Source organism: Mobula birostris, chromosome 1 (assembly GCF_030028105.1).
Source record: "Mobula birostris isolate sMobBir1 chromosome 1, sMobBir1.hap1, whole genome shotgun sequence".
Taxonomy (NCBI): domain Eukaryota; kingdom Metazoa; phylum Chordata; class Chondrichthyes; order Myliobatiformes; family Myliobatidae; genus Mobula; species Mobula birostris.
Genome location: NC_092370.1, coordinates 6,099,142 through 6,171,230, shown reverse-complemented (window position 1 = coordinate 6,171,230; position 72,089 = coordinate 6,099,142). Strand labels below are relative to the sequence as shown.

The window sequence follows — 72,089 nt, the reverse complement described above, 5'->3', positions numbered from 1 at the left end:
ATTTCACTTTTGAAGGTCTCCCATTACCAAGCCCACCTTTCCAGAAACCAATCTGTCCCAATCCACACATTTCAGAACCATTCTGATGCCATCAAAAATGGCCCTTCTCCATCTTAGAATCTCAGCCTAATCTTATTGCATAATTACTTTGAAACTAATGGCATTATGATCACAAGATGCAGCATGTTCCCCTACACAAACTTCTGTCACCTGCCCTGTCTAATAGGAGATGTAGTACTGCACTCTCTTGAGTTGGGATTTCTAGGAACCTTTCTGAACACAGTTTACAAACTTGCAACAGTCTGTGATCTCTCTACAAAATTGCTCCTCTAAATCCAGTTTACTATTGGGTGGTCTATAATGGTGGTTGTCCATCGTGCCTGGCAATGACAGGAACGAGTCTGCCCGGGAGAGTTTTTAAAGGGGCAGATCCGCTCTCTTGATCTCAGAAGCCCAGGTCCAGAGGTATGAACACAGATCACAAACTGGCGTCTTCCTTGTTTGCAGTGGATGACCATGACACCTCCTGTGCTAGGTCATGCCCTTTGCTCTCCACGGAGAATTGCAGTATCACCTTCCTGGCTTCACACGCTAGGACAGACATGTCCCTGCTCTGTAATATAATCCCATTAACACCTTATTCCTCAATTCCATCCACATAGCCTCACTAGACAAAGCTCTCCAGTCTGTCCTGTCTGAGCTCTGCTGTGTCTCTCTCTAATACTTTCTGTCTGTAATGCTTCCTGTCTCTCTTTCCTCCATAATAACCTTTCCAAATCCCAGCTCATTGACTTAGACTAGAGTTATCTGCCCTAAAGTCATTTTAGAAGGTATTACACATTAAAGTTGCTGGTGAATGCAGTAGGCCAGCATCTCTAGGAAGAGGTACAGTCGACGTTTCGGGCCGAGACCCTTCGTCAGGACCAGCATCTGCAGATTTCCTTGTGCTTGCGTTAGAAGGTATTATTTTGCTTGATAATGCTTCTGCAAATGAGGATTTGCCATATTGAACAATACAAGTCAAAGCTGGTTCCTTAAGGTTGTCGTAGCTGGGGAATTCAATGGGATAAGTCCTCACTACCTATTAAATGCTCCCAATGGCATGTGTCTCAAATAACCTCTGACTCTCGCCTTTACGTGTGGCTTAGCTACTGAACTAGCATAACCGTTTCTCCTGATAGAAGGGGCAAAGTAGGGTTACTGGTGCCTTGAAACCAGTCACTTCAGGCTGATGGGCCTCATCAGCCATAGTTGGCAGCTCATTTCGGAGAAGGAAAACTGTGATCTCAAACCTCCAATGCTTTGCGGCTATACCCACTCATGAAGAAGGCTTTGGGAGGAAGCCCCAGAAGTTGGAGTTCCTATGTTGAGTTTAATGCTGGCCGGCAGCTCCTGTGATGCTGCTGGTGCCAAACGGTATCTGTTTCTGCCGTTCCTTTAGATTTATCAAGGGAGGGGAGGGGAGGGGAGGGGAGCCTGCTACATGAGCAACAGGTTGCTCTCATACCCTACTGCCCTGGTTTGTGTATCACATAGACAGCTGGGATACAACATCCATGGTCGACCCCAACCAATGGCAGGCCTCAATAAAATAGAAATCGTTTAACTCTGCACAAACTAGACAAAAGATTCCCCTGGTTCATAGGATTATTGAAACGAATTTAGCTGCTCAATTGTCAGGGGAAGCCTGCTCGCCAAGATTTCAACTTAGTCTTAAATCCATCTTTAATAACACAAATAAATCAATCCTTCTTATGATTTAAACTCAGACAGTTACACAGTGACTACAAGTGAAATAGGTCAGAATTTATAATGATTGGCTTCAAAAATCCTGAAAAAAGATTTTCAGAAAACCTCTATGACAACAATCCCCACGACACATAATGAATAAGTTTTTACCAAAATCTTCTGAACCCAGAAACGTAATACCTTTTCCTTTCTGAATTTACCTTGGCCAACTTTCAAGTGTGACCTCATTTTCTTGTTAATTTAATAGATCGGCTCATGGAAGAACGCACAAGTGATTTATAAATGTGAAACGTACCACTAGACCCCCGGTTGGGAACCCCTGTACTAGAAAGATCTTGGTGAAAATGGCAGGAGTGGTAGTGTATCATCTAAAGAGCAGGGAGAGAGGCACCTGATCTCACAATGGAACTCAATGCAGTTGAAAATCAGTACGGAATAGAGATCCCTGCTAGGAGTAGCTTTAGGAAAGTGGTAACATTGTTTGTTACTTCCATCACACTTCATAATTGAATTATGAGGGAAACGATGATGTGTTATATTATAATTAGAATGAGATTGCAATTTAAATATGAACAGTGGATTTCAGTTAATTGGAACACATCAGGACCAGTACATTTTGTCCCAATTCATCAGCTGATCCAGTTAGCCGAAGTCTCATGGAAATAATTAATAGTTAAAAAGGTATTAAAAAAAAGACAAACTACCGTTTAACTAAGAACGCAAACACGAGGAATTCTGCAGATGCTGGAAATTCAAGCAACACACATCAAAGTTGCTGGTGAACGCAGCAGGCCAGGCAGCATCTCTAGGAAGAGGTACAGTCGACGTTTCGGGCCGAGACCCTTCGTCAGGACTAACTGAAGGAAGAGTTAGTAAGAGATTTGAAAGTTGGAGGGGGAGGGGGAGATCCAAAATGATAGGAGAAGACAGGAGGGGGAGGGATGGAGCCAAGAGCTGGACAGGTGATTGGCAAAAGGGATATGAGAGGATCATGGGATAGGAGGCCCAGGGAGAAGGAAGGGGGGGGGGGAGAAAACCAGAGGATGGGCAAGGAGTATATTCCGACTGGGTAGCCTCCAACCTGATGGCATGAATATCGACTTCTCAAACTTCTGCTAATGCCCCACCTCCCCCTCGTACCCCATCTGTTATTTATTTTTATACACACATTCTTTCTCTCTCTCTCCTTTTTCTCCCTCTGTCCCTCTGACTATACCCCTTGCCCATCCTCTGGGTCCCCCCCCTCCTTGTCTTTCTTCCTGGACCTCCTGTCCCATGATCCTCTCGTATCCCTTTTGCCTATCACCTGTCCAGCTCTTGGCTCCATCCCTCCCCCTCCTGTCTTCTCCTATCATTTTGGATCTCCCCCTCCCCCTCCAACTTTCAAATCTCTTACTAACTCTTCCTTTAGTTGGTCCTGACGAAGAGTCTCGGCCCGAAACGTCGACTGTGCCTCTTCCTAGAGATGCTGCCTGGCCTGCTACGTTCACCAGCAGCTTTTAAGTGTGTTGCTTGAATTTCCAGCATCTGCAGATTTCCTCCTGTTTGCGTGCTATTTACGAACTGTTTGCTCCATAGTACCTAGCGGTGAGACAAGTACACACAACTGACGGTAGTCAGAAGCTGTTCAGCAACAGGCTTCTGAACCAGTTAAGTGACGTAGTATTCCCAATAAACAAAGGGAATTCCAGCTATTATCTCCATCAGTCTTTGTTCTTCTTTAAGTGGCTGTCCTTATTAACTGATGCCTAATAACTGGAATCCACTGTATTTGAAAATGTCTCCTCCTGGCCTCAGTCTGCAAATAGTTTCTCATCAGCCAGTCTACAACAGTTTGCGTGCTGGGCATCATTTTAAAGAAAGCTCACATTTCTCACCAGTAGCTTCTGTTCACTGCTCAGCTGGAATGTCTCACTGTTGAGAGTTAGGTACCAAATTTAATCATTTGCAGGACAGACGCCTTATACTCCCCGCACACTGGCCTTTTTCCAGAATGTGGGTTACAGAGCTGAACAATAATAAGGTATACAAGCAGAAAGAGGCCATTCAGCCCATTGAGTCTGCTCTGCCATTCCGTCATGGCTGATTTAATATCTCTCTTAACCCCATTCTCCTTCTTTCTCCCTGTAACATTTGACACTCTGACTGTATCAACCTCCACTTTAAATGTACCAAATGACTTGCCCTCCACAGCCATATCTAGACCTCAAGACAGGACTAAATAGGATAGAGTTTGTCAAATGTGTTCAGGAAAGTTTCCTTAATCAGTACATACAAGTCCCGATGGAATACTTGATCTCCTATTAGGGAGTGGGACAGGACAGGTGTCAGAAGTTTGTATAGGGGGACACCTTGCATCCAGTGATCATAATGCCATTCGTTTCTAGGTAATTATGGAAAAAGGTAGGTCTGGTCTCCGGGTTGAGGTTCTAAATTGGAGAAAGGCTAATTTTGTTGGTATCAGAAAGAATCTGGCAAGTGTGATTGGAGCAACACACATAAAAGTTGCTGGTGAACGCAGCAGGCCAGGCAGCATCTCTAGGAAGAGGTACAGGAGGATCATGGGACAGGAGGCCTAGGGAGAAAGAAAAGGGGGAGGGGGGGGAGAAAAGCCCAGCGGATGGACAAGGGGTATAGTTAGAGGGACAGAGGGAGAAAAAGGAGAGAGAGAAAAAGAATGTGTGTATATAAATAAATAACGGATGGGGTACAAGGGGGAGGTGGGAAGTTAGAGAAGTCGATGTTCATGTCATCAGGTTGGAGGTACCCAGACGGAATATAAGCTGTTGTTCCTCCAACCGGAGTGTGGCTTCATCTTTACAGTAGAGGAGGCTGTGGATAGACATGTCAGAATGGGAATGGGATGTGGAATTAAAATGTGTGGCCACTGGGATTGGGACAGGTTATTTTCTGGCAAAGGTGTACTTGGTAAGTGGGAGACCTTCAAAAGTATAACTTTGCGAGTGCAAAGCTTGTATGTGCCTGTGAGAATAAAGGCAAGGATAACATGTTCAGGGAACCTTGGTGTTTTGGTATTCAAAAGATATTGAAGGAAAAGAGGAGATGCATTGCAGATATATGCAGGTAGCAATAAAGGAGGTGCTTCAGCAAGAGAACACTTAAGGAAGAAATCAGGAGGGTGAAAAGAAGGAACGAGGTTACCTGACTAGATAAGGTGAAGGAAAATCCTATATTAAGAGCAAAAAGATCACAAGGAACAAAATTGATCAGAATGGTAACCTGCATGGAGTCAGAAGAGATGGGGATGGTCTGAAATAGATTTTTTTGCATCTGTATTTACTCAGGAGACCGGCACAGAATCTATAGAAGTGAGGCAAAGCAGCATCGACTTCATGGACCCTGCACAGATTATAGAGGAGGAAGTGTTTGCTGTCCTGAGGCAAATCAGGGTGGATAAATCCCCAGATTTCCCTCACACCCTGTGGGATGCAAGTGCAGAAATTGCAGGCACCCTAGCAGAGGTATTTAAATCATCCTTAGGTTTCGGAGCTTTGACGAGTGACCAGTAGGGAGATCAGAAGCTTGAGGGGAGGGCATGTCACTCAGGCTCGCTGACCGAGTATAAAGCCAGCAACAGGCGGCAGTTTTTTGGAGCTTTGACCAGTGACCAACTGGTGTTTGGGATTGATTAGTAAGAACAGATTGAAGGAAGGCAGAGACAAGCGGGTCAGCCATCATCGCAGTGGTAATCATTAGAGTGGACAGAGTTAGAGTGGAGATCTTGAGGCTTTCGTCTGAGAGGACAAATAGAAAAGCTGTAGGTAGGGTTTTTTTGCTCCCCTTCTTCACACCTGCTCAGTTAGGACAGTAGGGATGCCAGGTAGGATAGTGGAATGCCTCTCTTGCAGGATGCGGGAAGGCAGGGAGACCTCCAGTGTCCTTGATGTCTATAACTGTGAGGAGCACATCCAGCTGCAGCTTTTAACAATCTGCTGTGAGGAGTTGGAGCTGGAACTGGGAGAACTTCATATCATTCGGGAGGCTGAAGAGGTGATCGATAGGACATACGTAGAGGTAGTTACACCCAAGGTGCAGGAATATCAGGGGCTCATAGCTTGTTAAGCAGTCTCACGCACAGCAGCTTGTCAAAGGCCTTCTGAAAATTCAAGCACACAACAACAACTGATTCTCCTTTGTTTATCCTGCTTGTTCTTCAAAGGATTCCAACAGATTTCTCAGGCAAGATTTCCTTTGAGGAAACCATGCTGACTACGGCCTATTTTATCATGTGCCTCCAAGTACCCTGAGACCTCATCCTTAATAAATGACTCCAACATCTTCCCAACCACTGAAGTCAGACTAATTGGCCTATAGTTTCTTTTCTTCTCTCTCTCTCCCTTCTTGAAGATTGGAATGACATTTGCAATTTTCCAGACTTCTGGAACTATTCCAGGATCTTGTGGTTCTTAAAAGATCATTACACACTCTTCAGCCACCTCCTTCAGAACGCTGAAGTGTACATCATCTGGTCCAGGTGACTTATCTACCTTCAGACCTTTCAGTTTCCCAAGAACCTTCTCTCTAGTAATGACAGACATTTTCAACATTTCCCTCAGTCAAGCTATTGTCCCCACATGCTTCAAAACCTCCACAATCATCCCTGTAGCAAAGAAATCAGTTGCAGCCTGTCTGAATAATTACCGTCCCGTTGCCCTGACCCCCATAGTGATGAAATGTTTTGAACAGCTTGTCAAGCCTCATATCACAGCCAGCCCCCCCTCATCGCTGGATCCTCTACAGTTTGCTTATCGTCCAAATTGCTCTACGGAGGACCCAATATCCACCACACTGCACACAGTTCTCTCTCACTTGGACAACAAAGACACTTATGCCAGAATCCTGTACATTGATTTCAGTTCAGCGTTCAATACCATCATCCCGCAGAGACTAGTGGAGAAACTGTCGCTTCTTGGCCTTAACATTGCCATGTGTCGCTGGATTCTGAATTTCTTGACAGAGAGACCACAGTCAGTCCGTGTTGGCAGGAACATCTCTGACTTCATCACACTGAACACTGGATCCCCACAAGGCTGTGTGCTTAGCCCATTGCTGTTTACACTGCTAACACATGACTGTGCAGCCAGATTCAAGGAGAACCTGATCATTAAATTTGCAGATGATACCACAGTGGTGGGGCTCATCAGCAAAAATGATGAAACTATGTACAGGGATGAGGTCAAACACCTAGAGAGCTGGTGCAGGGATAACAACTTGATATTTAATGTCACCAAAACCAAGGAGATGATAGTCAATTTCAGACAGTCTCAGCCTGAGCACACACCACTCAGCATCAGCGGCTCCACAGTGGAGAGAGTGGAAAACATCAAGTTCCTTGGAGTGCAGATCTCGGACAATCTCACCTGGTCCAGGGACACCACAGAGATTGAGAAACAGGCCCAGCAGAGATTGCACTTCCTGAGGAAGCTTAAACAAGCATCACTCCCCACTAACATCTTAACTACATTCTATAGAGGCGTGGTTGAGAGTGTGCTGACCTTTTGCATCACAGCCTGGTACTCCAGCTGCAGTGCTGTCGACAAAAAAGCCTTGCAGAGGGTGGTTAGGGGAGCAGAGAAGGTTATTGGGGTCTCCTTACCTTCTGTCCAAGACCCCTTTCAGAGTCGATGCCTCCAGAAGATACGGAACATCATTAAAGACCCCTCACACTCCCTCCATGAACTGTTTGTTCTTCTGCCATCAGGCAAACGTTACAGGAGCATCAAAACTAAAACCACAAGGCTACTAAACAGCTTCCTCCCACAGGTAGTCAGACTGCTAAATAGCTGCTCTACCTGGCTCTGCTTTGGACACTTTTAATTTGCACTGGACACTTATAACTGATTTTAACTGACATGTGGCTATTGTGTTTTACTATTTATTGTTATGTTTATTATTTAGTGTTGCGTTTGTTATGTTATGATTGCACTGCTCCTGGGAAACGCTGTCTCATTCTGCCCTGCAGAGCTGATGTACGGTTAGAATGACAATAAAGTTTTTTGAATCTTTGAATTTTTAATCTTGATAACACACTTCATGACCCCTGACACCTGGAACTTCAACCATACTGCTCATGTCTTCCACAGTGAAGACTGATGCAAAATACTTATTCAGTTCACCCACCATTTCCGTATCCCCTATTCCTACCTCTCCAGTATCATTTTCCAATGGTTGGATATCCACTCTCACTTCTCTTTTACACTTTATGAACTTGAAGAAAGTTTTGGTATCTTCTTTGATATTATCGGCTAGCTTACTTTCGTATTCCATCTTTACCTTCTTAATGACTTTTTTAGTTGCCTTCTATTGGTTTTTAAAAGCATCCCAATCCTCTAGCTCTCCACTAATTTTTGCTCTATTATACAGATGTGAACTGTCCTACAGGATGTGACAGCAGATGTGAATTTCCTATTCCTATTCTTCACAAGTATGAACTGTAGTACATTGTTAAACAGATGTGAACTGTCTTCTATTCAGGACACTTACAGCAGTAGGTGTGTGGAAACGGGCCAGAGGATCACCAGCAACTCCAACCACCCCGACCACAAACTGTTCCATCTGCTTCTGCCGGCCAAACTATCGTAGAATTAAGACCAGGACCAACAGGCTATGGGACAGCTTCTTTCACCAGGCTATCAGATTAATCAATACACATTGATCAGATTGCATATCTGACTGTACATACATGTATACGACAATTCTGTATTCAGTCTTAGTGTCTGGGCAATCTTCCCTTCCCTATTGCTTGTACATAGCTCAGAGATGCAACATAAAATTTTTACTCCCTCGTCGTGAGATGGATGTAAGAAATAAAATTCTAATTCTATTTCCCAACATCCTTCGCTCAAATTTACAAACTCATGAAATTCTGCAGTTCCACGAAGCCCAGAGTGACTCTCACAAAGTGCTAGAGATGCTCAGCAGGTCAGGCAGCATCTATGGAGGGGAATAAACAGCTGACATTTCAGGCAGAGACTCTTATACGGACTGGAAAGGAAGGGGGCGGAAGGTGGTGGGGAGGGGGATGAGTACAAGCTGGCAAGTGAATATCCATTTCTGCTAGCTGTGTGAATGGCTATTGGCTATCCTATTTGGAGACAGATTGATTTATCACAAGTACACTGAAACATACAGTGAAATGTGTTGTTTGCGTCAACAAACAACAAAACCTAGGGATGTGCTGGGGGAAGCCCGGAAGTGTCGCTACACATTCCAACACCAACTTAGCTTGCCCACAATGTTCACAGAACAACACTGGCAACAACAATAAATCAAGCTTCACAACACACTAAAGATATGGACTTCTGAGGAAGAGCTCAGATGTAATAAGGTTGAAAGAATACAGTGAAAATTTTCAAGGATGTCGTTGGGACTGGAGGACATGGGTTATGAGGAAAGATCGAATAGGCTAGGACTTTACTCCTTGGAACACAGAGGAAATTTGATAGAGGTATACAAAATTATGAAGGGTATAGATAGGGTAAATGCAAACAGGCTCTTTCCATTGAGGTGGTTTGGGACTACAAGGGAGAAAGGTGAAAAATTTAAGGGGAACATGAGGGGAAACTTTTTCACTCAGAGGGTTATGAAAGTGTGGAACGAGCTACAGCGCAAGTGGTGAATGTGAGTCAATTTCAATGTTAAAGAGGTTTGGATAGGTACATGGGGGCCGGGGGTATGGAGGGCTATGGTCCCAGTGCAGGTCGATGGGAGTAGGCAGCATAATACTTTGGAATGTACTAGATGGGCCAAAGGGCGTGTTTCTGATTTGTACTTTTCTATAACACTCTGATTCTTTGACTCCACGTTTTCCCTTTATCGCCATCTGATCAGGGTATTAATGTGTTAAGGAAATCACCTATTGTTGATAGGAATGAGAAGGAACACTGCCATTGTGTTTATCTGCCGAGATAACAAGTTGACTTTTGAGTCCCAGTGTTCAACTGTACATTCATTCATGACTATACACACATTCACATTACAGTCCTACCACGTGGAATGTATTTGCTTGTTATCTTTTCTTCCCTTTGTCATGGAAAGAACAAAGTGCAATTTTACTGGTATGTTTTAACTCAAGCGGTTGCTTACTTTTGCGCTGGGGTCAGTGTTATTACATGGGCAAGTATGTCAGCATTATGCCTGGCATGATCAGTTTGGATGGCACACAAAACAAAAGCTTTTGACTACATCTCAGTACATCAGACCAGTGTTCAGTGTTTTGCAGGGACCTGTTCTGGAACCCCTCCTCTTCGTGATTTTTATAAGTGACCTGGATGAAGAAGTAGAAGGGCGAGATAGTCAGTTGGCTGATGACACAAAGGTTGGGGGTGTTGTGGATAGTCTGGAGGATTGCCAGAGGTTACAGCGGGACATCAATAGCATACATATCTAGGCTGAGAAGTGGCAGATGGAGTTCAACTCAGATCAGTCTGAAGTGGTTCATTTTGGGAGGTCAAATTTGAAGACAGAATATAATATTAATGGTAAGACAATGTGGACAATGGCAGTGTGGAGGATCTGAGTGATCTTGGGGTCTGTGCCCATAGGACACTCAAAGCAGCTGTGCAGTTTGACAGTGTTGTTAAGAAGGTGTATGGTGTGATGGCATTCATCCACTGTGGGATTAAGTTCAAGAGCTGTGAGGTAACGTTACAGCTGTATGAGACTTTGGTCAGACCCCACTTGGAGTACTGTGTTCCGTTCTGGTCACCTCACTACGGGAAGGACTGTTGCCTGGATTGGAGGGCGTACCTGATGAGAATAGGTTGAGTGAACTTGGCCTTTTCTCCTTGGAGCGACAGAGGACGAGAGGCGACCTAATAGAGGTGTACAAGATGACATGAGGCATTGGTCGTGTGGATAGTCAAAGGCTTCTTCCCAGGGCTGGAATGGCTAACACGAGGGGGTATAGTTCTAAGGTGCTTGGAAATAGGTACCGAGGATATATCAGGGGTAAGTTTTTCCACACAGAGAGTGCTGCCAGCGGTGGTAGTGGAAGTGGATACAATAGGGTCTTTTAAGAGCCTCTTAGATAGGTGCATGGAGCTTAGAAAAATAGAGGGCTATTTGCTAGGGAAATTCTAGGCAGTAGGTTTCATGGTTGGCACAACTTTGTGGGCCGAAGAGCCTATAATATGCTGTAGATTTAAATGTTCTATGTTCTATAAGACATAGGAGCATATTTAGGCCATTCGGCCCTTCTAGTTTGTTCCACCATTCCATCATGGCTGATTTATAATTCCTCTCAACCCTATTCTCTTGCCTTCACCCTGTAACCTTTGATATCCTTACTAATCATGAATTTTGGTCAATGTTGAAGAACAGGATTCTGATCATACTGATACCAAGACACTTGGCCACAGGAATGGCATGAACATTTTGCTACTTATCAACCTTGTCAGGTTATCTAGCTTGTGCCACATATATTGTTAGTTTGTTATTTTCCTCAGTGGATATTTCAAGTGATCTGCCTGGGTCCAGCACTTAAATGCCATTGCCAAGAAAGCACGGCAGAACGTCCGCTTTCTTAGACATTTGTGAAGGTTTGGTATGTCATTTAAAACTTTGACAAACTTCTACAGATGAGCGGTGGAGAGTATATTGATTGACTGGCTGTATCACAGCCTGGTATGGAAACACCATTGCCCTTGAACAGAAAATCCTACAAAAAGTAGTGGATATGGGTAAAGTCCTCCCTACCATTGAGCACATCTATATAGTGCGCTGTCACAGGAAAGCAGCATCCATCATCAGGGACCCCACCACCCAGGCCATGCTCCCTCCTCGCAGCTGCCATCAGGAAGGTGGTACAGGAGCCTCAGGGAAACGCTTGCAACTGGAGCAGTTTATTTAAAAAGAATCATCTTTCAATTGAAAAATCATAAAAATCAAACAGAATACCATCTGTTTTGAAAGGCAGTAAGTTCTGTACTTAAATTTATTGGATGTTGAAAGGCCTCGATAGAGTGGATGTGAAGAGGATGCTTCCTGTGGTGGAGGAATTTAGGACCAGAGGGTCAGAATAGAGGGGCATTCTTTTAGTATAGAGATGAGGAGGTATTTCTTTAGCTATTGAGTAAAGAATCTGTGGAATTCGTTGCCACAGGTGGCTGTGGAGGCCAAGTCATTGGGTATATTAAGGCAGATGTTGATTAATTCTTGATTGGCCAGGGCATAAACTGATGTGGGGAGAATGCAGGAGACTGGGGCTGAATGGGGAAATGGATGATGAAATGGCAGAGCAGATCTGATGGACCAAATGGCCTAATTCTGCTCCTATATCTTATGGTTTTATTGTAAAGTCAACTCTGTAATAGTGAAAGTCAAACAGTAAAGGCTATGCTAGAAATAAGTGCAAAGTAGTCTGCACTGGGATCAGCGGAACTTTGCTGAAGGTATATCTGCAGAGACTGTTGTGTATGCAGTTATACAGGTGATGAATTTGGCACATGAAAGGAAGGCAACCTTTGACGTCACTGATCTAACAAGGGTGAACAGGGAAAAAGAACAGCAAGCCATGCCTGTCCTCAGCTAATGGAGAGCTGTCTCCCCCTGCTGGTTTAAGCATTGAGTGCAAACATAATACAACTTTGTGATTCGTCTCCCTAGAGGCAGCCACGAAGGAAAGAAACCCAAAAGAATCCGTAAAGAGGTCAAACAGTCAACGTGTAGAGAAAAACAAAACAAATCAAATCATGCAAACAATAACCACAAGCAGATAGCATTCTGAACTGAGGTCCACAGAAAGAGCCCAAGGCCCATGTTTCAGCGCAGAGCTGAGTAAACAACGTGGAGCAGCGAGTGGAACCGGACTCTCCCTCACCTCAGGCCCCATCACTCTGACCTTTTCAATCCGGCCCAGCGCCTAAATTGTTGCCCAAATATGGGGTTCAGTAGCTTGTGCCTGGACCCTGGGCTCTCTTTAAGGACTTCAGTTCAGAATGTCATCTGCATGTGGATATTGATTCAGCCTGTACCCAACCTTTCCGATTCCGCTTGGCACTTAAGTCAATCGAACCTCGGGTCTTCCTCACTCTCGGTGACGGGCTCACTGCCTCGCCTTGGTTCTGCCACATTGAATCGCCTACACGTCTAAAGGGAAGTTACAGACTATTGCTTACGATGCTTGTTTGCCAGAAAAAGAGAGATCAACAAATTATTTAGTTATTTGCTTTGTTTCATTGGCCACCAGCCAGAAGTCACTGAAGTTCACCGGCGCCATTTTAAAAATGTTCAAAGGCTCATAAGCAAACTTATCATCAAAGTATGTTTATTTCACCATATGCGACCCGGAGATTCATTTCCTTGCAGACGTTCATAGTAGAACAAAGAAAGACCGCCGAATTAATGAAAAACTACACACAAAAACCTGACAAGCAACCAATGTACAAAAGAAGAGAATCTGTGCAAATACAAATTAATAATAATATTAGAAACATACAAGCATAGAAAACCTACAGCACAATACAGGCCCTTCGGCCCACAATGCTGTGCCGAACATGTACTTTCTTTCAAAATTACTTAGGCTTACCCATAGCCTTCCATTTTTTTAAGCTCCATGTACCTATCCAGGAGTCTCTTAAAAGACCCTATCGTTTCCGCCTCCACCACCATCGCTGGCAGCCCATTCCACACACTCACCACTCTCTGTGTAAAAAACTTACCCCTGACATCTCCCCTGTACCTACTTCCAAGCACCTTAAAACTGTGCCCTTTTGTGGCAACCATTTTAGCCCTGGGAAAAAGCCTTTGGCTACCCACACGATCAATGCCTCTCATCAGCTTATACATCTCCATCAGGTCACCTCTCATCCTCCGTCAGTCCAAGGAGAAAAGGCCGAGTTCCTCAACCTATTCTCATAAGGCATGCTCCCCAATCCAGGCAACATCCTTGTAAATCTCCTCTGCACCCTTTCTATGGTTTCCACATCCTTCCTGTAGTGAGGTGACCAGAACTGAGCACAGTACTCCAAGTGGGGTCTGACCAGGGTCCTATATAGCTGCAACATTATCTCTCAGCTCTTAAACTCAGTCCCATGACTGATGAAGGCCAATACACCGTATGCCTTTTTAACCACAGAGTCAACCTGCGCAGTTGCTTTGAGCGTCCAATGGACTTGGACCCCAAGATCCCTCTGATGCTCCATACTGCCAAGAGTCTTACCATTAATACTATATTCTGCCATCGTATTTGACCTACCAAAATGAACCACCTCACACTTATCTGGATTGAACTCTATCTGCCACTTCTCAGCCCAGTTTTGCATCCTATCAATATCCCGCTGTAACCGCTGACAGCCCTGCACACTATCCACAATACCCCCAACCTATGTGTTAATTAACAAAAAAAGTAAGTAAATAATACTGAGAACATGAGTTGTAGAGTCCTTGAAAGTGAGTTATAGGTTAGAGTTCGGTGTTGAGGTGAGTGAAGTTATCCACTCTGGTCCAGAAGCCTGATGGTTGTAGGGTAATAACTGTTCCTGAACCTGGTGCCTTGAAACCCAGGGCTCCTTTACCTCCTTCCTGAGCTGAACAAACGTGTACATACCTTGAGGATCTTTGACATGCCAGTGCTGAGAAATGGAGATAGCTTCTCCCCCTGGATCCCCGTCTCCTTCCCCTTACCTTGCCCTGTGGCACATTGTACTCCTTTATCAGCCCTTTGCCTCATCCACCCTATCATCTCCCAGCTTCTCTCATCATTCCATTTCCCCCTCACCCACATTCACTTATCACCGGTCAGATCGTACCCTTCCCACATCCCCCTCCCCCACCTACAGTACTGTGCAAAACTCTAAGGCACACTTACATAGCTAGGGTGACTAAGACTTTTGTATAGTGCTGTATTTGTCTATGTGGAAAAAAGAGTGAATTTGTAAATCTGGCGGGAGCAAGGGATGTTGTGAATGTTGAGGGTGGAGCGCTGTGGGAGGGGTGTGGGACAATTGGCAGAGGAGGGGTGCCAGGGGTCAGGGGTTGGCATGGGTGCAGACTCACCCAGCCCTGAGATACCAAGTCAAGTCATCTGATTCCAAAACAATCATTACAGAATGTCTCTCTGGTGTTTCCCACTCCGTCCCCTCTCCCTTGTCCTTTTCCCAACCACGATTCCCCTCTCCCTGCCCACTTTCCACTCTCAGTCCACAATAGAGATCCATATCAGAATCAGGTTTATCATCACTCACATACGTCATGAAATTTGTTTTTTTTTGTGAAAGCAGTACAGTGTAATACATAAAATTACTACGGTACTATGCAAAAGTTACATACATGCATGTGCATAAGACTTCTGCACAACATTGTACCTGCCTTCCCCCTCTCACCTGAATTAAACTATTATCAGCCAACTTGTTGTCCTTCTCCTCCCGCCACCCTTTTGTTTTGGCTTCTGTCCACTTACGTTCCAGTCCTGATGGAGAGTCTCGGCCCGAAATGTTGACTGTTCATTTCCCTCCATTCCTGCTGCTTGACTTGCGGTGTTCTCCCAGCACTTTCTGTGTGATGCTGTCAAATGGAAGCTTCTAGAACTTTAGTCCTGTGCCAGGGTCTGGCCCTCGCTCTGCCAGTTATTATATCATCTAAAATAACAATATTGGAGTTGTTATTGGTTTACCATTGTCACATGGACCAAGATAGAGTGAAAAACCTGCCTTTCGTAACGTTTGTACCGATCAAATAATTCGTTCATTCATCTGTTATGTGCTGTGTCCGTGTCGTATGACGTGGACGATCAGGACCATGATTGTGCTTGGAAATTTTTGTTACATAAGTGTTTTGCCATGGCCTTCTGGGCAATGTATTTACAAGATGGGTGATCCCAGTCATTATCAATACTCTTCAGAGACTGTCTGCCTGCTGTCAGTGGTTGCATAACCTGGACTTGTGATCTACACCAGCTACTCATACGACCATCTACCACCTGCTCCCATGGCTTCACATAACCCTGATCAGGGGGCTAAGCAGGTGCTACACCTTGCCCAAGGGTGACCTGCAGGCTAGTGGAGGGAAGGAGCACCTTACACTTCCTTTGGCATCTCCAGCCCGCCACCTAACTCAAACCATTTCATAGTACATAGAGGTTGGGATTGGTTTATTGTTGTCACGTGTACTGAGAGAGAGTGAAAAGCCTGTCCTGCACACTGTTCATACAGATCAGATCACCACACAGTGCTTTGAGCTAGAATAAGGTCAAACAATAACAATACAGAATCAAGTGTAAAAGCTACCAAAGGAATGCAGTGCAGGGAAATGATAAAGTGCAAGATCAAAACAAAGTAGATTGTAAGGCCAAGAGTCCACCTTATTGTACAAAAGTTCCATTTAGGAGTCGCATAACAGTGGGGTAGAAGCTGTCCTTGGGCCTGGTGGTACGTACTGTCAGGCTTTTGTAGCCTCTACTTGACAGGAGAGGAGAGGAGCGAGATTGTCCAGGGTTGTGGGTGGGGGGGGGGCGGGGGTCTTTGATTATGATGGCTGTTTTGCTGAGACAGAGAGAAGTATAGGCAGAGTCCACAGTAAACTAATATGCCTAACAAATGTGTTGAAAATCCTTGAGGGAATAACAGGCATGGAGAGTCAGTGGATGTTTTGTACTTGGATTTTCAGGAGGCCACACATGATGCAGCTAAACAAGGTAAGTGTCCATGGTATTACAGTAAAGATAGTAGCACAGATTGAAGATTGGTTGATTGGCAGGAGGCAAAGAGTATGAATAAAGGAGGTCATTTTTAGTTGACTGTCAGTGATTAGTGGTGTTCCATAGGGGTAGATGTTGGGAACACTTCTTTTTACTTTATAAATCAAATCAATGATTTGATGATGGAATTGATGGCTTTGCAGCCAGGTTTGCAGCCTATACAAAGGTAGGTGGAGGGCAGGTAGTGTTGAGGAGGCAGGAAGTCTACAGAAGGACTTAGATTAGGAGAGTGGGCAAAGAAGTGGCAGATGGAATACAGTGTCAGGAAGTGTATGGCCATGCACTTTGGTAGAAGGAATAAAGGTGTAGACTATTCTCTAAATGGGGAAAAAAATTCAGAAATCAGAAGTGCAAAGGGACTTGTGCAGGATTCCCTGAAGGTTAACCTGCAGGTTGAGTTGGTGGCAAGGAAGGCAACTGCAATGTTAGCTTTCATTTCAAGAGGACTAGAAATAAGAGCAGGGATGCGCTGCTGAAGCTTTCTATGGCATTAGTCAGATTGCACTTGGAATATTGTGAGCATTTTTGGATCCCTTATCTGAGAAAGGATGTGCTGACATTGGAGATGGTCCAGAGGAGGTTCACGAAAAATATTCCGGGAAAGCAAGGGTTATCATATAAGGAGCATTGGATGTGTCTGGGCCTGTCCTCAATGGAATTTAGAAGAATGAGGGGTGATCTCACTGAAACCTCTATTATCGAAAGGCCTAGATATAGTGGATATAGAGAGGATGGGTCCTATAGTGGGAGGGGGACGGTGGTTAGTTTAGGACTAGAGGGCACAAACTCATATCCCTTTTGCGGGAAGGCAGAGGGGGGTGATGTTGTTCTGTTGGTAAAAAACGAAATCAAATCATGAGAACGAGGTGACATAGGATCAGATGGTGTTGAATCATTGTGGATGAAGCTATGGAACTACGAAGGTAAAATGACCCTGATGGGAGTTGTATACTGACCCCCAAACAGTAGTAAGGGTGCTGCCAACAAATTAAAGCAGAAGTTGGAAAATGCATGTCAAAAGGGCAATGTTACAATGACCATGGGGGACCCAGTCTGATGTATCTGTATTACTGTGGAATATAAGGAATTACAGAGGCACAAAATAAAGGTTGGCCAGAATTGATTGGAAAAGAACATTGACATGGATGACAGCAGAGCAGCAATGTCTAGAATTTCTGGAAGCATTCTGGAAGGCACAGAATATATACATCCCAAAGAGGAAGTAGTATTCTAAAGGAAAGATGACACAACCGTAGCTAACAAGTGAAGTCAATGACAACATTAAAACCAAAGAGAGGGCGTATATTAGAGCAAAGGTTAGGGGGAATTTAAAGGATTCGGAAGCTTTTAAAACCCAACAGAAGGCAACAAAAAAAGTCTTTAAGAACGTGAAAATGGAATGCAAAGTAAGCTAGCCAATAATATTAAGGAAGCTGTACTTGATCTGCTATTGGGATATGAACCTGGTTAGGTGCCAGATCTCTCGGTGGGAGAGCATTTTGGAGGTATTGACCACAACTCTATCTCCTTCACCATAGCGCTGGAGAGGGATAGGAGCAGACAATTTGGAAAACATTTAATTGGGGTAGGGGGAAATATGATGCTATTAGGTAGGATCTTGGGAGCAGATGTTCTCAGGGAAATGCATGGCAGAAATGTGGTAAATGAAACTCAGTTACAGAGAAAGGTTGAATAGGTTAGGACTTTATGCCCTGGAGCGTAGAAGAATGAGGGGAGGTTTGATAGAGGTATATAAAATTACGATGGGTATAGATAGAGTGAATGCAAGCAGGCTTTTTCCACTGAGGCAAGGGGAGAAAAAAAACCAGAGGACATGGGTTAAGGGTGAGGGGGGGAAAGTTTAAAGGGAACATTGGGGGGGCTTCTTCACACAGAGAGTGGTGGGAGTATGGAATGAGCTGCCAGACGAGGTGGTAAATGTGGGTTCTTTTTTAACATTTAAGAATAAATTGGACAGATACATGGATGGGAGGTGTATGGAGGGATATGGTCCGTGTACAGGTCAGTGGGACTAGGCAGAAAATGGTTCGGCACAGCCAAGAAGGGCCAAAAGGCCTGTTTCTGTACTGTAGTCTCTATGGTTCTATGTTCAGGGAACATTTGCATGGAGTTCTGCATAGGTATGTTCCACTGAGGCAGGGAAAGGATGATAGAGTTAAAGAACCATGTGTACAAAGTATGTAGAAGATCTAGTTAAGAAGAATAGGATATGAAAGGTTCAAAAAACTAGGTACTGTTAGAGCTCCAGAAGATTACAAGATTGCTAGGAAGGAGCTTAAGAGAGGAACTAGGAGAGCCAAGAGGAGGCCATGAGAAAGCCGTGATGAGCAGGATTAAGGAAACCCCAAAGCATTCTGGGCTACAGACAGCCTAGCGCATCTGTAGATGTGAACTTCCCATGATTCAGGACACTTACAGAGACAGGTGTGTAAAAAGAGCCCAAAGGATCATTGGGGACCCGAGCCACCCCAACCACAAACTGTTACAGCTGCTACCATCCGGGAATTGGTACCACAGCTTAAAAGCCAGGACCAACAAGCTCCAGGACAGCTTCTTCCACCAGGCCATCAGACTGATTAACCCATGCTGATGGAACTGCATTTCTATGTTATATTGACTATCCTGTTGCACATAATACATGATATTTATTATAAGTTACTATAATTACACATTTAGATGGAGACGTAACATAAAGATTTTTACTCATATATATGAAGGATGTAAGTAATAAAGTCAATTCAATTCAATTGTGAGAATAGGACCAGTCAGATGCAATAGTGGAAAGGTAGCATGGAGTCGAAGGAGGTAGCGGAGGTACTTAATGAATACTTTGCCTCAGTATTCACTAGGGAAAAAGACCTTGGCAATTGTGGGGATGACTTACAGTGGACTGAAACGCTTGAGCATATAGACATTAAGAAAGAGGATGTGCTGGAACTTTTGAAAAGCATGAAGTTAGGTAAGTCACCTGGACCAGATGAGATATACCCCAGGCTACTGTGGGAAGTGAGGGAGGAGATTGCTGACTCTCTTGCGATAATCTGGGTCATCAATAGAAACAGGAGAAGTACCGGAGGACTGGAGGGTTGCAAATGTTGCTCCCTTCTTCAAGAAACGGAGTAGGGATAACCCAGGAAATTGTAGACCAGTGAGTCTGACTTCAGTGGTGGGCTAGTTGTTGGAGAAGATCCTGACAGGCAGGATTCATGAGCATTTGGAGAGACATAATCTGATTAGGGATAGTCAGCATGGCTTTGTCAAGGGCATGCTTGATTGAATTCTTTGAGGATGTAACAAAACACATTGATGAAGGTAAAGCAGTGGATGTAGTGTATATGGATTTCAGTAAGGTTGAAGTGGCCACACGAGGGGGCATAGTTTTAAGGTACTTGGAAATAGGTACTGAGGGGATGTCACGGGTAAGTTTTTCACACAGAGAGTGGTGGGTGCGTGGAATGCACCGATGGAGGTGGTGGTGGAAGTGGATACAATAGAGTCTTTTAAGAGCGTCTTAGGTAGTTACATGGAGCTTAGAAAAGTAGAGGGCTATGCACTAGGGAAATTCTAGGCAGTCTCTGGAGTAGGTTACATGGTCGGCACAACATTGTGGGCCGAAGGGCCTGTAATGTGCTGTAGATTTCTATGTTCTATGATACCAAAAGTTTCTTCAGATTCATAAGGTGTAATAGAGAGACGAGTGGATATTGGACCACTAGAAAATGATGCTGGAGGAATAGTAATGGGGGACAACGAAACAGCCCACAAACTGCATGAGTATTTTGCATCTGTCTTCACCGTGGAAAACAGTTGCAGTATGAGGCTGCTTAAAAAACTATGAGCCCATGGTACTTTGTATTACAGGAAAGATTCTAGCATGGATAAAGCAGTGGCAGATTGGCAGCAGGCAAAGAGTGGGAGTAAAGGGTGCTTTCTGGCTGGCTGCCAGTTACTAGTGGTCGTCCACAGGGGTCTGGGTTGGGACCGATTCTTCCTACGTTATATGTCAATGATTTGGATGATGAAATTGATGACCTTGTTGCAAAGTTTGCAGATGATATGAAGACTGATGGAGGGGCATGTGGTTTTGAGGAAGTAGAGAGACTACAGAAGGATTTTAAAAGATTAGGAGAATTGGCAAAGATATGGCAGATGGAATGTAGTGTTGGGAACTGTATGGTCATGCTCTTTGGTAGAAGAAATGAAAGAGTTGACTGTTCTCTATATGGAGAGAAAATACAAAAAAAAACCTGAGACACAAAGGGAATTGGGAGTCCTTGTGCAGGATTCCCTAAAGGTTAATTTTCAAGTTGAGTCTGTGGCAAGGAAGGCAAATGCAATGTTAGCTTTCATTTCAAGAGGACTAGGATATAAAAGCAAGAATGTAATGTTGAAACTTTATAAAGCACTGGTGAGGCCCCACTTGGAGTATTGTGATCGGGTTTGGGAACCTTATGTTAGTAAGGATGTTCTAAAACTGAAGAGGATTCAAAGGAGGTTCATGAAAATGATTCCAGGATCGAATGGCTTGTCATATGAAGAGCATTTGATGGCTCTGGGCCTAAATTCACTAGAATTCAGAAGAATGATGGGTGACCTTATTGAAAGCCATTGAATGGTGATAGGGCTTGATGGAGTGGATGTGGAGAGGATGTTTCCTATGGTGAGAGAGTTTAAGACCAGAGGACGCAGACTTAGAATAGAGGGGCATCATTTTAGAATGGAGATGAGGAGGAATTTCTTTAGCCAGAGAGTGGAGAATCTGTGGAATTCTTTGCCACAGGTAGCTGTGGAGGCCAAGTCTTTATGTATATTTAAGGCAGAAGTTGATAGATTCTTGGTTGGTCAGGGCATGAGGGGATGTGGGGAGAAGGCTGGAGACTTGGGGCTGAGAGGAAAATTGGAGCAGGCATGATGAAATGGCAGAGCAGACTTGATGGGCCAAATAGTCTAGTTCTGCTCCTATATATGGTCAGCATATACAACTCTGGGATTTATTTTCCTGCCTTTCTGATGGCAGCAGTGAGAAGAGAGCATGTCCTGGGTGGTGGCTCACATTATCCAACCCAATCAACATCTATTTATTTCTCAGTTACAGTAAATGAGGTAAGAGAAACGATTGTCTAGGTCAACAGTTGTGGCTTGCACACCCCGTCTGGAGACTCTGAATATAAACGGGCAGGCTGGACTCCAGAATGTGGATCTCAGGCAGAGTACCAATAACACATACACAATGCTGGAGGAACTTGGCAGGTTAGGCAGCATCCATGAAAATGAATAAGCAGCCAAAGCTTAGGCTGAGACCCCATCATCAGGGCTCATGATAAAGTTTTTTGGTCGGAAACGTCAACTCTTTATTCTGTTCCATAAATGTTGCCTGACCTGTTGAGTTCCTCCAGCATCTGGTGTGTGTTATTCTCGATATGAGAAGCATCCTCATTGGACGGAGTTTCTCTGGTCCTCTCATTCCAGCTCAAGCCTCCACACTCAATGAACAACGCACACAAGATGCTGGAGGAACTCAGCAGGTCAGGCAGCATCCATGGGGGGAAATAAACAGTTGATGTTTCAGTCTGAGACCCTTCATCAGGATTGGAAAGGAAGGAGGTAGAAGCCCATGTAGATACTGACCGACTTGCTGAGTTCCTCCAACATTTTGGGTGTGTTGCTCAAGATTTGCAGAATCAGTGTCCACATTCAACAAATTCTTTCACAATTTCTGCCTGCTTGAGCAAGATCCCACCTCAAAGTAAGTTCCCGTCCCTCCCTTTTCAGCATTTTGAGGTGATTATTCACTTTATGACTCTAGTCCACTCTTCCATCCCTACCTCTACTCCCTTTTGCATGGCACTTCTCCATGCAACTGCAAGGGGTGAATAATCTGTCCTTGTCACCCCTTCCCTTCCTACCATCAACTCTTCCCCCATCCACCTATCTTTTCCCCACCTGGTCTCACCTATCACCAGCTAGTTTGTACTCTTTCCCCTCCCCCCAACTTCTTATTCTGGTTTCTTCCCCCTTCCTTTCCAGTCCTGACGAAGGGCATCGGCCCAAAATGTTGACTCCTTAATTCCTCTCCGTAGATGCTGTCTGACCCGCCGAGTTGCTCCAGCATTTTGTGCACGCCGCTTTGGATGTCCAGCATCTGCAGAATCTTGTGTATTAAAGAGAATGGCGATAAGAGTGTTTATGGTATTTATGTGGGCTGATTTGTGCATTGGAAAAGTGGTCTGAACTTCAGAAATAATTGGCTAAATTCAGGAGGGCTCTCAAGGCAGCAAAAGGTGTAACACAAATACAACTCTCGGCTACATAACAATTTTCATAAGCTAACATTTCCAAGACTAATCTCATTTTTACAGCATTGTATTTGATGTAATGACTTTTGCCATATAGGAATTCAGCACTTCAGTATACAAGTTACAAGTAGGTGCATGCAGGTTGCTAATTAGTTTGTCATCAAGGCCTAATCTCAGATGATCAGACATGATTCATCTGGAATGTTCCATACGTGCATTGTGCAAATCACCATAGAACATACCATGGCTGTGAGACATTGTATGTAATTTTATTTAAAGTATATGAATGTCACAGTAACAACAGCCATCTTATCAAATAAGCAATCGAGGTGAAGGAAAATTAAATGGAAGAGAGAAAAGGCATGGGAAAAGAAGCTTGAAAAGCCAATGGAACGAGTCCAACGTATGTATTTTACAAACAATGTCATGGATAATTCAATAATACATTATTATTTCAAATATTAAATGCACTTACCTTAAGGATGTGCTGAAACTGGGGAGTGTTCAAAGGAGGTTCACGAAATGATTCCCAGTGTGAATGGCTTGTCATATGAAGAATGTTCGATGGATCTGGGCCTGCATACACTGGAATTCAGAAGAACGAGGGGTGACCTCTTTGAAACCTATCGAATGGTGAAAGGCCTTGATAGAGCGGATGTGGAGAGGATGTTTCCTATGGTGGGTCTAGGACCAGAGGGCACTGCCTCAGAGTAGAGGGATGTCCATTTAGAACAGAGATGAAGAGCAGTTTCTTTAGCTCGAGAATGGTGAAATTGTGGAATTCATTGCCATGGACGGCTGTGGAGGCTAAGCCATTGAGTACATTTAAAACGGAGATTGCTAGGTCTTGTTTAGCCAGAACATGCAGGGTTACAGAGAGAAGCAGGAGAATGAAGCTGAGAGGGATAGCACATCGGTTATGGTGGAATGGAAAGCAGAATCAATGTGCAAATGGTCTAGTTCTGCTCCTGTGCCTTGTGGTTTTTATGGTCTTACAGTACTTTTCAATTGTCAACCGCACTGGACTAACAGCATCTAGACTAAATTAGATTGGGTGCAAATTCATTTTGACACCTGCATACTGATATCATCGTTCCAACACCAACCTAACCAAACCTGTTTTACTTATGCAGGAAAAAATCTCACATAAATATTGAGGACATTGTTTTTTTTTTGCAATAGTACACTATAATCCATTAGTGAGGCTTATGGAGTAGTTTTTGAGTTACCTACTACAACCTGAAGGTTGTTATAGTTGGGAGTGGTAGTGGGGACAGGGGTGGTAATACAGAAAAGCTCCCACTTCCTATTAAGCGCTCCCAGTGGTGTGCATCTCAAATAGCCTCTGACAACCAAGTCCAGCTCCTGGCCTTCACACGTGGCTTACCTGCTAAGCCCGGCAGAAGGGGCAATGGTGGGTTACTGGCACCCGAAAACCAGTTGCTTTGGGTTTATGGGGCTCATCAGCCACAGTTGGCTGCTCGTCAATGCTGACTGGCAACTCCTGCAATGCTGCTAGTAGCAAGCTGCATTGGTGTCTGCTGTTCCTTTGGGTCCATCAGCTGTGTGGAGAGGGGGAGCTTGCTACGCGGGCAAAAGCTTCCTCTCCATATCCTACTGCCCTGGCTTGTCTATCTAGACAGCTAGGACACGACATCACATCCAAGGTTGACCCTTACTGATGGAGGCCTCTCTCACTCACTACAACCAGTTTCCCCTCAATGGACTGTCTGTCTATACTTCTCGCTGCCTCAGTGAAACATTCAGCATAATCAATATCCCCACTCACCCCGGGAATTCTCTCTTCTCCCATTGGGCAAAAGATACAAAAGCCTGAAAACACAAATCAACGGCTTCTATCCCCATTATCGGACTCTGGATGGATCTCTTGTATGACTATCTGGAATCTTTGCCTCACAATCTACCTCGTTATGATCTTGCACTTTATCGTTTTGCCTACCTCAGTGTAATGATCAGATCTGTATGAACGGTGTGCAGGGCTCCTTCTATTGTGTCAGCAGCTTTGTCTCGGTTTTCACTACGTTAGTCATGCAGGCCCCAGGCAGAGACTCAGGAATACCGTCACATTCAGATGTAGTAGGATCCTTTATTGCTGTTTCTGTAAGAATTTTGTTTTACCAGTCAGAGTTGCTAACCTGAGCTGAACCTCTGAACTTTGAAGACCAGTGGACCACTCTTAGTCTGGGCTCTACCCCTTGACCTATTTGCAATGGGTGACCCTACTAAGAACCAAAGCATAAAACCCTGACTCCAGCCAATGTAGGTCTTCAGGTCATTGAGGCACACAAGCCCCCAAACCATGACAAGGTTGAGGTCTTTTTGAAGGAGAGAATAATATGGAGATATTTAAAACATCCTTAGCTAAGGATAATTGGAGGATATCTAATGTTGTTCTGTTGTTTAAGAAGTGCTTTAGAATAAGCAAGGAAATGATAGGCTGGTGAGTGTGACATCAGTAGTGGGCAAGACATTGTAAGGTATTCCAAGGGACCAGATATCTAAGCATTTGGATAGACATGGACTGATTAAAGATAGTCAGCATGGCTTTGTGACCGGTAGGTTATGCCTAACTGATCTTGTAGAGCTTTTTGATGAAGTTACCAGGAAAGTTGACGATGGCAATGCAGTGGGAGTCATTTACATGGACTTTAGCCAGGCCTTTGACAAGATCCCGCATTGGAGGCTGGTTGAGAAGGTTCTGTCACGTGGCATTCAAGATGAGGTAGTAAATTGGATTAGATATTGACTTTGAGGGAGAAGCCAGGGAGTGGAGTACATAGTTACCTCGCCGACTGGAGGCCTGTGACTAGTGGAATGCCACATGGTTTGACACTGGTCATTGTTGTTGGTCATCTATATTAATGATCTGTATGATACCAAGCTCCAATGACCTGGCCTTCGGATTCTCTACCCTCTGGCTAAAGAAATTCCTTCTCACCTCTGTTCTAAATGGACGTCCTGCTGTTCTGAGGCTGTGCCCTCTGGTCCTAGACTCCCCCACCATAGGAAACATCCTCTCCACATCCACTTGTAACTAGGCCTTTCAACATTCAATAGATTTCAATGAGATCCCTCCTCATCTTTCTGAATTCCAGTGAGTTAAGGCCGAGAGCCATCTGTTATGTAACTGGCAACAATGAATATCAATCGAGACAGGTTATATAAAAACAACCAAACGTTAAACATGGATAAACAATAAAAAAAACGAAAACCTTAACCGGAAGTTAACCACTATGCAGCTGTTCAACAAATCGTCACTCGGCACTGGTTCTTAAAGCGTTAAATGCGAAAACAGGTCTTAAAGCGGTAAAGTCAGATACAGTTCTTAACATGGTAAATGCGAAAGTCCAACAGATTTATACGTTCAATTGGGAGAGACTTCTCTGGAGAAGGATTTCTTCATAGACGTGACTTTCCTGTTGGTTCTGTTCAAAGGATTCACGATGCAGTAAATAAACAGTTTAAAACAACTGACCTTAATTTCTTTGAGAGAGAGCAAATCCCGCATGAACTTCCTTTCTCTTTTGGCAAGAGTTATCTTTGATGCAGGTCGCTACTTCTTCAATGAAGACTCAATAAGGTCGATCCTTTGTTAAACTGCCGAACGATACCAACTTCTCTTAATCCTTCGGGTCCTGTACTTCGATAAAGTCTTCACTCTCCAATACTGCTGGAAAAAGGTACATCAACACATCTAGCAAAAGTTGCCAGTCCAGTACTATTGTACTTGCAACAGAACGTAACACTCCATTTTAAAAATGAAACTGTCATAAAAACAAATACGCAACAGAAACGGAGATACATTAACGCTCTAGCTGGAAAACTAAAAACACTAACTGCGTCATCTGAGGTCTTCCTTTATATACCTGTGGTGCACGTCATCACGTGACCTCACATCGGCAGGAAAATTATATCAGCTGACCTCCAAAAGACCATTACATCATTCCCACAAGATCTCCTTGAGGTATGTAACACATGAAATACTCATATAATAAGCCTTTCATTCCCTGAATCATTCTCATGAATCTCCTCTGAAGCCTCTCCAATGTCAGTACATACTTCCTCTCCAAGGGGAACCATATGTACAAGCAGATGGAGTGGCCATGGGATTACCCTGGTCACCAGCTGTTGCTAATTTCTACATGGAAGACTGAGGAGAGGGCTCCGAGTTCATTGCCTTTACACCCCAAATACTTCTTCAGATATGAAGATGAGAGTTTCGTAGTGTGACCTCATGGACTGCAGGCACTCCAACAGTTCCACACCATCCGAACAACATACATCCAATTTACGATGGAGATGAAGAATGGTTACCTCCCATTCCCGGACATTCTGATACAACAGGAACCTGATGGTAGCCTCGGGCATGCTATCTATCAGAAACACACTCACATGGACTCAGACCTCAACAATAACACCATCACGCCTCCCTACAGAGCAGCTCTTTCTACTTTTTCGGACCCGGAGAGTCTCCATCAGGAAATAAGAGTATTATGCACAACAATCCTAAAGAATGGCTACAAGATAAAAGGAAATCAATTGGGCCTTTTTAAACTGATGGAAAAAACCAGGAAACCTAAAAAATGAGGAGGAATGTGTCACTACCGCCCTTCTTCCCTGTATTTCCAAGGTTTCTGTAAGGATTGCCAGGATCGTGAATAAATACCAGATAAATACCTTCCACAAACACACAGGACAGCTGCCGTTTACAGGAGTCCCTGTGAATGCAGAGCAACGTATATCGGCCAGACGGTGCGCACGATGGGAACCTGCATCAAGGAGAGTAGGTGGTGTATTTGCTTGTAGCAGAATATTCCTTACGCAGTGACCACAGGATTGATTGCGACAGCACAGAACTACTGTGCCGGTCCAATGGCTTTTGGGACCACCTGGTGAAGGAAGCTATTAAAATAACACTAGAGAATAAGAATTTCAACAAAGACGAAGGTCTCGCTCTAAGAACTGGAATACCATTTTAAGCAAGGTGGGACAGTAGAAACCTGATAGGGTGAGGACTAACCAGTCATGAGGGAAGGACGAAGGGAATTGAGCATATACACCACTGGACAAGTCAAACATCGGCATCATCCCTGATGAAGATGACGGAGTTTGTCATTGCAATGTCACTTATTGACATCTGGACCTGGCTGGAACCCCAAGAGTTTATGCATCATATATGCCAGGAAAGTACTAGATCTTCACCTACCCCGCCACCAAAAAAAAAATGCAGGGTTATAAAACACTCCTCCTGATAACAAGAACATAAAGAAGCAATCCAACAAACAGAACATTTTAGAGTACTACTTTTATTCAGTGCAAGTTCTTTAGAACAAAAGTTAGGAAAAACATTAGAAAAATCAGAAGCATGAAAACAACTATATACACAATTGGAAATTAAGGCAACAAGTTTGGAAGATTTGGCTTGCGTGAATGGTTTTCATTCAGCTGCTCGAAATTCGTTTGGAACTGAGCAAAGTTTGAGAGATGAAGTACTTGGTAAACAGATCAACTTATTCCGAGATTAATCAGCAAACCACAATAATACTACATAACCAATTTTCTGGTTGAATAAATAGATTGCAACCAAAAATTATGAAATCATTCATTTGTCTAGAAAGAAAACTTAATCTGCTTTTCCACTAGTTTGCCTCACATCTCAGATGTAGAGGAAGGCTTATGCTGTAGCAGTTGAATTGAAAATTTCAGTCACACCATGAAAACCAGACAATGGGAATGGCTTTTAATTCTAGAATGGATTGAAAAGTTATTCTCATAATCAGGAGGTCTAACAATTTAATAAGGAAACCATACTTAACATACAGAAACCACTCAGTTCTGTGGTAAATAAACCAAAGGGATTATCAAGTGTAATTATTCAGTAAAAAATTGAAGATGAAGCAATTCAACAGATGAATAGTAAACCCTTAAAACATTATGAATGATCCCAGAGAATATCAATTATGCAAAAAACCTTCATTTTAACAAGCATATTTAACACAGAAAGCTAATTTTTTTTATATAAAGAGTTGCATAGTTAAAAAAAGTTCTTTACATTTCACCCATGAAGAAATGGTAAAATAAGTGGAACTTGATGAAAACCTTTAGCATTTGTTTTGCAATACTTTGTATTTACCCATGGACTGAAGTGTAAAGATTAAGTGTGTCAATAAACAGATTATGCAATATGAAAATTCACAAGCATTAGTGAACATGGTTCAGAGGAGCACATATAGTAGAAAAATTTTGATTTTTATCTGTAGGATTCATTTTCCAAAAGTTCTTACTGTACATAAACTGATACTGTATTTAAATATTGTGAAATCTATAACTGTTAGACAAACACACTGATCACTGAACATTCAGATAAATTGGAAACTATTTTATTGTTTCACACGTTTTAGATCTTAACACTGAAAATAATCGGAAAAAAAGTTACGGATTTATTAAAAAAGCCACTACTGCAAAAAAAATACTTCAGTACAAAACAGACTTGGCCTATGAAAGGATCACCCTGGTCTTGTGAAATCTTCTAGAATGTAACTGGTGTCAATGAAATCAATCCAGCTACCTATCGTTTCATGCAGTTCATGTGTTGTCAGTTACAGTTTCCATCTTCTTAAAGCAAGAACCAAACTGCAGGCATAACACAGGGTAACGACAAAACAAAATATCTGAAACAGAAAGGCAAAAAACACAAAATAAATTAAATATTGCAGTCAGTTCAGTTTTAGATCGCTGCTGCTTTTCTCATTTGAGAAAACTATTTGCAGTAGCACAGAAAAGTGTAACAGAAACAGGCTCTTCAGCCCATCTAGTCTGTGCCGAATCATTTAACCTGCCTACTCCCGTTGACCTGCGCCTTGACCATATCCCTCCATACCTCTACCATTCATGTACCTATCTAAACTCCTTTATGTTGAAATTGAGCTTGCATGAGCCAACTGCACCGACAACCTGTTTCACTCTCAGCCCAGAGTGAAGCTTCCCCTCCTGTTCCCCTTAAAAACTTTACCTTTCACCCTTAACCTGTGACCTCTGGTTGCAGTCTCACCCCAAACTTAGTGAAAAAGCCTGTTGCATTTATCCTGTCTATACCCCCCGACTTTGTATACCTCTATCAAATCTCTCCTCAGTCTTCAATATTACAAGGAATTAGTCCTAACCTATTCAGTCTTTCCTCATAACTCAGGTCCTCCAGACCCAGTAACATCCTTGTAAATTTTCTCTGTACTCATTCAAACTTATTGACATCTTTCGTATAGGTAAGTGACCAAAACCATACACAATACTCCAAATTGGGCATCACCAACATCTTACATAACTTCAATATAACATCCTATCTCCTGTACTCAGAACTTTGATCTATGAAGGCAATGTACCAAAAGCTTTATGACACAATCTACCCGTGACAATGAATTAATCGTCAATGAATTATGGACCTGTACTCCTAGATCCTTTTGTTCAACTGCACTCCTTAGCGCCCCACTTTATAAAATCTACCCTGGCTGTCCCACTGAAGAGCAAAACACCCTCAGTCTTGGCGTCATCTGCAAATTTGCTGATCCAGTTAACCACATCTAGACCATTCTTATAGTTGACAAACAACAAGGGACCCAGCACCAGTTCGAGGCGCTCTAGACTGAGGGGTAATCCTCTACTACCGCTCTCTGGCTTCTACCACAGAGTCAATATCTAATCCATTTAGAGGCATCATCTAGAATGCTGATAGACTTAATATTATCAATATTACTACGTACTATAAAGCTATGTATTAGTTATTGACAGAGGAATTCATTCAGTATACTTTGCCATATGTGCCGCCAATTGACTGTAAATAAAGTCAGTCTGCCTTCAAAATAAAAAAGAAAATAATCAAAAATCACTTAAAAATCAGCATCTGTTGGACCAGATGAATAATCTAAGCACGTGCAACTAATGATATTTAAAAACTGTTTGCTCTAAGCATGGTGCAGTGTCTAACAACCATACAAGTGGCCAGCAGTTTCTGGCATCTTCAAGCCTGAATACTTGAAATTGCAGTGAGCAAAACAGTTCTGAATTGTCTAGTTCTCAGCAACTGAGAGTGACCAAAATAAATCACTTTTTTTGAACGCAAGCAGATGTAACTAACACCACTAAAAAATTGTCCACTTGAACCATGGTGTAGCGTCTAACAGCCATTGTTGCGACTGATGCTAGTTAGAGACTTCAACAGTCTCCTGTCCCAATTAGGCAGCATAGTGTCCCAAAAAAAATAAAAGGTATCCTTGTTATTTCCTCAATTAATTGCTCCAAATAAGCAGATAAGCAACAGTCTAACTAACCAGAATCCACTGTACTTTGTAGGTTGCAGAGAAATTAGAGAAAATCCTAACTCCCTGTTGGTTTGATCTGAATTGCTGAGATTTAAAACTTACCGTAGCAACGACATTGATACTGTATTGACGAAAAGTTAGAACAGTTGCAAAATTAACTGCAGTCCCGTTGATGCTTCCAGGTTCTACAGCTGCAGATGTTGTTGCAGCTTCAAGCAGCGACGCTCCAAAGTAGAACACAAAGGCAGTGAGGTGATAGACAAAATCCTGCATGAGAAAAGCCCATTAGCATCAGCTTTTACTGTCACATCTAGTAGTTACAAATTTTACCAAGGTCTTAAATTGGATTCTACAAAAACAACGTTTTGATATTCCAGAGTCTGTGTGGCTAGAATGTCATTCAACAGAAAATGACAACCATCTGCCCCTCATGGTTTAAGAAAGAGTCATATTAGAAACAACTTGTGTATGCCCTATTCAGAAAATGGAATAGTGCTCCAATTAACTGCTATGCATTTAATACACAATTGATACTACTAGGGAGTGAGACAGGCCAGGAGACAAGCTTGTGAGGGGAACACTTTGAAACTTATGGTATTATGATCAGCAGATGCAAAGTAAATATGGAAAAAGATAGGTCTAGTCCACAGGTTGAGATTCTAAACTGGAAAAAGGCTAATTTTGATGGTATCAGAAAGGATCTGACAAATGTGGATTGGGACCGGTTATTTTCTGACAGGGTTACACCTGCCCAACAGCTGTGGCAAGGTTGGAATGCTATCACCTCTTAAAGTAAAATTGAGTGACACAAAACAAGGCTTCACTTCCAAATGATTAATTTCAATGAGGTCACCCCTCATTCTTCTGAATTCCAGTGAGCACAGGCCCAGAGCCATCAAACACTCCTCATATAATAAGCCATTCAACCCTGAAGTCATTTTTGTGACCCTCTCCAGAGTCAGCACATCTTTTCTAAGATAATGGGCCCAAAAGTACTCAATACTCCAAGGAGAGGCCTCAGCAGTGCTGTATAAAGCCTCAACATTACATTCTTGCTTTTGTATTCTAGTCCTCTTGAAATGAATACCAACACTGCATTTACTACCAATCAACCTGCAAATTAAGCTTTAGGGAATCCTGCATGAGGACTCCCAAATCCCTTTGCACCTCAGATTTCTGTATTTTCTCTCCACTTAAAAATAACCAACTCTTTCATTTCTTCTACCAAAGTGTATGACCTTACATTTCCTGACACTGTATTCCATCTGCCACTGCGTTGCCCACTCCAAGTCCTTCTGTAGCTTCTCTTTGTCAAAACTACCTGCCCCTCCAAGTATCTTTGTATCATCTGCAAACTTGGCCACAAGCCCATCAATTCCATCATCCAAATCATTGACATATAACCTAAAAAAAACAGTCGAACACAGACCCCTATGGAACACCAGTAGTCACCAGCAGCCAACCAGAAAAGGCTCCCCTTTATTCCCACTCTTTACCTCCTGCCAATCAGACACCACTTTACCCAGCAAGAATCTTTCTTGTAGTACTGTGAGCTTCAAGTTTGTTATGCAACCTCATGTGTGACACCGTGTCAGAGGCTTTCTGAAAATCCAAGTGCACAACCAACCAATTCTGCTTTGTCTACCCTGCTTGTTACCTCAAAGGATTCCAACAGGCATGTCAAGCAAGATTTTCACTTGAGGAAACCATGCTGAGCATTCCAGAATCTAGTGATTCTTGAAAGATCATTATTAATGCTTCACGATCAGCCACCTCTCTCGGAACTCTGGGGTGTACACCATCTGGTGCAGGTGATTTTTATATCCTCAGACCTTTCAGTTTCCTATGGACCTTCTCTCTATTGGTAACTTCACACACTTCATGACTTCTGACACCTGGAACTTCCACCATACCATTGTCTATTCCACTGTGAAGACTGAAGCAAAATACTTATTCAGTCCGTCCACCATTTCCTTGCCCCCTATTACTACCTCTCCAGCATCGTTTTCCAATGGTCAGATATCCACTCACTTCCCTTTTACACTTTGTCTTTCTGAAGAAACTTTTGGTATCCTCTCTGATATTATCAGTTGGCTTACTTTTGTATTCCATCTTTACCTTCTTAATGACTTTTTAGTTGCCTTCTGTTGGTTTTTAAAGCATTCCAATCCTCTAAATCCCCCTGATTTTTGCTCTATTATATGCCCTCTGTTTGGCTTTTATGGTGGCTTTGACTTCTCTTCTCAGCCATGCTTGCATCACCTTTCCTTTAGAATATTTTTCTCCCCCCACCCCAAGAACCTTCTCTCTAGTAATGATAACTTCACACACTTCATGCTCCCCAACACCTGGAACTTCCACCATACCGCTAGTTTCTTCCACAGGGAAGACTGATGCAAAATACTTATACAGTTCATCCTCCATTTCATTGTCCCCCATTACTACCACTCCAGTGTAGTCTTCCATTGGTCTGTTATTCACTCTTGCCCCTCTTTTACACTTTATGTATCTGAGGAATCTTTAGATATCCTCTATTATTGGCTAGCTTGCTTTCGTACTCCATCTTTACGTTCTTAACCACTTTAAGTTTCCTTCTATTGGTTTTTTTTAAAAAAAGATTCCCAGTCCTCCAACTTTCCACTAAATTTTGCTCTATTATACACTTTCTTTGGTTTTAGTTAGTTGGTTTCAGTTAGTCCTGGCGAAGGGTCTCAGCCCAAAACGTCGACTGTACCTCTTCCTAGAGATGCTGCCTGGCCTGCTGTGTTCACCAGCAACTTTTATGTGTGTTGCTTGAATTCCCAGCATCTGCAGATTTCCTCGTGTTTGGTTTTATGTTGGTTTTGACCTCTGTTAGCCACTGTTGCGTCATCTTTCTTTTAGATTACCTCCTCTTTGGGATGTACACATCCTGCGCCATTCAAATTGCTTCCAGAAACTCCAGTCATTGCTGCTTTTCCAATCAAATCTGGCCAACTCCTCTATCATGCCTCCAATTCCCTTTCCTCCACTGCAATACTGATACATCTGACCTTAGCTTCTCGTCCCCAAATTTCAGGATGAATTTAATCATATGATCACTTGACCCTAAAGGTTCTTTTCCCTTAAACTCTAATAACTTCTCATTTACTGCACAACACCCAATCCAGAACAGCTGATCCCCGGAGCCACAAGCTGCTCCAAAAAGACATCTCGTAGGCATTCTAGAACTTCCCCTTCTTGGAATTCTGCACCATCCCGATTTTCCCCCATATACCTGCATATTGAAATCCCTATGGTTATTGTAACATTGCCCTTTTGGCTTACATTTTCTACCTCTTGTTGTAATTTGTAAGCCTCGTCCTTACTACTGTTTGGGGGTCAGTATACAATTCCCTTCAGTCTTTTTAGCCTTGCAGTTCCTTAGCTCCATCAACAAATGATTCAACGCCCTCCAACCCTTTGTCACCTCTTTCTAATGATTTGATTTCATTTTTTTTTTAAAATCAGAGTAACACCGCCCCTTCTGCCTTCCTGCCTGTCCTTTTGATACTGTGTGTCCTTGGACATAAGCTCTCAGCTACAATCTTCTTTCAGCCATGATTCAGTGATGCCTACAACAACATACCTGCCAATCTGTAACTGTGCTACAAATTCATCTACCTTATTCTGATCTTATGATCTTATTGAATGGTGGAGCAGGCTCAATGGGCCAGATGGCCGACTCCCACTCCTATTTCTTATGTTGTAGAATTCAGTTTGAGTCCTGCAGGCTGAATATACACTCATGAAAAATGAAATGCTGTTCTTTGAGCTCCAAGTGGTAGGATGGTAGAGTTCAGAGTGGAACTAGGAGAGCAAACCGAAATGGCAGGTGACTGGAGAATGAGGGTCAAGAACAGATGCCCCATGTGTTTGACTTCTGGTGTTGAGGATGCCACATGGTGAAGACAGAGTGCAGTGAAGACAAGCTGAAAATAAGGAATAAACAGTTGACATTTTGAGCTGATATCCTTCATAAAGAATGGAAAAGAAGATCAAAGAAGCCAAAATAAGATGGGGGGGGGGGGTCCTGCGGGAAGGAGGAAAAGGAGTACAAGCTGGCAAGTGATAGGTGAGAGGAAAGGTAGGTGGATGAGGGCAGAGGGATCGATTGGGTCCCTGGATGATAGGAAGGGAAGGGGTGACAAGGACAGGTCATTCGCCCCTTGCAGTTGCATGGAGAAGCGCCATGTGACAGGGAGTAGAAGAGTGGACTAGAGTCATGAAGTGAGTGATATTTCAAAATGCCAGAAAGGGAGGGACAGGAACATGCTTTGAGGTAGAATCTTGATCAAGCAAACAGAAATTGTGGAAGAATTTGTTGAATGTGGACATAGATTCTGAAAATCCAAAGCAACATGCTCAAGATGCTGGAGGAACTCAGCAAATCAGGCAGCATCTATGGAGAGGGATAAATAGTTGACATTTCAGACAGAGACCCTTCATTAGGACTGGAGAGGAATGTGAAGAAATCCACAGGAAGTTTTTGGCATGTTAGAGGAGAGAATAGCCACTTTTTATTAAAGGGAAGACAACATTACTGACACCCTGGCAGATAGTTCCTCAACCAATGTTCACAGAAATGGATTGTCTGGTCATTATTCACAACTGTTTATGGAAGTTCATTGACAGCCAATTGCTTACTATATTGTCTAGGTTATAGCTTGCCAGGAAAGATTCAAATCCTTTTGATTGACAAGTGGAGCTTCCACTCTTGGTTCAAGGACAATGGAGAGAAGGGCAAATGTTAAGGATCTATACAATTTTGGTACAACTTAAGCAGGGAGAGAAAATGGAAAATCTGGAATGCAATTACTGTACATTTAAGGGGGCAGGTAGAGTCAATCAAAACATTCCTGTTCCTAAGGATTCTGTAATACAATTCTATTTTACTCATTTAGACATACAGCATTGAACTGGCCTTTCCAGCCGCATGAGCTGCACCACCCAGCAATCTACCTATTTGACACTAGCTTGACCACAGGATAATTTACGATAACCAATTAACCTACTAACCAGTACATCTTTAGACTGAGAGGAAACGAGAGCACCTGGAGGAAACACTTGGTCACAGGGAGAATGTAACTCCTTACAGACAGCACCAGAATTAAACTTTGAACTCTGGAGTGCCTCGAGCTGTGATAACACCATGGTAACCGATAGGTTACCGCGGCATCTGAGATGTCCGAAAGGCAAAGCTGAACATCAGGTTTTACAAGGTTTGATTTCTCCAGAAGCAAGAAAGATCAAGACCAATCATGTGACTGCCAACATGCTGCTTTCCAGCAATGAAGAATGTGAAACTACAGGTCATAGTTGTATAAATGTTCTGAAGTTCACTTGGCAGAGTGACCACACGCTAATAAGTGTTCCATTAAGAAAGTTATTCTGATAAGATTGAGCAAAGTAGTTTTACATCTTCAATTAACATTTACTTAATTCATTCAAATTTTTTGCTTTTTGTTAATGGAATAAGCTTCAAATGTAAAATTCAGTTTATAGATATTTATTATGTACAGCCATGTCACTAATCTGGTTCTCTTACAAGCACGAGATCATGACTATGCAATTACATACACAAAGCCATGAAGCTAAAACCCACATTTAATCAGCATCACATCATTACAAATAAAATTTGTAGCTAGGAACGAGATCACAAAATTAAAACACTGCAATTAGTCATAGGACACCACTGCATAACAGAAATAACTTCTAACGTGACTGAGTGTTGGAAAAAGGTTGCCATTTAAAACCAGCATTACTTGGTTCAAGCTTCAAGTACAGCAAGTTATGGATGAACCATCAGCTTTAAAACATCTGACTGATGAAGGGTCTCAGCCTGAAACATCACCTCTATTCTTCTCCATAGATGCTGCCTGACCCACTGAGTTCCTCCAGAATTTTGAGAGTTACCACACAACTCTCTTGAATTTCAAAAGTTCAATGTTCAAAAGTACGAAGTACATATATACACACACACACACACACACACACACACACACACACGATACAACCATGAAATTCATCTCCTTAAAGGCAGCCACAAAACACAGAAACCTCAAAAGAACTCATTTAAAAACAAACACCCAATGCAGAGAGAGAGAGAGAAAAAAATAATCATGCAAACAAAGCAAACAGCATTCAGAACTGAAGTTTTACCAAAGACACAAAGTCAGACATCACTGCAGCTGGAGCAGACCACAGCTTTAGTCCATTGCAAAGCCAAGAAAACATTGCAAGACCACAAATGCGAAGCCAGGTATCACTGCAGCTGGCACTGTGTTTCAGTGTGGAGTGGAGCAAATATTGTGGAGCTGGGAGCAAAACTGGCCCTTGCCTTGTCAGGGTGTCGGGACCAGAGGCTTTTACATTTGGCCTGATGCTTAAATCATCCCAACATTGGGTCGTTCCTCACTGACCGCTCTGGGGCCTAGACTCTGACACCACAACTCAACCCATACCCGACTTTTCCAGTTCAGCCCAGCACTCAAGAATCGATCAGACATCAGGACCTTCCTTGCTCTTGGGGATGCTGCAACTCTGCTTCCACGACAAGGCCTTCCCTGCACCTCCGCTTCTCACGACCACCCTCTGCTCGTCTCTCTGTTGTCAATGTTGGTCATTATTAAAGTGTTATTAGTAAGTTATATAGTAGCTTCCTTTGTTTTTTGGCCACCTGTAAGTAGGTGCTGTGCATCAGTGCAACATTTTAAACCGGAACCCAAGACGTTTAGCAGGCGGAATGTTTGAAAAGTGCAGAAGAAGAGAAACAAGTGTTTTGGCTTCTATTGAAGAAAATCTTGTGTAAAAGACTCAATTTAACCATTTGCAAATTATAACATTTTCAGAACTTGTTATCAAGTCAACTTCTTTTTAAAAAAAAAACAACCTGCTGATTTGCTTTGACAGCCAGGATCTCCAAAGTTCATTTTAGCTATGAAGCAAGCTTCATTCCAGGAACCAATGACTTGTGAAAGTGCACTTAAAATTTTAAAAATCATTTTTTATTAAACTTGAAAATATAATCTATATATAAACAAGAGACTCTGCAGATGCTAGAAATCCAGAGCAACACACAAAATACTGTAGGAACTCAGCAGGTCAGGCAGCATCTATGCAGATGGGTATAAACAGTTGCTGTTTGGGGCAAGAGATCCTTCACCAGGACTGGAAAGGAAGAGGGAAGAACCCAGAATTAGATGGGGTGGGGAGGGGAAGGAGTACAAACAGGCAGGTGATGGGGAAGGTGTTGAGTTCTGCTCATTTGGGCTATGTAAACATTTAGTTGGGATGTGCACCTTCCCTGCAATGGGAACTTGCATGAGGGGCTACAGGGACTGTGGGTAAGAAAATGGCAGCTCCTGCGTACCAAACGTTAACGGAAAAAGTAGAGTTGTTTAAGCTAAGGAAAATCATGTCTTTGTTGTTTGAGCGTCAACAGACGGTAGGTGGGTAGGCGAGGGGAATGAAGTGAGAAGCTGGGAGGTGACAAGTGTAAAGGTAAAGGGCTCAAGGAAGAATCTGATAGAGAGTGGATCATGGGAGAAAGGAAAAGAGGAGAGACACCAGAGGGAGGAGATGGGCAGATGAGAAGATAAGGGGCAAGAGAGGAGTCAGAATGTGGAATAGAGAAAAAAGGGGAAGGTTTATCCTCTTCTAGATGCCGCAGGACATGCTGAGTTCCTCCAGCACTGTGTTACTCTGAATGTCCTTGTTGTCAAAGTAAACGAGCAATATTCACTTAAACGATTAAGTTTCAACCCAGAAATGAGTGATGTGTGAAAGGGCACTGAAAATTTTAGGGCACTGAAAATTTTAAGGCACTTTTTTTATTAAACCTGAAAATATTAGATACAAAAACTGAAATCAGTATTTAACCGCCAAGGTGTGGGGAAGGGAAGTTAAATTCTTGCTTTTGGTCAATGAAACAGTACAATATTTTCAGGAATCCAGTGAACATTTCACTTGACTAATGATTGCCAGACTATATTTGAGCTCAGGTGGTATTTTACATTCCAAACTCTGCTTGTAATGTTCTATGTCATCGCTATCAAACCAAAGTTCCCCTGCTAATCTCTCTACAAATATGCTGACTCCAATTACAATCAAACACAACAGGCGAAACAGCCCCAGAGGGAATGAGGAAGATTTAGATTTCAGCAGTATTGTACTATTGAACACCATTAACAACAATGCTAGTATTGGACACCTCATTGCTGTCCAAGGGGAGCCAACAAAGCAAACATTTCAACATGTAGCCTTAAAAACAAACATTCAAATGAGACTTGTGCAACATTAGCTCTAATCTTCCCACAGGCTCTGGGCTTGTACTCACTGGAGTTTAGTAGAGTGAGGTGGCGGGGGGAGATTCTCATTGAAACAGTGAGTATTGAAAGGCCTGGATACAGCAGATGTGGATAGGATGTTTCCTATAGTGGGGGAGTCTCGGACCAGAGGGCACAGCCTCAGAATACAAGGATGTCCTTTTAGGATGGAGATGAAGAATTTCTTAGTCAGAGGATGGTGAATCCATGGAATTCGTTACCACAGATGTTGTGGAGGCCAAGTTATTGGGTATATTTAAAGTGGAGATTTAGAGGTTCTTGCTAAGTAATGGCATCAAAGGTTATTGGGAGAAATCAGGAGAAGTGGGGTTGAGGCAGTTAAGTCAGCCATGATGGATTGGTGGAACAGACTCGATGGACCGAATAGCCTAATTCAACAACACGCATCAAAGTTGCTGGTGAACGCAGCAGGCCAGGCAGCATCTCTAGGAAGAGGTACAGTCGGCGTTTCAGGCCGAGACCCTTCGTCAGGACTAACTGAAGAAAGAGCTAGTAAGAGATTTAAAAGTTGGAGGGGGAGGGGGAGATCCAAAATGATAGGAGAAGACAGGAGGGGGAGGGATGGAGCCAAGAGCTGGACAGGTGATTGGCAAAAGGGGTATGAGAGGATCATGGGACAGGAGGCCCAGAGAGAAGGAAAAGGGGAGGGGGGGGTAGAAAACCCAGAGGATGGGCAGGGGGTTATAGTCAGAGGGACAGAGGGAGAAAAAGGAGAGAGAGAAAAAGTATGTGTATGCTTGCTTACTTATTTCCTGACCATTTCTCCTTCAAGTTGCTATAGCTGAGGGGAGTGTGATTGGGGGTGGAGACAGCTCCCACTACCTATTAAATGCTCCTAATCCCGTGCATCTCAAACGGACTCTGAAAACCAAGTCCATCTCCTGGTCTTCCTGTGTGACTTAGCTGCTAAGCCTGGTGGTACTGGTTCCACGGACTGGAGAAGGGCTGAAGGCAGGTTACTAGTATCTTAAAACCCATTCACTTTGGGCAGATCATCTAGGATAGGAAATGCTGGTCTCAAACCTCCACTGCCTTGCAGCTACTGTATACTCACTCATGGGGAAGGCTTCAGGAGTAAATCCAGAAGGAAAAGTCCAGACCTGGAGTCCCTAAGGCAGTCTTACGTTGAGTTCAACTCTAACCGTCAACTCCTGCAACGCTGCTGGCGCCAAACCGTTTCGATCTCTACTGCTCCTTTGGATTCAGCTGCGTGGAGAGGGGAAGCCTCCTGCATGGGCAGCAATTCATCATACTGCCCTTGCTTCCGTTTCACAGACAGATGGGACGCAACATCCATGGTCGGCCAACAAGAGGCCTCACAGGTCACTTCTCAGGGATACAGGTGGGGAGAAATGTCACTGAAACACCAAGCTCTTCATAAAGATTCTGCTCCCACATCTTATGGTCACAGTCATCATCATGTGCCGTGTTGTATGACATGGGCGATCATTGTCTTTCCACGATGATTGTTCTCGGAAAATTTTTCTACAGAAGTGTTTTGCCATTGCCTTCTGGGCGGTTTCTTTACAATATGGGGTGACTGCAGCCATTATCAATACTCTTCAGGTATTGTCTGCCAGGCAGTGGCTGCATAGCCAGGAGTTGTGATATTCACCGGCTGTTCATATGACCATCCATCACCTGCTCCTATGGATTCAAGTGGCCCTGATCAGGGGGCTAAGCAGGCGCTACACCTTGCCCAAGGGTGACCTGCAGGCTAGTGGAGGGAAGGAGTGCCTTGCACCTCCTTTGGTAGGGACAACGCCAACCCCACCATCCCGAGGGTCACAGTAAGAGTAACAAGAGGAATTTTCTGCACTTTGTGTCCGATGCAGAACAGCAGCAGTCGAAACCAGCACAGCCGCTTCGAGAGGGTGCAAACTAACAGCATGGTAGTGTAGCAGCTCAATCAGTTTACAGTGCTAGTTCCAGGATCAGTGTTTGATTCCCATTGCTGTCTGCAATTCTGTACATTCTCCCATAACCACATGGCTCTCTTCTGGGTGGTCTGGTTTCCTCCCACATTCCAGACAGGTATGGGTTGGGGTTAGTTAGCCATGTTGGCACCAGAAGCATGGTGATACTTGTGCAAAGACAAATTTCACTGCACATTTTAATGTATATGTGCCAAATAGAGGGCACCACAGTTGTGCAGCAGTTAGCACAATGGCTCTCGGGGTATTGGAGTTTGAAGTTCAATTCGGTGTCCTCTGTAAGGAGTTTGTACGTCCTCCCCATGACTGTGGATTTCTTCCGGGTGCTCCAGTTTCCTCCCACATTCCAAAGACACGTGTTAGTAGGTTAATTGGCTATTGTAAATTGTTCTGTGCTCAGGCTAGGGTTAAATAGATGGGTGGGGCCAGCCAGCCAGTGGTGTACTAGTATCAGCACTGGAATTCAAGGCGGATGGCTGAGTTTGAATCCAGCTGGGTGCCAACCTGGGCAGCAGCAGTCTGTGTGTAAGAGAGGCCTGATTCTTGCCACAAAAACCTTATGGAAAACTCATAGTCAACACCAGTTGATGGCACTCATTGGGTACGTTGATGGTGCTCATTGCGAAGCGCAGAATCAAATATCACTGTGATGATTGTACACTCTAATGTTTGGCGACAATAAAGTAAAGGTAATCATTGGGCCAGGGAGGCATACTCCATGTTGTATCCCTAAATAAAATAAAGTTAATCTTTAAGTAGCACATTCATACCTTCCACAATGTCAGGCATTCAGGAACTCCAGGTTACGGTAGATGGAGGCCCTTCATTGGTGAGGTTTGACCATGGATGTTGTGCAAGCCAGGGCAGTAGAATACAGAGAGAGAAGCTGCTCCCAGTGGACAAGCCCCACACTGCTGATTAATCCAAAGGAACAGCCGAGACTGATACAGTTTGGCACCAGTGGTGTCGCAGGAGTTGTCAGTGTTGACAGTGTCGGACTGCCTTAGATGTTCCAACTCCAGATTTTCCCCCTCGGGGGGTTTACACCTGAAGCTTTCCCCATGTGCAGACAGATCCACAAGGCAGCAGAGGTTTGAAATCAGTTTTCCTTCTCCTGGATGAGCTGCCAACCACGGCTGGCGAGCCCCATCTGCCTGAAGTAGCTAATTTGATGGCACCAGGAACCCACCTTTGCTCCCTCTCCTGTCAGTAGAAACGGCTCCACCAGGATTACTAATTAATTAACTAATCAGTGGTAATACCTGGTTCTAGTTCTTAAAGATAAAGATTAGGCTTATTTGCAACATGTACATTGAAACAGTGAACTGCATCAATTCGTCAATGATCAGCACAGTCTGACAATGTGCTGGCGGCAGCCCACAAGTGCTGGCATGTTTCCATCACCAACATAGTAATGCCACAGTTTACTTATCCTAACCCATACATCTTTGTACCGTGCGAGGAAACCGAGCACCTGGAGGAAACCCACAAACTCCTTACAGACAGCAGCAGGAATTGAACCCCAATCTTCCCTTTGTTGACATTGCAAAGCATTATGCTAAGTGCTACACTAGTGTGCTGCCCTAAGTTTCAGTATGGTTATTGCCAGTAGGTTGAGTTGGAGGACAGATCAATGGGATAGCAAATCCATGTTCTGGAAAGGGCCCTTTATGGAATGTTCTGCAACCTCCAAATCAATTCTTCAGACAGATTTTACACATCTCTTCAACAGTTTTCTCACATCAAGATTCAGGGGGAGGGAGGACTTCTTGCAGTCTGAAGAGACCAGAAGAAAGGCTTTCAAACAATGTGCTTGGGGCACATTGACAGGAAAAGCCAGTCCACAGGTGTGTGACCAACGAGTTCGGGCAACCTGCCAGTCATCAGCATATCCGGCCCAATTTTAATAGGCAGGATACAACTCACTGGGGAAGAATTTTAAAAAGCGCAATCGTGGAAGCATCCCAACACGTGTTGGCAATAGCAGGTCTCATGGCTTCAGTGTTGAATCTCTCTGACTGGTCACGTATTATCTTTCATTGCTGCTGCTTCACACATTTACACAATTGTTTGTTTTTTTATAACAGTGACAATGACATTATACTGTCTTACATAAACAGGCAGTTTATGCCAACCTGTTAATATTCAGGCCATGCCATTCAGGGACTTGTGCTAATATTATTTTGTGACTGTATGCTGGATCGTAACTACACATACTGTGCTCTGCATCTTGGCCCAGGAGAAACGATGTTTTATTTCATTCTATACATGTGTGGTTGAATGACGATAAACTTGAACTTCAAGTTCCAATTCTCAGAAGTTCGTGACTTATGGGAAACCCAAAAATGAAAAAGGGTGCCTCCAGAGAAACTCCATAATTCAATACAGTACAACCCAATATAAACACGCATGTTAGGGGCCAGCTGTAACACCTGCAGTGTAACAAAATGCTGGACAAACTCAGATCAGGCAGCATCTATGTAGAGGATGTACTTTTCAGGATGTATTTTGTGTACATTTCTGACATTAAATGTACATTTGAAACCTTTGAGTAAACAGTCGATGTTTTGGACCAAGACTCTTCATCAGCAGCAAAAAAATGAAGGGGAGACAAGAAATGCCACACAAGGTGACAGGTGCTATTAACAGTAATGCTTGTCAGCCAGATGTTTCATCTTCAGAAACTTAAGACTACACTGTCATCTCCTCAGACAACCCCTCCCTGCTCCATTCCAAGCCCCAATCTCCAGCCTTCCATCACAAGAAAGGCCAGGACCAGCCCACGAGTTTCCCTACCTGCGGCTCTAAGTGATCACTTTCTCATCTACTCCAGGAATATAAAGAACTTAAAGCAGGGGCAGTCCACTCAGCCTGTCCCCTACCACCAGTAACAAGGTGAAGAGGTCCTAAAGGTCCACTCACCCTGTCCCCAACCACCAGTGACAAAGTAAACAAGGTGAAGAGAGATTTTAGGGAGCTAGGTAGAAAGCTGAAAAAAAAAACAGGCCCTCCAAGATGGTAATCTCTGGACTGCTGCCCATTCAATGTGCCAGTCAGGGTAAAATTAGGATGAACTGGCAAGGCCGAGGAACTGGTACAGGGGCAGGGGCTCAGATTGGTGGATCATTGGCATCTCTTCTGGGGAAGGCCTGAACTGCATAAAAGAGGTAGGTTACACCCCTGTGGGGTTCCGATATCTTCACAGGCAGGTTGGCTGGAGTTGTTCAGGAGGATTGAAACTAATTTGGCAGGGTGATAGGAACCAGAGTAATAGTGCTGAGGATGAGGTAAATGGTTTACAAACAGAAGCAGCGTGTAATGAGACTCCTAGCAAGGACAGGCTGATGATAGGGCAAAATTGCAGTCAACGGGATGACTTGCAATGTAAAAGGTGGACAAAATTGCAAAGGGTGAATACAGGATGTGCACAAAACAAAGTAGGTGAACTTGTAACACTGTTACAGATTGACATTATGATATCATAGGCATCACTGAATAGTGCCTGAAAGATTATAGCTGGGAGCTTAATGTCCAAGGACACACCTTGTATTGAAAGAACAGGCAGGAAGGCAGACAGGGCAGTGTTGTCCTGTTGGTAAAAAATGAAATCGAGTCATTGGAAAGAGGTGTCGTAGGGTCAGACGGTGTTGAATCGTTGTGGATACAGCCAAGGAACTGCAAGGGTAGAAAGACTGATGGAAGTTGTAGATAGACCTCCAGGGTAAAGATGTAACCTACAAATAACAACGGGAAGTAGGAAATGCATGTCAAAAGGGTAATGTTACAATAGCCATGGGGGATTTCAATATGCAGGAAGATTGGGAAAATCAGGTTAATGCTGGATCCCAAGAGAGGAATTTCTAGAGTGCCTATGAGGCGGCTTTTTAAAAGCAGTTCATGATTGAGCCCACTAGGGGATCAGCAGTTTTGGATTTGGTGTTGTGTAATGAACCAGAATTGATTAGAGACCTTAAGGTAAAAGAACCTCAAGGGACAAGAGATGATAATCTGATTGAATTTAACCTGATACTTAGAGGTAAAAACTACAGTCAGATGCATCAGTATTACAGTGGAGTAAAGGGAATTAGAGGCATGAGGAAGGAGTTGGCCAGAATTGATTGGAAATTGACTGGCAGGGATGATGGCAGAATTGGCTGAAATTTCTGGAAGCAATTCAGAAGGCACAGCATATATACATCCCAAAGTAGTATTCTAAAGGTAAGATGGTACAACCATAGCTAACAGGTCTAAGCCAACGTAAAAGCCAAAGAAAAGATTTATAATAGAACAAAATTTAGTGAGAAGTTAGAGGATTGGGAAGCTTTTAAAAAACTAACAGAAGGCAACTAAAAAGTAATTAAGGTAAAGATTGAATACTAAAGTAAGCTAGCCAATAATAAAGATTTAATATTAAATGTTTCTTCAGATACATGAAGTGTAAAAGATGCGAGAGTAAATATTGGACCGCTGGAAAAATTATGCTGGGGAGGTAGTAATGGGGACAAGGAAATGGCCGATGAGCTGAACAAGTATTTTGCGTCAGACTTTTCTATAGAAGACACTAGCAGTATGCCAGAAGTTCTGGAGTACCTGCGGGCCAAAATGTGTGAAGTTACCATTACTAGGGAGAAGGTTCTTGGGAAATTAAAAGGCCTTAATGCAGATGTCACCTGGACCAGATGGTGTACATTTATTGAACAAGAGGACCATAACTGTGTACAGGTGTCCCCGCTTTTCGAACGTTCGCTTTATGAAACCTCACTGTTACAAAAGACCTACATTAGTTCCCTGTTTTCGCTAACAGGTGTTTTCACTGATACGAAAAAAGCAGCGCGTGCCCCGAGCAGCCGCTCCTCCCCCGGATTCGGAACTGCATTCTAGCCGGCATTGCTTAAACACGTGCCTGTGAGCAGCCGTTAGCAAGATGAGTTCTAAGGTATCGGAAAAGCCTCAAAGGGCTCATAAGGGTGTTACACTTAGCGTAAAACTAGGCATAATTAAGCGTTTCGATCGTGGTGAATGAAGTAAGGACAAAGTGAGTTTGGCTTGTGGAAGTTGACGAAGACGATGTTGAAGAGGTTTTGGCATCCCATAACCAAGAACTGATAGATGAGCTGATGCAATTGGAAGAGGAAAGGATAACAATCGAAACCAAATGCAGTAGCGAACGGACTGAAAGTGAAGTCCTCCAGGAACTGAACGTGAAGCAACTGCGTGAGATTTTCACTGCAATGATTGCAGAAAAGTACAACTTTAATTTTGAAAGGGTATGTCAGTTTAGGGCATATTAGCAAGATGGTTTGAGTGCTTACAAAGAACTGTATGATAGAAAAATGCGCGAGGCTAAGCAGTCAAGCATACTGTCGTTTCTCGAGCCTTCCACATCAGCCATAGCAGACGATGAACCTCGACCTTCGACATCGAGGCAGGCAGACATAGAAGGTGACCTGCCTGCCCTGATGGAAACAGACGACACCTCAGTGTCCCACCACACCAACCCCTGGGCAGCGGACAGATAACAATTCGCGGAGAATGCAGTGGTAGCCGGGAGGCACCCAGCACATCTTTAAGAAAAAAAGCCGAAATAAACAAGCTAATTAGTTAGGTACCGCCCGGAACGTAAACGTCGGCCCAGATCAGATGCAATTGCCGATTGCGTCGTCTCTGATCTGGCTGACATTTACGTGCCGCCCAGCACCTAATTAAGTAGCTTGTTTATTTCGGCTTTTTTTTTCCCTTAAAGATGTGCTGGATGCGTCCTGGCTACCGCTGTACCCCTGCATGCTTCGCAGATCGGTATTGGTTCACTGCCTGGAGGGTGGGGGCCACTGCACCACCCCAACCTCTGACGACTCAGCCTAACACACCATCAGTGTGCTCAATGTCTTCCCGATTCCAGTAAATAATACTACGCTGTACATACATTATTTCTACTTTATATAGGCTGCGTATTTTTATGCGTTATTTGGTATGATTTGGCAGCTTCATAGCTTAAAGGTTACTAGAGAGAGTGTTTCTGCCGAGAGCGCTTGCGTGAGATTTTTGCTACGGAGAACAGTGCGGCAATGACGGTAGAGAAGTATTTCTACTTTATATAGGCTGTGTATTTATCATATCATTCCTGCTTTTACTATATGTTACTGTTATTTTAGGTTTTGTGCGTTATTTGGCATGATTTAGTAGGTTATTCTTGGGTCTGCGAATGCTCACAAAATTTTCCCCATATAAATAAATTGTAATTGCTTCTTCACTTTACGACATTCTGGCTTACGAACCGTTTCATAGGAACACTCTACCTTCGGATGGCGGAGGAAACCTGTGTAGTATTGCAGATGAGGTCTCACTGACATTGTACTTTTCCCATTTTTATACTCCAAACTCTTTGCAATAAAGTGATGGGAATTTCAATCTCATGATCTCTCCAGGCTTGATGCATTCAATACCTTTGCATTTTGCACTACCCACTAGACATCAGCCAAGTTAGAGGCTAAAGGACATTCCTCCCCAACCCTCACCATCCCCCCCACTCCCCAGACAGAAAATCTCCCATTTATGAACCCAACAATATTGAATGCAAATTAATAAAATGCTGAGCATCCATTATTGCCAGAGGTATCATGGCATCAGAAATGTAAAGTTCAAAAGCTGATGCAACAGGGTGCAACCATTCTTTTGTTAATTGGGGAGGGAGGGGGGAGGGGGGAAAAGAACTTAGATACAGGGACGTTGTGTCTCCAGCTTTGGGGAACTGATGTGGAGAGAGATGGAGGAGGCGTGTGACACAGTGCACACTCAACAACACGAGTTGGGATGTCATGTTATTGTGGTATAAGAAGTTGGCAAGATGCCACTTGAAGCATTGTGTGCATCTGTTTGCTATACAATAGGAAGGGTGTCATTAAATGGGCAGGATGCAGAAAAGATTCATGAGGATATCAGCTGGACTGGAGGACTCCAGTTATTGGGAAACAGGATAGGTCGAGGGATTTCAATACCTCCCCACCCCCACCCCCCATCAAGAACAAGGAGGCTGATGGATGACGTTACAGGAGGCTTACAAGATCATAAGAGGCACAGATAGGGTGGTTAGTGGCTTTCCCAGGGTCTGGGAGTCTAAAGCCACATGCCATGATATAAGGTAGAGGGGAAGTGTGGTGAGGTGAGCAACGACTCTCCTCCACAACCACCCCCACAGGTCTTGGGGGTATGTGGACCAAGCCGCTACAGAAAGTTGAATAAGTAAGGACAATTGTGTTTAAGATATTAGACACACATAGACTAGAAAGGTTAGTGAGATATGGGCCAAAAGCAAGGGCTTGTTACTAATTCAGATAGTCAGCTGGGTCAGTGTGGACGAGTTGGGTCAAAAGGCCTGCTCCCTCCTTACCAGGGAGGAGAGATCCCAAGCCTAGCAGAACAGCCATGATAGCTGATTGGGAGGAGAGGTGAAGGAGAACATAGCAAACTGCGGTAAGGAACAATTACAGAAGACCAGCAGGAAGTTCTGCTTTCAGCTGTACTAGGTGGACTGGCCCAGGTCATACTGTTCAAAGAACTCAAGGGAGGCATCTCAGTTACACTTTCTCCCATGTGCGGAGGACCAAGGATATGACTGTTGACTTTAGGAAGGTGCAACTGAACCTTCACCCTCTGAACAAACGCGGCTCATCCATAAATAGAATTAAGTGCACAGATGACCCCACCTGGTCCTTCAATATCATCTTCCTGAATAAGGCGGCAGAGCAGCATCTCCACTTCCTGAAAAGAATGAGGCAATCAAGGCCCTCCTCCCACCCTCATCTTAATTGAATTTTACAGGAGCACCACTGAAAACATCCTGACAAGCTGCACCTCCATCTGTATGGGAGCAGCAGAGCGTCAGACCAGGAGACCCTACAAAAGACTAAATGGCCAAGAGGATCATAGGGGTCTCCCTGCCACCCATCAGGGACAGTTATCAGGAGCGACACATACGCAGGGCCTTCAGTATTACAAGTATCCCACCCATCCTGCATCCTCTGACATGTCTCCAAATGGAGGGTGCAATAGTTTAATCTAAAACCAATGTACTATGTCAAAACAAGGGAGACTACAGCAGGGTGAGGGAGGAGTTGGACAGGGCAAACTGGGAACACAGGCTTTATGGTGGGATAGTAGAGGAACAGTGGAAGACTTTCAAAGAGATTTTCTGGTGTCCAAAAGTATATTCCAGTTAACAGCAGGGGTAAGAGAGCCAGCCATGGATAACTAAGGAAATAAAGGAAGGCATCAGACAAAAATGGATAGTAAAAGTTTTTATAATTATATAAAGTGGAAAAGGGTGTTTAAAGTGAACATAGGTCCCTTGGAGGACAAGAAGGGGGATTGTTATTTGGTAATGAGGAAATGGCCAAGACTTTGAATGATTATTCTGTGTTGGTTTTCACAGTGGAGGGGATGTCTAACATGCCAGAGATGATATGGATGCAATGGGAGGAGAGGATCTCGATACAAAGGCTATCACCAAAGAGATAGTGCTGAGCAAACTTGTTTGCCTAAAGATAGACAGGTCCCATGATCCTGACTGAACGCATCCCAGGGTACTGAAAGAAATGGCAGAGGCTTTGGAGATAATTTACTAAATCGCTCTGGGCAGGTCCCAGTGGATTGGAAGAAAGCAAGTGCTAGGCCAATGTTCAAAAAAGGATGTATGCAAAAGGCAGGTAACCACAGGCCAGTTAGTTTAACATCTGTCGTTGGGAAAATGGTTGAAGCTATCATTAAAGAAATAGCAAGGCAACTGGAAAGAAATGGATCCATCAGGCAGATGCAGCATGGATTCAGCAAAGGCAGGTCCTATTTGACAAACTTGCTGGAGTTCTTTGAGGATATAACGAGTGCAATGGGTAGAGGGGAACAAACAGATGGATGTTATTTACTTGGATTTTCAGAAGGCGTTTGACAAGGTGCTGCATAAAAGACTTATCCATAAGATAAGGATGCATGGAGTTGGGGATGATGTATTAGCACGGATAGAGGATTGCTTAACCAATAGAAAGCAGAGAGTTGGGGTACATGACTGTTACTCTGGTTGGCAATCAGTGGTGAGCGGTGTGCTGCAGGGTTCAGTGCTGAGCCCATAACCGTTTGATATACGTTAATGATCAGGAAAAGGGGGACCATGTGTTGTTTTTCCAAGCTTGCTGATGATACTAAATAGTGCAGGGGATACAGAGAGTCTGCAGAGAGATATAGATAGGTTAAGTGAGTGGGCAAGGGTCTGACAGAAGCCAAAGTGTGGTTGTAGAGGGGTCATATTCTACATGGAGGTCGGTGACCAGTGGTGTGCCTCAGGGATCTGTTCTGGGACCCCATTTCTCTGTGATTTTTATAAATGACCTGGACAAGGAAGTGGAGGGATGGGTTAGTAAATTTGTTGATGACAGAGGTTCGGGGTGTTGTGGATAGTGTGGAGGGCTGTCAGAGGTTACAGTGGGACATTGATAGGATGCAAAACTGGGCTGAGAAGTGGCAGATGGAGTTCAACCCAGATAAGTGTGAGGTGGTTCATTTTGGTAGGTCAAATATGATGCAGAATATAGTATTAATGGTAAGACTCTTGACAGTGTGGAGGATCAGAGGGATCTTGGGGTCCGAGTCCATAGGACGCTCAAAGCTGCTGCACAGGTTGACTGAGGTTAAGAAGGTATACAGTGCATTGGCCTTCATCAACCGTGGGATTGAGTTTAAGAGCAGAAGGGTAATGTTACTGCTATATAGGACCCTGGTCAGACCCCACTTGGAGTACTATGCTCAGTTCTGGTCATCTCACTAAAGGATGGATGTGGAAACTATAGAAAGGGTGCAGAGGAGATTTACAAGGATGTTGTCTGGATTGGGGAGCATTTCTTACAAGAATAGGTTGAGTAAACTTGACTTTTTCTCCTTGGAGCAACATAGGATGAGAGGTGACCTAATAGAGATGTACAAGATAATGAGAGGCATTGATTGTGTGGATAGTCAGAGGCTTTTTCCCGGGGCTGAAATGGCTATCATGAGAGGACATAGTTTTAAGGTGCTTGGAAGTAGGTACAGAGGAGATGTCAGGGTAAATTAAAAAGACCCAACGGTGAGTGCATGGAATGGGCTACCGGCGACGGTGGTGGAAGCAGATACAATTGGGTCTCTTAAGAGACTCCTGGATAGGTATATGGAGCTTAGAAAAATAGAGGGCTATGGGTAACCCTAGGTAATTTCTAAAGTACATGTTCAGCACAGCATTGCAGGACAAAGGGCCTGTATTGTGCTGTAGGTTTTCTATATTTCTATGAAGTAACTGTGTGCAGTTCTAGTCTCCTTACTTGAAGGATATACTGGCTTTGAGGCGGTGCAGAGGAGGTTCACCAGGTTGAATCCAGAGATGAGGGGGTTAGACTATGGGGAGAGATTGAGTCACCTGGGACTGTACTCGCTGGAATTAAGAATGAGAGAAGATCTTATAGAAACAAATTATGAAAGGGATAGATAAGATAGAGGCAGGAAAGTTGTTTCCATTGGTAGGTGAGACTAGAACGACGGGATATAGCCTCAAGATTTGGGGATGTAAATTTAGGATTGAAATGAGAACGAATTGCTTTTCCCCAAAGAATGGTGAATTGGTGGAATTCTCTGCCCAAGGAAGCAACGGAGGCTACCTCAGGAAATGCATTTAAGAAAAGGCTCGATAGATTTTTTGCATAGTAGGGGAATTAAGGGTTTATGGAGAAAAAGCAAGTAGGTGGAGATGAGTCCATGGCCAGATCAGCCATGATCTTATTGAATGGTGGAGCAGGCTCGACAGGCCAGATGGCCTACTCCTGTTTCTCATGTTCCTGGGAGACTCCACGGCAGAAAAATCAACAGTCAGAATGGGAAACAGTTTTGTCCTTCAGGCCATCAGGCTTCTGCACTTCCTGCCGCATTGCATCAAAGTGTCAACAGATAATTTGTATTGTACTATACAATATTTAACTTATGCAATTCATCTGTGCACAATTTATTTGCAGATTTAATTTTTACTTTATGTCTTTTATGTGTGCCACTGTACTTTACACCTTAGTCTGGAAAAGCATTGTCTTGTTTGGTGGTATAAATTTATATAGTTAAATGACAATAAACTTGACAAGGCAAATTAAAGCCAAGTTTCACAATATCCATTCTTCCACCCAAATGATCTGATCCCACCATTGTTCAAGATTCCACATTAGATCAACTGATATTTGCTTGGCCAACATCTAGTTGTTTGGTGCTGAATTCCCAAGGGGGGGGGGGGGGATCTAAAGCCGAGTCCCCAAGGTAGCCTGCACTGAGTTCAAATCTGACAGGCAACTCCTACAATGCCGCCAGTGCCAAACTGTACCGGTCTTTGCCGTTCCTTTGGATTCATCAGCTGCGTGGAGAGGGGGAGCTTGCCACATGGGCAACAGCTTACTGTCCACACTGTACAGCCCTAGCTTGTGTCTCTAGACAGCCAGGATGCAACATCCATGGTCAACGACCAGAAGCCTCAGACTACGTAGAAACATAGAAAACCTACAGCACAATACAGGCCCTTCGGCCCATAAAGCTGTGCCAAACATGTCCTTACCTCAGAAATTACCTAGGGTTACCCATAGCCCTCTATTTTTCCAAGCTCCATGTACTACAGTTCAACAACATTGATTACTTTAAACTAAAACAGATTTTTGTGCCATTTTGTTCTTGCAAAAATGACGTACAATTCATGTTGATGTTTTTCTTGCGAATGCTACTTATCTGATGCGCTGTGTCTGTGATGCTGCTACAGATAAGTTTGTCAATGCACCTGTGCAGACGTGGGCTCGTAGATAAACAATAAACTCAAATTTACTATTAACGAGATTTGATGGAGGCATACAAAATTATGAGGGGTATAGGTAGGGTAAACGCAAGCAGGCTTTTTCCTCTGAGGTGGGTGGGACTACAACCAAAGGCCATGGGTTAAAAGTGAAAGGTGAAATGTTTAAGGGGAACATGAGGAGGGGGGACTTCTTCACTCAGAGGGTCAAGAAAGCCTGAGCTCTCAGCGTAAGTGGTTCTTCGTTTAAGAGAAGTTTGGATAGGTACAAGGATAGTTGGGGCATGGAGGGCTATGGCCTCAGTGCAGGTCAATGGCAGCTTAAATGGTTTGCTATGGACTAGATTGGCTGAAGGTTCTGTTTCTGTGCTGCAATTTTCTATGACCATCTGTGCGGGAGTTTTCCAGTCAAAATCCTTCTAAAACCCACAACCAGGTCTATATCCACACTTTCAGGCAGTGTATTTGAAATATCAATTATTAACTGTGCTTTTAATAAAGGCCTTTGGCTTGAACTTTTGCTCTCTGTGGCAAAGAATTCCACAGATTCACCACCCACGCATTAAAGAAATTCCTCATCTGTCTTAAAGGGGCTTCTTTGTGTGCCTTCTGGTCATGGACTCCTCCACTACAGGAAATATCCGCTCCACGTCCACTGTCCAGGCCTTTCAATATTCAATGAGATTCCCTTCTTAGTGGCTGAGGAACACGAGGAATTCTGCAGATGCTGGAAATTCAAACAACACACATCAAAGTTGCTGGTGAACGCAGCAGACCAGGCAGCATCTCTAAACAGTCGACGTTTCGGGCCGAGACCCTTTGTCAGGCCCGACTCCTGACGAAGGGTCTTGGCCCGAAACGTCAACTGTACCTCTTCCTAGAGATGCTGCTTGGCCTGCTGCGTTCACCAGCAACTTTGATGTGCGTAACTGGTTCAGAGGGTAGGGTTTCAGGTTTTTGGATAACTGGAACTTTTTCTGGGGCAGGGGTGACCTGTACATGAGGAATGGGTCGAACTGAACTGGAGGGGAACCAATATCCTGGCCAAGAGGTCATGAGAACTACATGGGAGGGTCTAAATTGAGTTTGGCAGGGGAATGGGAACCAGAGCAGGAAGTGTTGGGATGGAGAGAAAGGTAGACATCAGGGCAAGTGAAGACAAAGTAATTGATACAACAGGTCGGATAGTTTGAAGTGTGTGTATTTTAATGCTGAGTATTATGGGTAAAGGTGATCAACTTCGAGAATGTATCAGTACGTGGAACTACAGTGTTGTGGCTGTTACAGAGGGGGACAGGTGTGAGTGCTTAATGACCCAGGGTTTCAATGTTTTAGGAAGCCGATACATTTAGCCACTGATACATTGAGGAACAGATATGCAGGCAGATTAAGGCAAAAACATAGGATTGTTGTCATGAGAGACTTCAACTTACTAAAATAAACTGGGCCCCTTTCATGCATGGTGTTTAGGTGGGGCAGAATGTTAGGTGTATCCAGGAGGGTTTCTTAAATTAATATGTCATTCGTACAAGAGGAGGGGGCTGTACTGGATCTGAGGTTGGTAATCAGTCTGGCCAGCTGAGCAGTTGGGGAACTGAGACCACAACTCCTTAAGTTTAAGCAACACACATCAAAGTTGCTGGTGAACGCAGCAGGCCAGATGCTGCCTGGCCTGCTGCGTTCACCAGCAACTTTGATGTGGGTTGCTTGAATTTCCAGCATCTGTAGAATTCCTCCTGTTTACGTCTTTAAGTTTAAGATAGCTATAAGACAAAGATAAGTATGGACCTTGTGGGAGTATTACATTGGAGCAGGGCAAATTACAGAGTATTAGGCAGGAACTAGGGAGAGCTAGTTAGGAACAGCTGTTTTCGCCAAGTCCACATCCATTGCGTGGAGGGTGTTTAAAGACCAACTGCACAGAGTGCAGGACAGATATGTTCCAGTCAGAAGGACAAGGACGGCAAGGAAAGAGCTTTTGATGTAGTGATAGGTGATGAATTTAGTCAAGAAAAAAAGAAAAGTACATAAAGCTTAGAAAGTTAGAATCAAACAAAGCTCTTAAGGATAATAAAGAAGCCACAAAGTTACAGAGGGAATTAGGAAAGCCCAGGGGGACCATGAAAAGTCCTTGGCAAGTAGGATTAAAGAGAATCCCAGGGCATTCTATACATACAGCACAGCAAAGGGACAAGCTAGAAGAGGATAGGTCCAAAGATAAAAAGGGGAACATTTGCTTGGATGCGGAGGAGGTGGGTGAGGTCCCTAAAGAGTACTTTATCTTATACGAGTCATTATTTAAGTATCATCCAGTCATAATTTATCAAGGCTTTAGAAGATCAGGAGATCATTGTCGAGTATCAATATGCTAGGACATTTCAAAGTATAGGAGGAAGGAGGCTGGGAGACCATTTCGCTGAACACCTACGCTCTGTCCGCCAGAGAAAGCAGGATCTCCCAGTGGCCACACATTTTAATTCCACATCCCATTCCCATTCTGATATGTCTTTCCAGGGCCTCCTCTAATATCATCAGGTTGAAGGAACAACACCTTGTATTCCTTCTGGGTAGCCTCCAACCTGATGGCATGAACATTGACTTCTCAAACGTCTGTTACTGCCCCACCTCCCCCTCGTACCCCATCCGTTATTTATTTATATACACACATTATTTTTCTCTCTCTCCTTTTTCTCCCTCTGTCCCTCTCACTATACCCCTTGCCCATCCTTTTCTTTCTCCCTAGGCCTCCTGTCCCATGATCCTCTCATATCCCTTTTGCCAATCAACTGTCCAGCTCTTGGCTCCATCCCTCCCCCTCCTGTCTTCTCCTATCATTTTGGATCTCCCCCTCCCCATCCCACTTTCAAATCTCTTACTAGCTCTTCCTTCAGTTAGTCCTGACGAAGGGTCTCGGCCTGAAACATCGACTATACCTCTTCCTAGAGATGCTGCCTGGCCTGCTGCGTTCACCAGCAACTTTTATGTGTTGGAGGAAGTAGTGTTGGGTCTCTTAGAGCATTAAGGTGGACATGTTCCCAGGGCCTGATGGGATATACTCTGATTTATTGAGAGGGGCAAGTGAAGAGATTTCTGGGCCTCAGTCAATATTGTCAAGTCCCCTCTAGCCACAGGTGAGGTCCTGGAGGGCTAGTGAGTAGCTAATGTTGTTCCATTATTGCACAAGGGAACAAGGGATAATCCTGGAAAGTAGACTGGCGAGTCATGTCAGTAGTGGAGAAGTTACTTGAGAGAATTCTTAGGGATCGGATTTATAAGCATTTGGAAAATCATGGCCTAATTGTGGAGAACCACCATGGCTTTGTGTGGGGCAAGTAGTGTCTTACTAACTTAATTGCGTTTTTGATGCGGTGATGAGGCAGAACTGTGGATGTTGTCTACATGGATTTTTGTAAGGTGGGAAGCTCATCCCATAGATCAAGATCATGGGATCCAGAGTGAATTGGCCATTTGGATTCAAAACTGGCTTGCCCATAGAAGACAGTATAGTGGTCGAAGGGACTTATTCTAGATGGAGTTCAGTGTTTAGTGGTGCTCTGCAAGGATCTGTACTGGGAGCTCTGCTTCTACCTCCTCCGAGTCTAAAGAAATCTGTCATGCTGTCGTCCCCCCTTGCCTAGAAATTTGTCATTACCCTATGGAATGTGTGGGTTTTTTTTCCGGGCTCCTCGCACAGTCCAAAGACGTACCAGTTAATAGGTCATTGCAAGCTGTTCTATGAGGCTAGGGTTAAATCGGGAGTTATTGCGTCGAGTGCTCCAAACAGCCGACTCCGAGCTACATCTCAATAAAATTATTTAACTGATGTACCGCAGGAAGTATTCTGTCTAGATACATCACAGCTCGGCATGGAGCTGCTCTGCACATAGTGCAAAAAATGTAGAGAGTTGTGTCCACATCACGGAAATCAGCCTCCCCTCTAGACCGTCTACACTCCTCACTTCCTCAGTAAAGCAGCCAACATAATCAAATGACCCTACCCACTCCAACATCCTTCTCCCATCAGGAGGATACAAGAGCCTGAAACCATGCACATTCTGACTCAAGGACCGCTTCTATCCTGCTGTTAAGGATATTGAATGGTACAACAAGTAGGACTGTTGACCTTGCACCTTAGTTTACCTGCCCTGCTTTCTCTAACTCAGGGGTCAGCAACCTTTCTGCTTCTGTGGGCCGGATTGTGTATTAATGAGCGGACGGTGGGCCAGATAAATGCCATAAAAAACTTGAAATATGGGAATTATCTATTAAAATACATCTAGTGATGTTTTGCCTGATTTAATGAATAATGCATGCTAGAAAATTATTTGTGCTTCACCAAGGATGCCAATTAGTAATCAAAGAACTCAGTTTAGTTGCAATTTATTTCAATCAAGGCATCTTTTGAATCTATAAAAAGGACACAAAGAATATTTAAACACAAAACGTATGAACATGATGCATTGAATGGTGGTAAGTATAATAAAAAAGAAAATTTTAATGCAAACAGTCAATAAATCAATGTGAAACTTGATGCTGTTTGTTGCTTGAAAGCTTCTCAATGTTGGGTGTCAGACTTGTTGATGCCAAGAGCAAGACATTATCTAGATGGGCATCAGTCAATCTTGTTCTCAAATGGGTCTTGGTGTGCTTCATTTTTGAAATTAATTGCTCACACAGATGAATGCTGCCAAACAATGATGCCATCTTTTTTTTGCATGGTCCATATTCTTTGACAAACTCTCCATCTGTAAAAGGCTTTGTCTTTTCTGCAATACATTTTGAGACTTCATAGCTGGCAGGGGTACTTCCTTCATTTTCACTGCTTTTCTTGGCAAAAAATGACGTTTGTTTTCCAAAACTAGCCTTCATTTGCTCAGCTTCATCTTTCCTTGGTTGCCCAGTAAACTTGTTAAAATTTCCACTATGGCGGGTCTCGTAATGTCGCCTGATATTTGCTACCTTCTTCACAGCAACATTTTCTAGGCAAATGAGAAACTAGTTTCTGAGCTTGCTCGATAAAGAAGTAATCTAGTGTCCAAGTGTCTAGGAAATTTCGGCACTCGGAGTCTACCTTCCCGCGTTTTGCATTCATTGCCATTGGCATTTTTTTCTTCAATTTTATTTCGAAATGCGAGTTATTCAACAAGTATCATAGCACATGTAAATATCTGGATATTTCACGTGGATTTCTTGTTAAAACACAGTGACGCTGTTTCTGTTTACAAATTTGAACGATCCCATTTGAAAACCTGCGTGTGCACAGAGAGTATCTAATACATATTAATAAGGTAGTCTGCCTTCCTGACATTCGTATATGACCAGTGTTTGGTTTGGAACAAAACAGAACCTGGGGCCAGTGTAACAAGATGCCATGCATGTCCATCAGTGTGGTCGCGTGATCACTCAGAATAAGGAAAAAAAATTGCTCGTGGGTTGGATAAGCATAGTATCTCAATATTTGCTTGTGGGCCGGTCAATATACCTTCGCGGGCCGTATCTGGCCCACGGGCTGTAGGTTGCCTACCCCTGCTCTAACTGTTAGAATTCATTCTGCATTGTTATAATTTTATCTTAGATCATAAGAGGGAGGTGAGTCAGCTGTTCCGGAGGCAGAAGACCAGGAAAGCGCCAGGCCCAGACGGCGTGCCGCCTTCCTGCCTGAAGACCTGCGCTGATCAGCTGGCCCTCATCTACACACGGATCTTCCATAGATCACTGGAGCTGTGTGAAGTCCCTCATTGTTTCAAGTGCTGCATTATCATTCCAGTCCCTAAGAAACCCACTATCAAGGGACTAAATGACTACAGGCCTGTTGCCTTGACATCTGTGGTCATGAAGTCCTTTGAGAGACTAGTGTTGGCTCAGCCGAAGGACATTACAGGCCCCCTGCTGGACCCCTGCAGTTTGCTTATCGGGCAAATAGGTCAGTGGATGATGCAGTCAGCATGGGATTGCATTACATACTACAACACCTCGACAACCCAGGAACTTCTGCGAGGGTCCTGTTTGTTGACTTCAGCTCGGTGTTCAACACCACCGTCCCAGAAATCCTTCACTCCAAACTCACCCAGCTCACTGTCTCCCCAGCCATCTATCAGTTTCCTGACTGTCAGGGTGCAGCAAGTGAGGCTGGGAAGCATCATTTCTAGCACCCGGACAATCAGTACTGGTGCCCCCCAGGGATGTGTGCTCTCCCCACCGCTCTTCTCCCTTTACACTAATGACTGCACCTCACAGGATCCATCTGTTAAACTCCTGAAGTTTGCAGATGACACAACTGTCATTGGCCTTATCCAAGATGGTGATGAGTCTGCATACAGACGGATGGTGGAACGGCTGGCCCTCTGGTGTGGTCAGAACAATCTGGAGCTAAATACGCTCAAGACTGTGGAGATGACAGTAGACTTCAGGAGGAGCCCCCCAATACTCCCCCCACTCACTACACTCAACAGTATTGTGTCTGCTGTGGAGACCTTCAGGTTTCTGGGTGTCACAGTCTCCCAGGACCTGAATTGGACACCCAACACGGACACTCTCATCAAAAAGGCTCAGCAGAGGTTGTATTTCCTACGTCAACTCAGGAAGTACAACCTGCCTCAGGAGCTGCTGATTCAATTCTATTCAGGAATAATCCAGTCTGTTCTCTGTTCGTCCATCACTGTCTGGTTTGGATCAGCTACCAAACAAGAATAGACTCCAAAGAACCATCAGGGCTGCGGAAAGGATTATTGGTGTGAAGCTGCCCTCGATCCAGGACTTGTATGCATCTAGAGTCAGGAAGCGAGCAAACAGCATCATTGTAGACCCATCACACCCTGGACATCACCTGTCCCAACTCCTTCCTTCTGGTAGGCGCTTTAGATCACCGTATGCCAGGACAAATAGGTACAAGAACAGTTTCTTTCCGTACACCATCAGTCTTATGAACACTTGAATTTTAGTCTATTATAAACCAAGTCCACCTGTACATACACAGGTATACTTCACTGTATATAGTTCACAATTATTTGCACTATTGTTTTGTTTGCTTTTTGATTCTGTACAGCAAGAGCTCAGGGAAACTGGCATCAAATTCCCTGTATGTGTCCACATACTTGGCGATAATAAAGGATTCTGATTAGGTACAGGAGCAGAATTAGGCTATTTGGCCACTGGAGTCTGTTCTGTCGTTTCCTCATGGCTGATCCAGTTTCCTCTCAGCCGCAATCTCCCGCGTTCTCCCCGTATCCCTTCATGCCCTGAAGAATCAGGAATCTATCAACTTCTACCTTAAATATACATAATGGCTTGGCCTTCACAGCTGCCCATGGCAATGAATTCCACAGGTTCACCACTTTCTGGCTAAAGAAATTCCTCCTTATCTGTTCCAAATCAACATCCCTCTCGTCTGAGGCTGTGTCCTCAGATTTTGGACTCCCTTGTTCTTTCTCAATGAACTGCATAGGCACAGCACACAAGCCAAGTTTTCCACTATATCTCAGTAACAATAGTAAACCAATTCCAATTCCTGGTGGGCAAAGAATATACCCAAAATTATCAAACTTCCTCAGCAATTTGTGTTTTAAGAAAAAAAAATCTCACCCCCGGAAACCAAAGAGAAGAGAGTTTAGGGAAGGGGTTTGTCTTCAACAAACTCTCCAATCTGCTGGTTCACCACAATTAGACATGCCACTTCAGCAAGCAACTAAAAGTTCAAAGTAAATTTATTATCAAAGTCTATATACAACCCTGAGATTCACTTCATGGTGGGCATTCACAGCAAATACAAGAAACAATAGAATCAATTAAAGACCCAACAGGAATGACAAAGAACCAATGTAAAAAAGACAAATTGCAAATACAAAAAGAAATTATAAGCAATGAATATCAAGAACATGAGAAGAAGAGTCTTTGAAAGGTTATGGGATTAGATCAGTGCTGAGCAACACACAAAATGCTGGAGAAAATGCAAGTCAAGCAGCTTTCAGGGAGGAAAATGCAGCTGTTTCATGTAATTTTACAACTGCTTATTCTATTATAATAATTCTGATTTGATGGAGAATGGACGCGAAAGCACAGAGGAACATCTGGAGAAATTTCTGAAACGCCCGTCCGCTGCTGTCGTTACTGTGTGATCGGGAATCTTTTGGAGGGTAGGCCTCAAAATCCCCGGCCTTGCCTGCTTTTGGTGACCGAGAAGGAGGTCGAATCATTCGGCAGAGATACCACTCAGTACTCGGTGTCAGAGCTCGAAATTTTCGGATGACTCAGAGTCAGATTTTGGTCGGCATGGCAAGGACTTTTTCTTCCTTCTCCCGTCTGCGTGAGATGTGGGACATTTGAGAAACTTTGAACTTTACTGTGCTCACGGACTTCTTCATAAAGTTATGGTATTGTTTCACTGTTTGTAACTATATGTTATAATTATGTGGTTTTGTTAGTTTTTTCAGTCTTGGTTTGTCCTGTGTTTTGTGATATCACACTGGAGGAAATAATGTGTCATTTCTTAATGCATGCATTACTAAATGACAATAAAAGGGGACTGCGTGTCTTCATAATCTAAATAATAGTGCCAGTAACATTATACTGTCTTACATAAAGTGAGAGGTTCATATTTATGTCAATGGTCAGGCCATGCCCTTCAGGGACTTGGGCTAGAACATACAGCACATTAACTGGTCATTCAACCCACAATGTTGGATGAAACCAGCTAAAAAGCAAATCAAAAAACACCCAGTAATCCCTCCATCTTCCTTACATCCATGTTTTAAATGCCTCTAATGCATTTGCCTCCACCACCATACCACGCAGCGATTCCAAGTATCCATCACAATGAGTAAAAAGCTTCACACACAAAACGCTGCAGGAACTCAGCAGGCCAGGCAGCATCTACAGTCGACGTTTCGGCCTGAGAACCTTCAACAGGACTGAAAAGCCTACCCCTCATACCCCTCCCCCCATCTGAACCCACCCCGCTCACCTTCCATTCAACCCTGGAAAACAGATACTCTCTGACCCACTCTCTCTATCTAGACTATTATTTTGTGACTGAAGGTGCAAGAATGTGTATATATATATATATATATATATATATATATATATATATACACACACACACACACACACACACACACACACAGCATGACTATATGTACATTTTGCAACTTGGCCCCAGAGGAACATCGTTTCAGTTAGCTGTATACATGTGGTTGAATGACTATAAACTTGTTTGTTTTTTGTATGGGAGAAGTGATTTGGGGGGTTGATATGCCAGTTCCATTTTTGTTCATTTTTTGTGTTGGGGGTGGTAGATAAAACCTTCAAAATGAGCTGCCTTTTTTTCCCTTCCTTAGTTTCTTGGCTACCTGGAGAAGAATTTCAGGGTAGCATACTTTGTTAATAAATGAACCTTTAAACCTGAAAATAAACAGCTGATGGTTTGGGAGGAGACCCCGGAAAGGAAGGCTACAGAAGCCAGAAGAAGGGGGAAGGGGGTGGAAAGGTGAAAGTTCAGGAGTTCCCATTAAGAATCTTGGCCAGAAACGTCAGCTGTTTGTTTCCCTCCATAAACGCTGACTGACCTGCTGAGTTCCTCCAGCATTTTGCGTGTGTTGCTCCGGATTTGTCCGCGATCGTGCGCCCGCCCGCCGTCGGGGACGGGTGAGAAACGGCCGCCTGGCGAGTTTTCAATGAGTGTGAGGCCAGCTCCACCCCACACCTCCCAGCGGCGAGGCGACGCTGAGATTTCCGCATAGCCACCCACGGCGGGGGCACCGGCTCTGGGAAGTGGGGGCGGGGGAAGGGTTTGGGAGGACAACAGGCAGCAGTTTACTCACCACCATGTTCCAGTCAGTGTCCAGCCGGTCGGCGAGCCCGCACAGATACACCGACAGGTAGAGGGAAGAGCACACGAACATGATGACCGACACAAACATCACCCAGCCTTGCATCAGGGGCACCGGGACGTTGGAGGAGGCGACCAGAATCCACACCAAGCCTCCGAACAACTGTGTTGGGAGAGGGAACGGCAAAGAGGGATTGTTGCACCGCCAGTAAACAAGACGCCGCCGCCGCCCAGCCCCCCCGGGACCTCGGCTGCTGTACTTACTATCTCCAGGCAGATGAATGCACCCGAGTAGGTCTGCAGCACCTGCGTGCCCTGAGGAAGGGTCACCTGCGGAGCAGGGAAGGACACGGCGTTCGCACTGGCGTTGGTCGTGGCAGCCGACATGGTCGCAGGTGAGTCTCGGAGACCTGGGCGGCGTCACGTGACCCGGGCCCCAGGCAGGTGCAGCCGCTCCCCGGAGAGCGCGCGCACACGGCGGTGGGAGCGCGCCCGTGTCACTTAGAGACAGGATGTCCCGGGAACTACCTGTACACTGTCGGGGCAGTCACAGTGCAAGGTATTTATAAGGTCTTTTTTTATTGCTGGCAACTAGGTACGATAATTCTTGCCTCTTGCTTCCTTAAGGTTTTTACAGCCGGGCGAGATGGTGATGATAAAGTCCCACTATTTTTTAAATGTTCCCAATGGTGTGAGTCTCAGGTAGCCTGTGACAACCAAGTTGCAGCTCCAGGTCTTAACGTGTGGTTTATCACCAAACCCAGCGGAACCGGTTCTACTGACCAGAGAAGGGGCAAATGCAGGTTATTGGCGCCTTAAAACCAGTCGCTGCGGGCAGATGGGGCTCGTCAGTGGTTAGCAGCTCATCTAAGAGCAGGAAAACCCTGATCTCAAACCTCCCCTACCTTGCAGCTATACCCACTCATGGGGATGGCTTTAAAAGTAAACCCTGATCCGGAGCCAGAGCCCCTAAGGCAGTCCTACATTGAGTTCAACACTGACTGGCAACTTCTGGTGACAAACTGTACTGGTCTCTGCCGTTCCTTTGGGTTCTTCAGCTGTGTGGTGAGGGGGAGCTTGCTACATGGGCAACGGCTGGTTCTCCGTGTGGTACTACGACGGCTTGTCTATCTAGACAGCTAGTACACACTATCCATGGCCAACCATGACCAAAGGAGACCTCTTGTGAGTTGCGAAATAAATCTAAGGCCAGAATCCCGTGTGTTATCACCACCTTATTTCTAGTGAAATTTGTTGTTTTGCTGCAGCAGTACAGTGCAAAGACATAAAATTACTGTACATGGTACAAGGTGCAAAAAAGGAACAACGAGGCAACCATTCACAAACCTGTTTGCACAGGGGAAGAAACTGTTTTGTTCAGGCTCCCTGATGGCAGAAGAGAACCAGAAGAGAACATGTCCAGTGTGATACTGGAGAAATCAGTCACTGACCCTGGTAGGAACTGGTTTTTAGAGAAAGACAAAGACTTTTCCTTGCTGACACTTGTAAATTCATATAATATTTCACCGGTATTGCTTCTTCTTCAGCCCATCACCTCTACTGGGGCATAGGTCACCGAAAGAGTTCTCTGTCCTGGGCCAGTGTTTCAAAACATCCCCAGTTTAGCCCGCCTTCTTGGTATCCCCCTCTCCCAGGGATGAGGTCTTTGGAGCTTCTGTTGGCATTTCTTCAGCTCTGGGTATTTAGTGATGGGGTTGCTAGCTCAATGCCCTACTCTCCTCCTCTCAAAGCTGGGCTTGGGACTGTCCATGTGGAGTTTAATATTCTAGTATTCACACCAGGCTTGGGACTGTCCATGGTGGTGTTCTAGTATCTAGTATTCACACCAGGCTTGTGACCTTCCATGGTGGTGTTCTAGAATCTAGTATTCACACCAGGCTTGGGACTGTCAATGACAGGCTTGGGACTGTCAATGACAGACTGTCAATTATTGAATCTTGTCCATGGATTGTCACCTTGTCGTGGTGGAGAAGCTTGTGCAGTCCTGTGATCCCGAGAGCAATGCTGTCTGGAGCTATGCTCCTGGTAGGGTCACCCATGGCGGTAAGGTCGAGGGTGAGGTCCCTGACAAAGAACAATCCAACCAAGACCTCAACGGTGGAACAGGCAGATGAAGTTACTTCGAACTCAACGGCTGTGAAGGCAGATGAAGGCTACAACAAATCCATCAGCTCCAATCGTCGTGGTTTCCATGCCATTGGAATCAGTTGGTTGATTTGTGAAGTATCGTGTACTTCTTGGAGTGCAACATCAAGTACACGTTAAACAAATACACGCACAGGCGTCTTCACTCTGTGGGCCACTTCTTCAGAATGAAGACCATCATCCTCGACCTCGAGAGAGAGCCACGACGACAATGAATATTGAATATAAACAAGTAATTTGTAGTAATTGAAGAATTAAGTAACAGCAATGTGATTGATTTGTGGTATCCTGAAAAGTCTAGTTAGATGTTATTATTGACAGCAGAAGTCAAATTTCCTCTGCATTTATCATTAAATAAAGAAACAAATTTCTCTGACTCATGGGTTCTGAAGTTCTGTACACCTTGTGCATTAAATATGGGGGTTGAGCTACTATGGTGATTATTTTAATAACCATGTAAAGGATGGTAGGACAAGGGATGAGATAGTTTGGGACAGGGGAAGTTGGTAAGGCTGAAAAAAAGGGAATGAATCAAGAGCAATGGTATGATTGTGTATCAGTGTGGCACACACAAAATATTGGAGGAACTCAGCAGGTCGGGCAGCACCAGGGGAGGTGGTAGGCAGATGAGGAGAATAGGTAAGAGGTCAGAGTGGGGAACTGAAGATGAGAGAAGGGGGATTTGGAAAAGATTACCAGAAATTGGAGAAATCGCTGTTTATGCCATGATGTTGGAGGCTACCTAGATGGAGTATGAAGTGTTAGACCTCCAAGAGGAGGCCAAGGGCTGACATGTTAGAACGGGAATGAGATAGGAATTAAAGTGGTTGACTGCTGGGAAATCCCATTCTACCTGTGTTGACATAGGGAAATTTACCAACTACATACTGGTAGGCGAACGTGAGGATGAAATGCTTCTGGAAAGCCCCATTACTGTTCATCTCTTTTGTTTGCAGATAGATTGAAGGAATGCAATGATATCTGCCAAACTTTGGCACATCCTGTACCACTGGACTGTCAGCCAGGTGGAGGAACATAGGGATCTGAGCGTCCACATCGACAGATCCTTCGAAGATGCCTCATGTTGATGGGGTTGTTAAGAAGGTGTATAGTGTGTTAGCCTTCACTTATCAGGGTATTGAGCTCGAGAGGTAATATTACAGCTCCATAAAACCTAGCTTAGACGACAATTGGACAATTATGGTCGCCTTGTTATAGGAAGGATGTGGAAGCTCTCGAACGAGTGCAGAGGATTTGCCTGGATGAAAGAGAAGATTTGTAGCTTGGGTTGGCTGCTAGTTTGTAGGGTTGTAGGTCACAAACATTTCATCACGAGTCAAGGTGACATCATCAGTCTGCGTGAATATTGTTTCTGCTGAGTGCTCACATTTATATTGGTCTGACTTGTTCTGGTTGATTGGCTTGTCGTGGTGGCCGCTAGTCTCCACGGGGTCCCAGATAGCTGAGTGATCTCCGCTGGCCTGTATCCCTGGTTATCGGTCATTGTGAGCATTGGTTCTTTGGGTGTCCACGGTTCTCCCCTTGGCCCCGATCCCACAGATCCAGAGGATGCTGCCTGGGTTAGAGACCACGTCTTATGAAGATAGGTTTGGTGAGCTAGGGCTCTTCTTTTTGAAGTGACGGAGGATGAGAGCCGTACAAAATGATAAGAGGCACAGATTGAGTGGACAGCCAGGGACATTTTCCCAGTGTGGAAGTGGCAAGTACGTGGGGCATAACTTTAAGCTGATTGGAGGACAGTAATGAGGGGGATGTCAGAGGTAAGTTCTTCCCACAGAGAGTGGTGGGTGTGTGGAATGTGCTGCCAGGGGTGGTGGTAGAGGCAGACATTTCAGAAACCCATGGATCATAGAAAAATGGAGGACTATGAAGGAGGGAAGATCAATCGTAGAGTAGGTTTAAAGGTCAGCACAACATTGTGGGCCGAAGGGCCTGTACTGTGCTGTAATGTTCTATCTTCTATTGTCTATATATTGCCAAGCCTGATTGTCCTCCTGCCATCCGAGCAGATGTGGAAGAGATTCGATATGGTCTCCAGACATAGTATTAACTACAGTACCACAGCGATTAGCACAACGCTTTACCGTACCAGCGACTTTCTACCTGTCCTGAGATTAGGTTAGGGTTAAATTAGGGGTTGCTGTGCAGTGTGGCTCGAATGCCTGTTCCATGCTGTATCTCAGTAAAGAAAATAAATAATTGCCTTTGCTCAGGCCAGCCATGTAGTGACATCTGCTCTCTGAGCAGAGGGTTCTGAACCTCCATGAAGACAGCTGATCTTTGTAATGCATCCGGTGGCAGTAGACATCCTTGACAAGGCGTTGAATAATAACCCATCCCCGATCCCCATGAGCATCAGCTATTCCTGTTCATGTAGCGACACAGCATGCTTTCATTAGAGAGTTCCAATGTATTGATTTAATAACAATAAACGAGTCAAAATGGAAAAGTTCTTGGGGTCGATGGAACACTGCCTCTGCCACTATTTTGCCAGATGACAGAACATAGAACATTACAGTGCAGGCCCCTTGGCCCACAATAACCTACTGTAAAATCAATCTAACCCTTCCCCACCCAATATAACCCACCATTTTTCTATCATCCATGTACCTATCTAAGAGTTTCTTAAATGTACCTAATGTATCAGCCTCTTCCACCAAACACAAGTCTTGCCACTGGATCCAGATAGGAATTGGGAAGAGAGAGTGAGGCTGATGCTGCGCAACTCTCCCTCACTTAAAGCCAAATCAAGCGCGAGTCTCAACACCATCATCATCTCTCTAATGATGTTGAGGTCTTCATCGACGACGATGGACGAACAACAACAACAACCAAACACAAAGAACTCAATTGTAACACCCCCCTGTACTTTATTCCAACACAAATCCATGAAAATCAGCAGGCCGTTTGATCTTTTGAAACACACAATCATAATCAGATTTATTATCACTGTCGTATGATGTGATTTGTTGCTTTGTTTTCAGCAAAGACATAAAAATCACTGAATTACTAAAAGAAATAAATAGTGAAAAAATAAAGGCAGAAAGAAGGCTGATTGTTCATTGTACATGGACCATTCCGAAATCTGATTGCAGAGGGCAAGAAGCTGTCCCTAAGTCTTTTGAGAGGGATGTGTCTCTGAAGAGAAGTGTTTTTTTAAGATCTGACCAAGCAAAACACTTCAAGTTAATAATATTTCCTTGGACACAGTCTTATGTAGCTGTTGACCAACAATAATAACTCATCTAACTGACTCTTACACTTACTCCCACCCCAGCCCACCACCATTTCTGGTTCTGATAACACGTGCCAATTATCATTTAAATCGATTATTTTGCTCTTGGTGTCAGGGTTACCTCATCAAGATCGTTTTTGAGGACGGTGACGTGGGCTGATGCAGAGATTAGTCCTTACACGAACGCATGGTAGCATAGAGGTTAGCGTAAGTTTATTACAGGGCTAGCCATAAGATGGGGGTTCACTTCCTGCCAAGGCCCGTAAGGCATTTGTATCCTCTCCCCATTACTGCATGGGTTTCCTCGGGGTGATCTGGTTTCATCCCACACTCCAAAGATGTCCAGGTAGAGGTCAGGGAGATGTGGGCCTGCTATGTTGGTGGTGCAGCTAGTGGACAGCTTGGTCAAAACCTCACTGATCTGACGGAAAAACAACATATTTTGCTGTTTGCTTCGATGTCCCTGTGACAAACAAAGTGAATCTTTACTGCTTTAGATAAAAAGTGCTCTGCTGATCTAGCTAGATGAGACCACTAATGTTCACCCTCTTCTCTATTATTCAAATAATTGAGAAGCTTTCATTCCAATAAAACCTGTGATCTGCATTTTGATGGTGTGTTTTCAGGCCAATTGAGTGGTCTGGGGCTCTGCTGTCCCCGGTGAGATTTCAAGCAGAGCGTGCAGCCTAGAGACGGGTTGTGAGCCCATGATCAACTCCATTTCATGGTCATAGTCATACTTTATTGATCCCGGGGGAAATTGGTTTTCGTTACAGTTGCACCATAAATAATTAAATAGTGATAAAATCATAAATAATTAAATAGTAATATGTAAATTATGCCAGGAAATAAGTCCAGGACCAGCCTATTGGCTCAGGGTGTCTGACCCTCCAAGGGAGGAGTTGTAAAGTTTGATGGCCACAGGCAGGAATGACTTCCTATGACGCTCTGTGTTGCATCTCGGTGGAATGAGTCTCTGGCTGAACGTACTCCTGTGCCCAACCAGTACATTATGTAGTGGATGGGAGACATTGTCCAAGATGGCATGCAACTTAGACAGCATCCTCTTTTCAGACACCACCGTGAGAGAGTCTAGTTCCATCCCCACAACATCACTGGCCTTACGAATGAGTTTGTTGATTCTTGTTGGTGTCTGCTGCCCTCAGCCTGCTACCCCAGCACACAACAGCAAACATAATAGCACTGGCCACCACAGATTCGTAGAATATCCTCAGCATCGTCTGGCAGATGTTAAAGGACCTCAGTCCCCTCAGGAAATAGAGACGGCTCTGACCCTTCTTGTAGACAGCCTCAGTGTTCTTTGACGAGTCCAGTTTATTGTCAATTCGTATCCCCAGGTATTTGTAATCCCCCACCATGTCCACACTGACCCCCTGGATGGAAACAGGGGTCACCAGTACCTTAGCTCTCCTCAGGTCTACCACCAGCTCCTTAGTCTTTTTCACATTAAGCTGCAGATAATTCTGCTCACACCATGTGACAAAGTTACCTACCGTAGCCCTGTACTCAGCCTCATCTCCCTTGCTGATGCATCCAACTATGGCAGAGTCATCAGAAAACTTCTGAAGATGACAAGACTCTGTGCAGTAGTTGAAGTCTGAGGTGTAAATGGTGAAGAGAAAGGGAGACAAGACAGTCCCCTGTGGAGCTCCAGTGCTGCTGATCACTCTGTCGGACACACAGTGTTGCAAGCACACGTACTGTGGTCTGCCAGTCAGGTAATCAAGAATCCATGATACCAGGAAAGCATTTCTCAATGATCCTGCCAGTTAAACCATTGAGGAGGATTGAAATCAATGAGGACAAGAGCAGAAGGTGGGCAGGGTTCAGTGCCATCAGCTTACATTTGACCTCCCTCTCTTCCCCAACCCTACCCTCCCCACCACCCTCTCTCACCCCTCCCCCCAACCACCACTCTCTCACCTTCCTCCCCCTCCCAGGAATGGTCTCCCTCTCTCTCTCTCCTCCTCACTCAATGCTGCCGAGGATGGTGCTGGAGTCCTGGGCCTTGGGCAAGGTTTTGTGGACTGGACTCTGTTGTTCACGTTACGAAGTGTATCTGCTTTCCGGATGATCCGTTTTCTGCTGCTGTTTCGTATGATTTTTGAATGTGCATACTAGTGCTGTGGCCTGTAGATAGCAGCTGGACTGAGCTGAATTGAATATGCCTGGGCTACTTCAATGCCTTTGTGATCTTGTGTTTTGTATTCTGTGTTATTCAATCGTTTCTTTTGCCGTTTCCACAATTTTTTTGTGTGTGTTGGGAGCTTGCTGTATTTCTTTAACGGGTCGATGGTTTTCTTTTTGTCATGGTTCTCTGTGGGAAGGTGGGACTCAGGGTTGTATACTGCATACTTTCTTTGATAACAAAATGTACTTTGAATATTATTAGCAAGTGTTAAAAGATTGTTCAGCCTATTCTGGAATGTAAGAACAGGTTGCCTGAAGAGTCAAATACTACTTGACTGAGTAACCCCTCAGCTTTGCCTGTCCATGGAGTGATAAAATATGACTCAAGCATTCAGAATGATGGTGAAATACTTGGGTGTAGATTTGTTATTGAGTAACCATCAGAAGCAGACTTTGGTAATGAAAAGTATGTATGTATTACTACTGTTATGCTATTAAGTGTTTTATTTTCTGCAACACTCACAACACGCTGGAGGAACTCAGCAGGTCGGGCAGCATCCGTGGAAACGATGAGTCAACGTTTCGGGCCAGAACCCTTCGTCAGGACTGAAGAGGGAAGGGGCAGAGGCCCTATAAAGAAGGTGGGAAGGAGAAGGCTGGTAGGTTCCAGGTGAAAAAACCAGTGATGCTGAAAAATGTGAGGTGCTACATTTTGGTAGGACTAATCAAAATAGAACATACATGGTAAATGGGTAGGACATTGAAGAATACTGTAGAACAGAGGGATCTAGGAATAATGGTGCATAGTTCCCTGAAGGTGGAATCTCATGTGGATAGGGTGGTGAAGAAAGCTTTTGGTTTGCTGGCCTTTATTAATCAGAGCATTGAGTATAGGAGTTGGGATGTAATGTTAAAATTGTACAAGGCATTGGTAAGGCCAAATTTGGAGTATTGTGTACAGTTTTGGTCACCGAATTATAGGAAAGATGTCAACAAAATTGAGAGAGTACAGAGGAGATTTACTAGAATGTTACCTGGGTTTCATCTCCTAAGTTACAGAGAAAGGTTGAACAAGTTGGGTCTTTATTCTTTGGAGCATAGAGGGTTGAGGGGGGACTTGATAGAGGTGTTTAAAATTATGAGGGGGATTGATAGAGTTGACGTGGATAGACTTTTTCCATTGAGAATGGGGGAGATTCAAACAAGAGGACATGAGTTGAGAGTTAAAGGACAAAAGTTTAGGGGTAACATGAGGGGGAACTTCTTTACTCAGAGAGTGGTAGCGGTGTGGAACAAGCTTCCAGCAGAAGTGGTTGAGTCAGGATTGATGTTGTCGTTTAAAGTTATATCTATCCAATTTAACTTTGAACAGGAAAGGAATGGAGGGTTGTGGGCTGAGTGCAGGTCGGTGGGATTAGGTGAGAGTAAGAGTTCGGCATGGA

At 44.0% G+C, this 72,089-nt stretch overlaps 1 protein-coding gene across 1 annotated transcript; it reads right to left on the bottom strand.

The window, feature by feature from the left end:
• Nucleotides 1-28,093: 28,093 nt before the first annotated feature.
• On the bottom strand, nucleotides 28,094-63,525 carry mal2 (mal, T cell differentiation protein 2). Its single transcript, XM_072279227.1, has 4 exons — nucleotides 63,339-63,525; nucleotides 63,067-63,237; nucleotides 31,221-31,385; nucleotides 28,094-29,474 (listed from the first exon to the last, which is right to left on the bottom strand). The coding sequence occupies exons 1-4, from the start codon at nucleotides 63,459-63,461 to the stop codon at nucleotides 29,403-29,405; spliced, it is 531 nt and encodes a 176-aa protein (XP_072135328.1). The 5' UTR covers nucleotides 63,462-63,525; the 3' UTR covers nucleotides 28,094-29,402.
• Nucleotides 63,526-72,089: the final 8,564 nt, after the last annotated feature.

What these genes read in the sequence shown, in the direction of transcription:
- mal2 (XM_072279227.1), bottom strand. Translation starts at nt 63,461, where the DNA reads ATGTCGGCTGCCACGACCAACGCCAGTGCGAACGCCGTGTCCTTCCCT. An exon ending in CATTCATCTGCCTGGAGATA is followed by an intron (nt 63,238 to 63,338) that starts GTAAGTACAGCA and finishes CTCCCAACACAG; the next exon opens with TTGTTCGGAGGCTTGGTGTG. An exon ending in GTATCAATGTCGTTGCTACG is followed by an intron (nt 29,475 to 31,220) that starts GTAAGTTTTAAA and finishes TTTCTGTTTCAG; the next exon opens with ATATTTTGTTTTGTCGTTAC.